Genomic DNA, 71,545 nt, shown 5'->3' with positions numbered 1-71,545 from the left:
AATTTTAGTGAACATTTTTTGGTCATTGCCGGTTTAGTTAAACTTTTATGTGCTTCCGGATGCAAGTTGGGCAATTTTTAATAAAGAATTTAATGAATGTCCTTGAAGGGTTTGAATTTCGCGGTGCAAGATGAATCTAAAGCTTGTTAGGTTGTCTTAAGGTAGTGCATGGACTGTAATGTCATACCTTTCCCCTTTAGTAGTTCAAGGAGAAGAGGTATCAAGTATCCGCTATGCCTCTTGGTTTCTTACAGTCCATGTACAGTCTAACAATCTTACACTTCAGTATATGTTTTGTGGTTTTGAAGTATCTGATATCAGTTTTATAATAGATGATGAAAGAAAAGTAACTTCCAGTTTGATATTTCTGCATTAATTATAGGTTGATTCGTCACTCACTCCAATAGAAGATGATTTTAAAGGTGATGAATTTCCCGTAAAAGGTACCACTTTGAAGGAATTGTTAGAGAGAACCGTAAGAGGGCAGATCATAATGGATAATTATAAAGTCTCGAAGACTTTAACGTCCTCTCAAAAAAAAAAAAAAAACGATATGGTTGCAATAATAATTGTCAATCATTTGTTCCACCGACTCAAAATTACTCCGTCCGAATTTCAGCAATATACAGCAGCAATCAAGAAAATGTTTCCAACTGAAGATGAGGCAAAATATTTATAAATCTTTTAACTTTATTTGAATTTTTAAAGATAATTCTAAATGATGAAAATAGTTTTATTATTGCAGAGGACAATATATTGTTTAAAATATACGACATAATAGTCGAGAAAAAAGAGGCGTATTTAGTAGCTTCTACTAAATATGCCTCTACGCCTACTACAGTACTTTTTGGCCAGACATCTCCAATAAATTGTTAGAATATTTAAAATTTTACCCTAATAAAAGCCTGAAAAATAAGCATATTGTCTTCAAATTTCCCGCGTCGCAAAATAGTACACATTCAGGCGTATTTCAAAAATGATTTCATAAATTGACTCCCAATGGTAGGCAAACTTGCATAATTATTTGTTCATAATTCCGTGAGGTACATAATCCCGAAGGACTTAATGCCGGGACTGAGTGTAAAATCTTGAAAAATACATTCAACTTACGTTTCTCTCTCCTCGGTATCTTCATTGATGGCTGACAGGGGAGATTTTAGGGATTCATTATCTTCGTCCTCCATTTCACTGTCTTCGCTAACGTCAAAAATAATCTCTTCGGTTTGTGTCTCGGAACAAGATAACTCCTGAGATGGCGTCTGTGTTTCTGCATAGATTACAATTGGATCAATTGTTTGCATTCTAACCTCAACTGTTGCAGGTCGAATGTCACATTGAAGTCCCCTTGAGACAACTGATAAATCTGTCTGTTGATACTTATCAGTTGATTGATGAGCAAATGTCTGAGTTGCTGTACTAATGCTCGGAATTGCTGCAACTGTTTCAGGTTCAACTGCCAAAACTTGCATATCTGTCAGTGTTGATGCATCACGCATGACACTTTGGACAGCAACTGCTACTTCAGTGGAAGTTGCACGTGTGTAGGTGACAATGGCTGCTGTCTGAGTCAGACGAGATTCAATATTTGGACTACATTGTAGCTGTTTGGGTATCATTGCAATACGTTCTGTGTTTGTATATGCATTTTCCTGTCCAATCCCAATGCACTGACTGCCAACATCTCGGCGACATGACAGTTTGGGCGATAGCAAAAGGCGTCCTTCGAGCCGACGTTTCTCCTCAGTCAACATATCAATTTGCAGCCTGAGAGCCGGTATTACCTTCAGTTGTTCCTCCAAACTACGAATTCGTCCCAAATGCTGTGCCATTTGCTCTCTAGCATACTCCAGTGCACTTCGACCTCCTTCGGGTTCTGGTTCGGCAATTTTTGCTTCTGTTTTGACAGCTGCACTGAGGAGGGTCATTTCGAAATTGCAAACGGCATCTGCAAGTGCATCTGTGGCACAAATTGAGTCATATTCGGTATTTTTGGTTGGTGCTGGTGTTGGTTCCGGAACACTTATGAAACCCATCATGATATCCATTGAGTGGCGCTGTCGTCGAGCTGATCGTACCCTTCGACTAATTGGTGGTGTCCTGTGCAATGTTTCGCAGTATTTGACAAAATCCAAGTCAATGTGGTAGCCATAGGGGCAGCAAGAGCAAGCAAAACGCCGTGCGACGCCATCTATTAATGACAGATTGAAATATTTATCAATTACAAAAATATTCCCTTAAAAAGTATTTCTTTGTGCTTTTCTCAGAGACGCTGCTCAAAGGGATCTTCAGAGAATTGATGATTGGGCCAACCAAAGAAAGGGAACTGTGAACGCTGAAAAAACGAAATTCATGATTTTCGGCGAGACTGGTGACGGGCAGGGTTGTGCCTTTACATAGTAAAAAATATTTTTTACATGTAAAAAATACGTAAAAATGTAAAAAATATGTAAAATTAAAAAAAATACGTACAGTGTAAAAAGCCAAATTACGCATTTTTGAATTTTTTAAACATTTCCTGTAAGAAATATAGATATTGATATTGCTTAGGTACTAGGAATATCAAGGAAACATTCTTGGGAAAACCATGAACAAAATTTCGCTTTGACAACCTATAGATGTGAAATAGTTCAACAATTTTGTACACATAAAACATACTCTCTGTTGTAAAATAACATTACTTTTTTTGTAATTAAAAAAAACTTCGTCTTTCTTTCACAGATATGTATTTCAGAATGTTGTCTAAATTAAATCCTTAACATGTTGAGTTTTTATAGCATGTATGTAGATTATTTTTAACAGACTTTGATATAATGATACGCAGAAGAACTTACAATTTAGTGCATTTGCACATTTTCAATAATTGCAATGTAAAAAGGTGTGATCATGTAAGAATCACACCTGATATAGTGTAGTGATATATTGTCTGTATTATTAATCACCATTTAGCCAGAACTTCAAACTAAAAGAAAGTGCTTCTAATAGAAGTAGTGGTCAAAAATTATTTAGCTGTTTGTATATATTTAAAAAGTCAATCAAAACTACAAGAATAGAAAAAATTAAGGATTTTGTGTTCCTAATAAAAATGGTTAAAGCACTCTGCGCAAAAAATAAGGCCGGAATATATATTTTTAAATCAATCTTTATTAAAAAAAAACGACCATAATTGTGCATAAAAAAACTCGCACTACTTAAGTCACAGAACTGGAACAGCTTCAGTATAAAAAGTTTAATATTGTGTTCAAATCCTGCACAACTTAAGCTTAAAATTATTTCAGTTTTATGTAAAACGCTCTTAAAATAAACACGAAAGGGTTAAAATTGCAAATAAACAGTTCACAGCTTCAGCACAAAGTGGTGAAAATCCTGAGCAAAAACACGCACAGCTGTAGCATAAAATAGTTAAAGTTAAATGTAAAATCCTCACAGCTTCCGAACGAAACGTTTGGCAATTTAGATCGTTTTAGTCGGATTCTGTGCAGATTTTATTAAAAATCGATACAATATCATAATTTCTGTGTGATTTTTTGTTTAATACGTTAGTCACATTTTAATAATAAAGCACGATGGTTTTTAGTACATTTAAAATATGTTAACATTCATTACCGCACACAGTAAAAAATAATTACTACGATTATCGCGTGTAATGGGAGAGCATCGATAATTGTAGTAAATTTGCAACGATTATCGTAGTAAGCAAAGTTGAAAAGCAAACAAGTTGAATTTTCGAAGTTGATAAGCAAAGTAAGTTGAATTTTCCTTCAACAATTGTACTGAAATTACACAAAATATAAAAAGAAGAAGAATGAGTTCAAACGAAATTAGTTGAAAGTTGAACTTTTTGCTGCGATAATCGATTGAAAAATTACTACGAAAATCGAATTGATTCTATTACACGCGATAATCGTAGCAATATTCAATCAGACGTTATGCCATTTTGTTGCTTCATTTTGTTACTATTATAGTAATTATTACTACTATTTATTGCATTTGGGCCATTATCGAGGGTTGAATTTTACTAGTTCTGCAATTTAATTGATTCCTTTTCAATTGAAAGTTGATTTTTTCAATGGTTGTTATTCGAAATTTCAACTAGTTCAATTCAACTAATAGAATTCAACTAGCCAATTTTCTCTTTTTTACTGTGCAGAATGCAAAGTGACACTGATGGTGCTATTCCAATGAAAAAATGAACATGTTTTTTTAGAACATTACTGTTTTCAAGTACTAAAAAGGACCATGACTGTTCCCACATGTGATTTCAATTAATGTCAGATGGCATTGTGATCGGGCGAGAGCTCGCACGGCAGCGGGAATATTCGAATTTGGATTTCGGTTGAAAAATCGACAACATTAATTTAATAATTTTATTGTCATACTGTTCTGTGCATTTCTTTTATTATGAAATGCAAGATCAGGCGCAAGATAATAGGTTCTTCTTCCCATACAAAAACTTCATATATTCCCCAGTTCTCGTCGTGTTCCAAAACCACCAAAGAGTCGTGATAGGAACCAACACAAAGAAAATTATTTGTTTTGTAGCATTGGCGCTAAAGTTAAAAAAAAAACGAACGTTTAGATTGATCAAATAGTTTGTGGAGTAATACATTGATATGATTTCAATTAAAAGGAATATACATGTGCATAAATAGATTTTAGGTCCAATTTAATCGCATGGAATTAATAAAATTTCAGTATTAACCGAAGTGGAGTTGAATTTTAACAGTCCTGATGAGTTTATGTCTGTGATCGGCCAGGGTGAAAATGACTTTACTGTTGCAAAGTTTATGTAAACTTTGCAAAGTTTAGGTAAACTTGGCAACAGCAATTTATTTCGCAGTTATCTTCACACTATTGATATTCGTGTTATTTTTCAAATCTTTGTGTGTTTCAAAGTGGTAAAAAATATAGTCGCGATGTGTGAGGACCATTTCGAATTAATTATAGAATATATGCGTGCAAATTCATCACTCTGGGATACATCAGATCCTGCATACAAAGACAGTGAAAAGAGATTTCGGAAGACACAGGTGATTGGGAACGAAATAGGCTTGTCAGGTATAAAAATCGGCGGATTTCAAGGAAAAAATAAATGTTAGATTTTCATGTTATTTGGTTACATGATTCCTTTTATTAGGCGAAGACGTAAGAAGAAAGATCAGATACTTGAAGGAAAAGTACTATCAAACAAAAAGGTTGTTGAATACTCCCAGCGAATCTTCAGCTCCACCGTTAACAATCTGGTGCCACTTCAAAAGCTTACAATTTCTTGAAAATAAGAAATTAAAGCTTGACGACTTCCCTGTGAGTAACTACAAACGGCCACGGAGTAAGGATCAGATCGATGGAAAGGCCAAAATATTGAAAAATCGAACTTGATTGACACCTCCGTCAAGTTCTACTTCTACTCCGACAGATGAAGTATTTGTCATTGATTTATCAGGTATGGATAATTTTTCGATTAATTTTACTTTTGATAAGATAGTTCTTGGATTACTTTAAGCAGATCGTGCAATATCGCCAGAAGTGGTCCCGCCATCATCCCCGCTTGTTTTTGGAAGTAAATCCTCCTCCACCAATCAATCCACCAATGATAGTGCTCAGACTGAAAATTCACAGCATCCAGTTTGCACTACAGCTGAATCAGTTGATTTGACTGATCTTGATAACATACCTACGACTACCAGGGGAAGAATCCAAGAATTACCGTCTCTTTTGCTTGAATCTCGAGAATCCCAGAATCAAATACCGAATTCTACACAACCACAGCCTACAGTTTGTTCACAATCGCCTACCACATCTCCAGTAAGACCTCGCGTAAGTCTCAACACACGTGAGTCTATTCGAAACAGGCGAAGATGCCAAAATAATTTTGTACGCGAAGAACAATCAGTCAATGGCCAAGGAATGGAGGCCATGGTACGCTTTTTAAATGCCGCTGCAGATAAAATGAATATTTCATCGACAAGCCTTTCTGTGTACCTTGGCTTTCTGAATCAGAAATTCGAAGAACTGAAGATCACAGAACGCCAATTTCTTGAATTCATGTCATTAACACAGGAATTTATTAAACGAATTCAAGAAGAAAATTTTCAAAATTAACAGTGATAATTTAAACTTCAAACAACTCTATTTCTATTAAAATATTCCTTAAGTTGATCTCTGACTTGTTTTGCATTTGTCGTGACATTTTGAGAATTTTCACAAATTTCATCTCTATGCAAAGTCTGCATGGATTCTGGAAGCAAAGTCGAAGAACCATCGTTAAAGGAAGCAATGCCTGAATTCGGTGCTGTGAGCCTTATGAAGTTATGTAACGCTACAGATGCACAGATCAGATTTTTAACAGTGTTCACATTTCCATACATAAGTTTATGGAAAATTCTGAATTTTCCAGCTAATATTCCAAATGCATTTTCGACGATTCGTCGGCCGCGTGAAATTCTAAAAATGTGAGGGAATTACAAAGAGCATGTATGTAAATAAAAATAATGAATAATATTTATATAGAAAAAATGTTGTCTGATTTATTTTTGAAAATTAAAAGAAATCTTTTTTACCTTTGGTTGTAATATGTCTTATCTTGTGGGAGGACATGCCCCGGATACGGTTTCATAACATTTCTTCTTAATGGAAATGCTGCATCAGCAACAAAGTAGTGAGGGAAATTCCTTGTCTGTCCTGGAAGAGGCTGATCTGCCGGAATATTTATCGTTTGATTTAAAATATCCCTACCAAAATCGCTGTTTTGAAAAATCCCACCATCGCTGTAACTTCCGGGTGCACCAATTTCAACCAATAGGAAATTATAGTTCGCATCAACCACTGCAAGCAGAACTATTGAGAAATTTCTCTTGTGCGTGAAAAACTCTGAACCAGAATTTTCAGGTGCCATCATTACACAATGTTTGCCATCTATAGCACCCACACAATTAGGTACCTGCCACTTTTCGTAGAACTGTCTAGCAATATTCTTCCACTCTTCTGTAGTAGGTGGTTTAAGAGAAACTGGGGATAAAACTTCCCATAGTACCTGTGTCATTTCACCTATTCTTTTGCTCAGGGTTGGTTGTCCAACACGAAAGTTGTACGACAACTCGGTCTGCGTGCTTCCTGTTGCCAGGTGCCGTAAGGTGATGAAAAGCATTTCACGTGTAGAGACGGCCTTCCTCTGGGACACTTTCTTAATGTGAGGATCCACCATACTTAGCAAGTCTTCAAATTGTTCTTTTGTCATCCTTGTATAGTTGAAGAACATCATCTCGTCATCCAAAAGTTCTTGATATATGGTGGAAAATAAACCTTTTTCATCTCTGCATCTTAAAAATGGATGGACCCAGTATTTTCGTTGTTCGAGGTCTTGAAATTTGAAAAGACGAACTCTAAATTAATCTCGCACATTTATCACTTTTCTTTCATAATTACCTTGATGATTACCATCGTTTTGATAAAGCACCAACAATAAATAATAGGCCACGATTCCCTGGCCGATCACAGACAAAAACTCATCAGAAATGTTGACATTCATCTCCACTATTGGTTCACACTGTAATATTTGACAGCAGTGTTTGGAGACATGTGGGAACAGTCATGATCCTTTTTAGTACTTGGGAACAGTAATGTGCTAAAAAAACATGCTCATTTTTTCATTGGAATAGCACCATGATTCTCTTCATGGACATTGTTTTCTGGGATGTAATGTCTTGGACGAGGTATATAGCAAATTATCAGAAAAAATATCATTATGAAAAAAGTAGGAAACAAGTCTTAATCTGAATTATTTTTACAATTTTGTTAATTAGTAGAACCCACAGAACAATGGAAAACTCCCTGAGCCTGTGGAAGTTCAAAAATTATGAGTCATTTAGATGGTTACTATAACAGTGGTGCAACCAGGTAGTAGAAAACTTGAATTGGGATTGCCAATAAATTTCACCATGCGTTTTCGACGAGCTTTACAGCAAAAAGCTGCAAATTTTTTTTACTGATTACAGCGAAATCTTTGATTGAGTAAAAAACAAATATCTGAATTCGATATTTGATGCATAATATCAATCAATTTTATATTTTTTACATTTTAACTTTACATGTTAAAAATGTAGCACATGTTAAAAGCTTTTTTTACTGTGTAAAAAACGATGTAAAATGTAAAAAAATGGCCCAACCCTGGTGACGGGTGTGACCTGACAATGAATAACTCGACGCTGGAAAGGGTTTTTCAATTTAAATATCTGGGCGTCATTATTGACCACAGCCTGAGTTTTGAGCTTCACATTGAGATGCTCTTGGCGCGTCTTTCGACCCTTACAGGGGTTATGCGTCGCGATGGGGGACGTGGTTCGCCTGTGGGGGTCCGGATCTTGGTGTACCATGGACTGTTCGAGTCAGTGATGAGTTATGCAGCGCTGGTGTGGGGACCAGCAAAGAAAGACCTACTGAAAAAGGTTCAAGTAGCTCAGAATAGGTTCTTGAGGGTTATTCTTGAACTTCATTCTAGATGCAGCACAAAAGAAATTTATAATAACAAAGTTACGAAAATTACAATCTCAATCAAGTTCCAAAAAATTCTCCACATATTTAAAATATACCATAGCCTAACCCATTCTAACTTCAAATTAAAAAAAACAAATCCACATTGCAGAAAACTTGGCGTCAATATCTATTAGAATACGCTAAACCTAATACGACAAAATTTGGCACCCGTGGATTGACGTACTCTTCCATTAAAGCATTCGATGAATTCGTAGCAACAAATCTACAAATAGATACACTGAACGGAATGAGAGTTAAAATTTGTTGAAAATTGTTTATTTTTGGAGATAAAAAGAGATTATTTACGAAATAAACAAAAATTTCATTAATTGCGTCTAAAAAGGAGATAAAATTAACAAAAATTGTTTTTTTTACCAACTAAAAAACAACAATAAACTATTTCTAACAATAATTTGTTCGTTTTCTTTTCTTAACAACATTTTAACAAATTTTAAACATTTTTTGTTGAAATAAGTTTTAATTTTGACATTTCTTCTCAGTCAATTGGATTATGAAGTTGAAGTATGCCAAGTGAGTTGCGCGTGTGTCAATAAAATTAAATTAAAAAACAAGTGGTAAACGCAAATTTGCTAATTTTGTTTATGGGGGAGGTCTGTAACGATCCAAATTTGATGGCTCTGTGCCACAAGTTTGTAGCACCCGAGGAATACGGAGCCCTGAAAGGTATTTTTCATCTTCCATAACCTCATTCTCCCTCTTGTCTTATTTCTCGACTTTTTTCTTTAATTTATAGATCGTGGAATCACCTCAGACAATATCTGCGACCTCGAGGAAACGGATATCAATGAAATCCTTCCTCCTGGGGCCGTAAAAATGATATTCCGTCGAGAATGGCGTCAAAATGTGCAGTCCGGAAGGGAAGTACGCCGGGATCAACCAAAACGAGGAAACACTCGAGTGTCCTCTTGGACTGTTATCTCGATCCATGATATTTTAAAATGTTCAGAAGGAATTTCCCTTAAAGAATACCATGAGAAAAATGGTAAACTGGATAAGAAGAACAGGAGGAGGGGACTCGTTAACCTAATTCTAGACCACGCAGAGCCGGAGTTTGATTATGTCTTGCCGATCCATTGAAATTCTCTCTTAGGATATTTGCGTGGTTTTTTCTGGCGAAGATTAGGTAAAATAAAATTAAAAAGCTTTAGAACTTCTCCTTAAAAAAGTCATATGTTTCAGGGAGAATATTATGTTCCAAAATTTGCAACTAGAAAGTCTTATGGAGGAAAGCTGTACTGTGCGTAACTGGCGTAACTACAAATTTTTTCAAGGATAATATGCATGATCTTTATGAAGTAGTTATTCACTATGATCTTTATAGTGCGCTGTCATATTTAATTGCGAAAAGAAATATTTTAGAATCGACCAACTTAATGCGGCAAAAAGCAAATTTTAATATGATAGCGAATATTCTTCTAATTCAACTGGTAATTACAAGGATGCACTTGAAAAAAGAAAAACTAAAAATGTTCGCATCTGAATCGGCAACTTTTGTACGAATTATTAAACTGCTGATAGCTTCATTCGTTTCATCTATTGATCCTGTGTGGAAATTTATAATAATTTTGCAGAAAATAGTAATGATTCTTTCAAAATTTTCAGTCAGTGAAAACGAAATTGTCCAAGTGAATAATCTCGTTTCTCGTCACAATAAACTATATCAAAAACTTTTAAAAAGTAACTAAAGCCGAAGTATCACTACTTAACACACTATGCTCACATAATTAAGCAAAGCGGACCACTCAGACCAATTGCATGTCAAAGATTCGAAGAAAAGCACAACGATAAATATTATACGAAAAGTACGTCTCGAAAAAATATATCACTTTCTCTGGTAAGCTTCTTTGCAAATTTCTGACATGTTCTTTAATCCAAATTGTAACGAAGATTTAAAGAAAATTGAACTAAATGGAAACTCTATTATTTTGAATTACAATGATCTTGCAAAGAAAACCTGGTATGAACATTAAGCACGGAAATAAATCATTAGAAATTTACGAAAAGACTAAGTACACGGCAAGACGTTTTCTTGAAAAACTTATAAAAATCGGTACCTCATATTTCGAAATCAAATGTTTAAAAATGAATTAAAATTTGACAGACACCAAAACCATTATGTTAGTAGGAAGATTAATAATGAAATTTGTCAAATGATTTCAAACATCCCAGAAAAATGTAAAATTTATAATGTAAATGGAAGGAAATATATTCAGTAAAAATTGAAAATGATTCTTTTATTATAAAATAAAATTAATTTAAAATTAAGAGACATTTAAGAGGTGCATAAAAGGGTTTTTTAAAATTTTTTTGATAAATGTTGTTAAAAAATTGATAAATTTAATCACTTTGTAACAATATTTAACAACAATTTGATTAATTTTTGATATCTAAGATTTAAACAACTTTGGAGATTAAAATTAAACAAAACGCAACAAATATGTTGTTTAACCCCAAAATAGCAACTTTTGTTTAATCACTGTATGGGAATTAACAACATTTAACAATTTTTTAATCTTCTTTTCCGTTCAGTGTAAAAGAAATTTTATTCAACACTTAACCCAAGGGGCATTTGATATCCAAATAATGTATGTCCCAAATGTAACCAACATATTTTAAACGTAGTCGATCTATTTCTAAAAAATATAATGCATGAACATGACGGAAGTATATTATCTAAAAATTATATGCGTTGCATACCAGAAAAATAACTTAACTCAAAGATACCTAGAAAATATCACTTATTTTCTTTTAATAAGAATAATACATTTTATTTGATAAATTCCAGTTAATATAATAATATACAGTGTTGGCAAACGACCGACGTGTCGCATATAATTTACGACACGTCGCTGTCGCACCGACACGTCGTACGACACGTCGACGTCGCACGACGTTAACTGCATCGTGTTGACAATGGGCAAAACGGTTAAACCTTAGGCCGCGAATGAGAGTTACACCACCGAATACTAGCTATTAGTAAAGGTAACAACTTTTATCCCGGGACCATCCTTAAAAGTATTTATGTAAGTAAAAGTACGATTGGAGCATAACACTTATGCTTAAGAAATGGGTTGACTTATCTTGCAAAAAATTTTTTTTTTTTACAATATCGATTTGTCTTACGTCGTTAATGTCCAAACTGTGGCAAACTTTATTGAGTAGTTGTGATAATTGTGATCCATGATGAAGAGAGCGAGGACAAGTACCACAATTGCAAAGAAAGTGGAAGCCGTCGAGCAAATTCAATACTAAAAGTCGTTGATAATCTTAAAATATGACATGGACTATAGTGCGACCGAAGTGTCAAATCTGGAACCAAATATGGAGTAGAGTGAGACTCTACTGTAGTTCTGATCATATGGCGCTTTGCCAAATGACGTTCACTAAAAAAATGGGACATTTGACGTTTATTCGGTTTGCAACGTCTCTTGCTGGCCTTTGGACCACAACAACGAGTCTAGACATCTGAAACCTTTGTAGAGTCTACAATCAATCGGAAGCAATCATGGTGTACAGGGAGATAGATTATTATACGGCTGGCCAAGAGTCTTAGATCATCAAAAAATATTACTTAAATTTGGAGAAAAATGTGTCGCAAAATAATTAACAACACGACGTTTGCGACACGTCGTAACGACACGTCGCAAAGACGTGTCTTGTCGCCGTGCCAACACTGATGATATATTTCTTTAAAATGACGACTAAATATTTTTAGATCCATAAACAAGTCATAATGTAATCTATTTTTGAGTGAAAATGTGTAAATCTATGTCGGAAATATCGAAAGTATATTATTCTTACATAATCTTGTTTTTATGTTCATATAATGTCGTGAAATTGTATGAACATTATGTTCTGATATATTTTAGTTACATTTGTTCCATGAAAGACACAAGTTATATACAACTTGTGTTCTTTTTGTAGGACGCTGCCAGATTGTCAAATTCTGCTTTGTTTATCAAGCAGATATTCATTTTGGAGTGAAAACTTGTGAAAAAAGTGATGCTTATTATAAGCTAAAGTCTTTAAGTGCACCAGCGTGTACTGTAAAGTCGAGTACATACATAGAAGAGGTCAAATTTGACAAAGTAAGGACAATTGATAGAAAAATAGTGAATTAATACTTTATTCGAGAGAGCTAATATTTTGTTTCTTTAATTGCAGTCCTTAATTGAAAATACAAGCAATTCAACAACTTCCTGATCTTCTGTCGTGAAATTAAATTGCAGAAGGAGTGTTCAGAGTGCAGAAAAAGTCCATAAAATGCATATCATTTCAGTGTTTCACATTGTTTATTGTGAAGTGCTATTTTTGATAAAAGAAGTCTGCAATGTATACATAATGTACGACATAATAAGAATATAATCAAAAAAATATGTAAAAATGTGTTTTCTTATATATTTCTTATTTATTCAGGTTATAATATCTTGATTTTATTTTATGGAGACAAAAAGAAAATGATGGCGTGGAAAATTATAGAAAATTGGCGACACAAAACCCAATTTAATGAAGAACTTATGCAAAAAACATTTGTGTGTGCTGATATTTGTTCACAATTTTGTTTAAAGTGATGTATTCTATCAATACACGCAACAAAAATCTGAAATCCATAAGTTTTTCCTGCGATACAATGGGAAAAGCAATAAATTTAATCAATTTTATTTTCTTTAATTTCAAAGCTTTCCCTTGAGAATTTCAGATCGGGAAGGAAATTTTGTTCACTAATATTGTGTCCTCTAACGTAAAACAGTTGTTGCATTAAATCTTCATACGCAATAAAAGTGCACGAGTCACAGGAAATCTGACTGAATCATTGAGGGTAACTACTCATTTGAGAAAAATATTTAAGCAAGTCTTAAATGAAAATGGAAAAGAAATGACAAGTCTACGATCAGTAGTTATAAAATTGATATTGTATAGTGATTATATTTTATTCAGTTAATAATAATAATTTTATTCAACTCCGCATTCCCCCCATACCATGCGTCCGCCGCCGTCTTAGCGTTGGTGACCAGCCTCCGAAGCCAAACGGCGGAAATGCTTCATCATTGGCTGTATAAGCATTCTTTAGTTTACAAAGTCGTTACAATTTTTTTTTTTGACTCACATAATTTGCCAAAACATAAAACATTTGCAAAGCACAACGCAAAAGCATAGGGATTCGGAGCGAAAATTATAGTTATATCTATATATATAATATATATAATTAATTAATTAATTAATTATAGTTATAGTTGATACTTTATACCGTTACACGATGTCGTGATTATATCTTAAATAAATAATTGTTATATTTTGAATGTAAAAATTCCCCATTCACTCAAATATGGACGTATTTTATGCAGTTATATAGAAGAAATATGTAAAGTCTTCGCCATCGTTTTCGTATAGATGTCAGACATCTCTACTCATTTATAGCGATAAATGCTCCTTGGGAATGATATCATTTGCCAATCAAACGCTAAATTAATAATATTAAAATTTTAATATTTGATTAATTTTTATCACAACTCTGTAGCACTTCCATTTTTTTTCATCTTGTTAAGCATCTGATTGTATACTTTTTGTTCTAAATATATCTGTATTTTATATTAAAATGTATAATAGTGTATAGTCCCAACTTGTTGCATTCAACCGGGGCATTAACCAAATAAATATTCTATTCTATTCTATTGGGATTAAAAAACTCTCAAAAAAACGTTAGAAATAATTTTTCTAATTTCATTTGTATTATTTATCGGAAAATCACAATTTTCAATTAATTGCAAATTTGAGTATTAGTGATTGAATTTTATCTATACTTTATTTATAAATTATATTTGCATGAGAAAATTAAAACTCCCTCTGTCCCAAAAATGTCGTACATTCTTTCATATAAAATGTATTAGCAAACGTAAGACTTTTTTCGGGACGGAGGGAGTATTAAAATTGGGCATCGTTCATAAGAAAAGCTCTTTTTTTGTAAATACTTTATCATTATTTATTGTTTAATATGATATAATGCTTCTGAAAGATAACAAGAATATTGTTATAATATTCTAGAGATATTAAAGAGTTCTACTAATTTTTGTGTTAAGAATGTAAGAGTACTTCAGACAAAATGTACGTAGCTTGCAGAATTTTTAAGTCTTTTTTTTTAACAAACCTCGTGGATTAAAAACTATTTTTTATATTTATACATCTTTATAATTCTTTATTTTCACTAATTATCTTGATTAGTGAACACGAGACCTCAAGTCTTTAAATGTTTATATCTTCTAAAGAGGAAAATGAACAAGTTAATACATCAAAATATTTTATATCTCTTTTTTTTAATTTAATTTAATCTTCTCTTTCAAAGAAATGAGAATATTCTTGCTCCCTCTTTGAATTCGAGCAATAAAATTTAAGGGTGGCACATTTTTAAATAGGCAACCATACATCCATAAAAAATTAACCTTAGAAAAGAAATTTTAGATTCAAATAACAGCGATTCTAAGCTTTCAAACGTTAGATGTAAAGAAAAATGGACTTTTGCATACAAAAAATGCAATTTTAAATATGTAAAATTTGTGCATAAATTTCACATAACTTTAATTATTTAGCATTTTTTACATCTACTGAATGTTTTCAACTATATTTAAGACATTTCTGGTCCAATTTCAGAGCAATTTTTACTATCCAGGCATGTCCAAAAAAAAAAAAAGATGCCTAGATAGCTTTTGGCTATGTAGTCTCCTATCAAGTCAAGGGTAGTCGCGATTTCAATTCGTTAACCAACTTAACGAATCCAGAGACTAGATAGGGATCAGGGTTGGGCGAATTTTTTACATTTTACATAATTTTTTACATAGTAAAAAAAACTTTTAACATGTGCTACATTTTTAACATGTAAAGTTAAAATGTAAAAAGTCTAAAATTGATTTATATGCATCAAATTTCAAATGTAAATTTTTGTTTTTCACTCAATCAAAGATTTCTTTGTAATCTGTAAAATATTTTGCGACTTTTTGCCGTAAAACTTGTCGTCGAAAATGCATGGTGAAATTTACTGGCAACCCCAGTTTAAATTTTCCTTTGCCCTGTTGAACAAATATAAACCATATAAATGACACATAATTTTTTTAACCTACGTTCAGGGAGTTTTCCAATTGCTCTGTGTTTTCCGTTAATTATTAATATTGTGAAAATCAGTCAAATTAAGATTTATTTCTTAATTCTTTACAATTTTTTTTGACTTGTTATATACCTTGTCCAAGACATTACATCCCAGAAAATAATGTTTTCATGAAGAGAATCAGTCTCTTCTTGCTAATACTGATTCTGTAGTAATGATAATGTTTTCAATTTTTTTTTTATTTTTCACTACAATTACCAGGGAAAATCGGGTACTCCTTCTTAGACATTGATCTGAGGCCAATTTTAACATGTTCTAGAAACCATTGTCCTTTGTTATTATTATTATTTTATTTTCACTCGAGCTTTCATACAAAAAATACAGAAAACATTTACATTCGCAAAAGAAAACTGACTTATTATAATCATATAACGAGAAAGAAATGTTAGTAAAGTATACATAAGAAGGAGCAGCATAGCAAAAGCTCAAGGAGAAGGAATGTCTGAATTAAGAAAAATATTCGTTTGACATCCCTGAGTTCAATCTGGCATATACAAATTTACGATGCATTTAGAGAAAATTATAAATAATACAAGATGCAAAAATTAAATTGAGGATCTTCATCTAAATTTATAGACATTTATTAAAGAAAATGGATAGAAAGCTAATCAACAGTAGACATCATAAACTTAATGAAAATAGGAAAAAACAATGAAAACTGAGTCACTTGGCCATAGATTTAAAAGATCCAAGAGAACTGACGATGAATGCCTTTTCTCCTTCATTCTTGCGCACCAACACGCGCCCATGACTAGTCCTAGCCCATGATTAGTTATTAAACTGTAACTAACGTATTAAACAAAAAATCATCCAAAAATTACGATATTGTATCGATTTTAATAAAATCTGCACAAAATCTGAGTAAAACGATCAAAATTGCGAAACGTTTCGTTCGGAACCTGTGAGGATTTTACATTCAATTTTAACCGTCTTATGCTGAAGCTGTGCGCTTTTTATTTGTAATTTATTCTTTTCGTGTTGAAGCTATGAGTGCACTACATACAAGCGAAATTATTTTAAGCGTAAGTTGCGCGCAATTTGAACACAATATTAACCAATTTATGCTGAAGCAGTTCCGGTTATTGTTATATCAAAATCTCATAAAAAATAGTCCATATAATTACTATAAAAAATAATAAAGTTTTTTTTATTTTAAAAATTGATTGATCAAGTCATGTCATTTGCCAATTCGTCAGTTAAATCAACATTTATCGTAACTTCATTTTCGCGATTTTGAGATATATACATATTTGGAATCAGCGTATTTTTGTTTATTAAACGCACTTGTGAAAAAGAAACTTTTATAAGCCCAATAAAAATTATTTTAAACAAAAATTATCGTAAGTGCCCTTAATTAAGAAAAATTTATCAGAATTTGTCGTAACTTCCATTTCTAATCAATCAGCATTTGCCGTAACTTCTTTTGCTCACTTGCGTGGCTTGTAATTTGCAGCAAAATTGCAATATTTTTCAATAAAACGTTTATAAACTCTTCCAAATATCGAAAGACAGTGCAAATAATGCAACATTAACTCATTTTAATTCAATATTTGTTAGAGAAAAAAATGAAAAAAATCCCTGCCCATCTGTCATTAATTCAAAACAAAACAAGCGACGTGGCGCACAAAATTCATTCAATAAGACTTATGAAATAAAAACTTTTAGGGACAGGGATAACAGTATTATTGACTAATTCAGTCAAAAAAAGGCGCCTATTATCACTAGAGTAATTCAAATTGATATAATGCATTTTAGAAAATTGTCGTAACTTCCAGAATCTCCATACATTGGAAGTTACGGCTTTATAAACGATGGAAGTTACGATAAAATATTACTGTGTTTCTTCTAACATATTTCTCAATATTGCAGCTTTAAAATAATTTTATAAAGATTTCCTCGAGTTAACTTACAGTTTATTAGTGGCACTTTCATTATTTTGACTCAAAAGTATCGCATTCGGGGCTCATTTTTAAGAAAAATAATGCTGAACTGAAAATTTCGTCTCCTGAAAAGTTATCAAAAGGAAGTTACGGCAAATGCTGATTTAACTGACGAATTACGAATAGTGAAAAAAAAATCATATTTTTATGTCTCATTGCTTTACATGTTTAGTTTACTAATAATATAAAATTTTATTCTATTTTTCATTAACGGTCAGAAAGCTTAACATTTTAAGGATTTAATATAGACAACATTCTGAAATATCTATCTGTGAAAAAAGGACGAAGTTCTTTTAATACTAAACCTACCAAGACCCAGTCAAATTGACGGGTTTAAAATAAACACATACTTTAAACGGTACAATGCCCCTATCAAACTTTATGAATTTCCTGAAATATACATGTAACATATTTTTCAGCATTCAAATTTTAATTTATTGCTCTTTTACAAAACAAATTTGTTGAGAATCCTACATTATCGCAGTTTGTCACTTGACCGAAAAACGGCCAAAAACAGTCGGTAGGTTTAGTGTTAATTAGAAAAAATTAACATTTTTTACTACAGGCAGTATGTTTTATGTGTACAAAATCGCTCAATTACTTCATATCTATGGGTTTTCAAAATGAAATTTGTTTCATGGTTTTCCCAAAAATGTTTCCTTGAAATTTCTCATAAGAAATATCAATATTGGTATTGCTAACAGGAAATGTTCAAAAGATTCAAAAATGCGTCATTTTCCTCTTTTACATTTTACACATTTTTTACATTTTACATATTTTTTACATTTTTACATATTTTTTACATGTAAAATGTAAAAAATATTTTTTGCTATATAAAAGCACAACCCTGTTCATGAAGTCTATTTGTAGTAAAATTTTGAAGTATTGTTCTGTATTCTATTGGAAGATATCGAATATTAAAATTTTCAATTTGACAAATTTCGCGCCAGTCTCCTTCTTTTCGGAACCGAGAAAATAATTAACAAAGTCTAACTCATTTCGAGGAACTTGAACCAATTTGGCCAGGGAACTCACTGGAATCCTATGGGCCAATCCATCTCAAAACGACCGAAAAAATCGCAAATCGAGGGGTCATGGTCTTAGATGTTTTTGAATTTTACATATGTTAAAGTACACGATAAAATAATATACCCCTATTTCTTTTTTCGTCCGAAAAAAAATCCTGGCTGGAGATACATGGCGTCAAAGATGGCGCCTCGCGCTTCATTCCTCAATTGCGATTTTTAGCAAATATTTTAAAATACTCTATTTCGGGAACGGGTTGAGATTTCTTCTTACTCTTTTTTTTATTTGAAAGATAATTTTATACTCTTTAAATCGATATACTTGATTTTGCATTATCTGCTTAAGTTTTTTTGTAACGGTCTTTTAAAAAATTTTTGAAAAAATTTAAAAATTAATTTTTCTCAAAAACCCCATTCTCAAAAATTTTGATTTTTTTACTGTTGATCAGTAACATTGAGTACTACATTCCCTGAAAAGGCGAGCTTCCACTTTTGCACTTACTTTTTTTTAAAAATATTTGAAAAATTACCATATTTTCAAAATAAAAAATAATCAGTTAAACTCAAAATTTTGAGTTCAACTTTTCAGGGAATATAGTACTCCACAATACTTATAAACAGCCAAAAAATCAAAATTTTTCGAAATCAAGTTTTTGAAAAAAAAATTTTTTTTTGAGTTTTAAATAAAAATGTCTTTTATTGACAAAAATCAAGCTTTAAGATACATTTGACACATGTGTCAATATGTAGATTTTTTTTTAAACGGAATTTCAAAAAAAAAAATTTTAAATTTTTTCAAAAATAATCCAAAAAAATTTTCAAAAAATTTTTTTTTGAAAAACTAAAAGAAAACAAAAAACATAATTAGTACTTGTGTTTAATATGATTTAAAGGCTTATTTTTGTCAATAAAAGACATTTTTATTTAAAACTCAAAAAAAATTTTTTTTTTCAAAAACTTGATTTCGTAAAATTTTGATTTTTTGGCTGTTTATAAGTATTGTGGAGTACTATATTCCCTGAAAAGTTGAACTCAAAATTTTGAGTTTAACTGGTTATTTTTAATTTTGAAAACATGGTAATTTTTCAAATATTTTTAAAAAACAGTAAATGCAAAAGTGGAAGCTCGTCTTTTCAGGGAATGTAGTACTCAATGTTACTGATCAACAGTAAAAAAATCAAAATTTTTGAGAATGGGGTTTTTGAGAAAAATTAATTTTTAAATTTTTTCAAAACAAAATTTAAGAGACGGTTACAAAAAAACTTAAGCAGATAATGCAAAATCAAGTATATCGATTTAAAGAGTATAAAATTATCTTTCAAATAAAAAAAAGAGTAAGAAGAAATCTCAACCCGTTCCCGAAATAGAGCATTTTAAAATATTTGCTAAAAATCGCAATTGTGGAATGAAGCGCGAGGCGCCATCTTTGATGCCATGTATCTCCGGCCAGGATTTTTTTTCAGACGAAAAAAAAAATAGGGGTATATTACTTTATCGTGTACTTTAACATATGTGAAATTCAAAAACATCTAAGACCATGAAGGGTACCCCTATGGTCGTCTTGAGATGGATTGGCCCCTATACATTTTTTAAGGGAACTCAGGGCAACTCTAGCCACTCTAATAGCTTATGAATAGCCCCTTGATAAATAAGTCTTTTTTATTAAGAGATCTCTTAATTTGAGAGATTGCTGAAACACTTTTTGTTTAGGAATCCCTTTGAATTTTATCAATTTATAAGACCGTGTGGGTAAACCTTTGAATGTTTCACTGAAAATTGCGATGGAATATGGGAACGTCAACAGGTGGAATCCCACCCACAGTGACCTCAAAATGTTTACATACTACTACTAATGAAAGAAACATCCAAGAAAAAAATGTCACCTGTGTGCAAAAGTCTCAACATATTGCCAATATCTCAAGATATTTTCCCATTGATAATGTCAATTGAATGGTAAATAGAATAAAATTAGCAAATGCCGAAAAATTGTAGAGAAACAATAATCAACAAACACTGACACTCCTGGAATTTAAACTTAAGAAGTTTGTAAAGTAATTTGGAAGCACAACTTTCAGATGATATTTTTGACCATTTTTCTTGAATGTTTTCTTTCAAATTCAGGTGAATTTGGAGATAATAAATTTTCTGTTTTTTTTTGTGTGATTTTTATGCAAATGTTGACTTTTACATTTTGACTGTGGAATGTCGCTTCTCTCAATCATAATTCCTGATTACTTGACTCGTTTTCTGATCCTTTTCTCCTTGGCACTGCGAATTATTCGTCACTGGGATGATCCTTCCAGGAGATCCTGGATCACTCACAAACTAAATGTCACACTGACGTTTGAATTGTTTGAGAATCACCGAATAACTGCGGAATGACGTGATCACTCAAACATACAAATGATCTCTCCCTCTCTTTTCTTACCCGACTGAACACATCTAATATCCCGGTTTGGTATTTCTAACCAAGCAACAGCGAAAAGTAAACAGAATGTTAACAACTGACGTTACCAATTTCATGCAAGTGGAAAGTAGGTGACGGTTGGCATGAATTTCATGCCAGTGCTGTTAGGTTTTTCAGGTATTTTACCGCTCCAAGTGGTCGATCGCAAATACCTTTTGAAATAATTTAGCCTTAAGTAGAAAGTAACTACTGTAGAACTACTGTTAGACTACTGTAGAAAATTTGGATATTCAATAACTTGAAAGTAAACTTCTTTAGGGGAAAGTGGCCTGCCTTTGAATGCGACAGCCTTTGAATATTTGAACTTTTCTCTCATTTTCCAAAACAAAAACCCTATACTCTCTAAACTATAATCAGTACAACTAACTATTTTCTATTAACTTCGATTAATAAAATAGAATTTTTGGTTTGGGAAATAAGGGAGAAAAATACATGTTCAAAGGCTGCCGCATTCAAAGGCAGACCACTTTCCCTTACTGTTTCAATTACTTCTGCTCGAACCCCACAGAAAGGACAGCATCATTTACCCCTCCAATTATTTAAAAAGCTGCAAAAATAGTTAGAAAAAGCGTACTAGTATTGCTTAATATTTGATCTTACTAGAGAGAACTCTTCGCTAATTTTACTTAAGATTGTTTAATTTCCATTTTTTATCTGTAAAATAATTTGAGATGGTTTTCTTTAAAATTTGACGTTGAAAAAATTGATAGAAGGAATGAATTGAAGTTATTGCATAAGGATGAAATGATGTTTAATTACGTTTTCTGTATATCATATTCAAAAAGAACAAGAAATCCTTAGATCGGTTTTCGGAAAGCGCTTAAGACACGCACAGCTCATTCATAAAACGGTTCAGATTGAGCTTGAAAAGGGACAGATAATCCTAACCGGCTTATGTAGGTGAGATTCTTAATGTGAGCTAACTCGGAGTGCATACAAATTCGATTTAGAGCTGAAGTTGGGAGACGCCATTCAGTTATCTTGAATCAAATTCGTGAAATTATACAAATTTTGTATTTAAACCAAAATTTCAAAGATTTGGATGGACTGACAGAAAAGTGATATATGGGTGAAACGTAGACCGGAAAGTTCTCTTTAATTTTGCCGTAGAACTTGATCTCATCGATTAATCAAAAGCCGAGATAATCGAGATTGTTTGTTTCTGAACTCGTTTTTCCGACCAGATCGCCCCAAGTGTTCATTTGGTGAATTTCAACTATATCAAAGAATTGTTGTATTTTGTGAGACTTTCCTTTTAAAACCCTATTTTAAGTGTCTTGGTGGAGTAGAGGCAGTCAAATTGGCATCTGAGTGGTTTCAAAGCGTTATTATAGGAAAAATCAATTTTTTCACACTTAAACAGTAAAATCGGACAGATCGCATTATCTGATCGAAAATGATGTATGGACGAAATATAGAGACAAATGTTCTCTACAATAATGTCAAAGTAATCATCAAAATCGGTTCAGTGACAGTCGAGATAATTGAGGTTATGTGATATTGAAATTGGTTTTTTGACTGTGGCGCCCCTGGTGTTGGTCTCACGAAGTACAAATGTTCTATAAAGTTGTAGCATTTGGTAAGATCTTTCGTTTAAGCTCTCACTCATCAAGATCGGTCACATAGAACCGGAGATATGATTTTTTGAATTTTGTGAACTTTGACCCCTCATATCTCCGGTTCTATTGAAACCACATCGCACTTACGCCCCATTTTGGAAACGTCCTAGACTGGACTACAACACTCTAAAACTTCATTAACTTGCACAATGCCGGTTTTGAGAAAAATGAGTTTGAATTTCGATTTGACGCTATCACAGCGCCACCTGTGGTGACTTTTTGAACTTCCATCTGAAAGTGCTCATCGAGACGAAACCAAAAAGGTAAAATTTAGGTCGCTATGTTAATTAGAACCGGAAATAGAGGCCGGTCAATGTTTGAACTTTGACCCCTTATAGCTCGGGTCAGGGGTTTTAGATCGACTTAAGCATTTTTTTGTTTGATAGGTATAATCAAGGGCTACAACATACTAAAATTTCAGTCCGATTGCATATGGAATTTTTTAGTTATGTAACTTAGAAAATTGAAAAATCTTCTTTTTAACACTTAGAAGGACCCTAGTGGCAGCCGCTGCCAATTTAGTTTTCAATGTTATTTTTTATAGTGAAGAATATATCATTTCGCCTGGACGCCTGATTGAATGCGTGCAGAATTTATCTAGCTATTTTTTCCTTATAAAATTTTTAATAAAAATTAAATATTAATGTAAATATATTGCAAAAACAAAAAACTGCACTCGGATGGACCAAGTGGCAGTTGCTGCCATATGCATTTTATATGGGACTTTGACGTTCTGCAAATGTAATTTTCTTGATTGTTAGTGTATAAAAGCCCTAAAAGAACAGTTTGAAAGTGTTTTTGCTAATTATTGAGATGAAATATAGGGAAAAGTGACATACCTTTAAATGCGTCAAAATCAGAATGCTTCAATTTTTCTCTTATTTCCCAAAGCTAAAATTCCATTTTGTTAAGCGAAGTTAATAGAAAATAGTTAATAGTATTAACTATTGTTCATAAAGTAGAATTTTTGCTTTGAAAAATAAGAGAAAAATTAAAAATTCAAAGGCTGCCGCATTCAAAGGCAGACCACATTCCCCTACTCCATGATTCTGATAAAAATGAAAACATCGAATGGTTAGAAATCTTTAGATACAGTACCCAAAGAAATGAAATTTCTGGTTCAGACACCAGAAAAGAACTGACTGAGGCTTCCAATGTTAAAATATATGTAAAAATATCAAAATATTATGTAAAATTCGATAAATGGCAGCGGCTGCCACTAGGGTCCTTCTAAGTGTTAAAAAGAAGATTTTTAAATCTTAAAAGTTAAATAACTCAAAAATTCCATTGTGCATCGGGCTGAAAATTTAGTATGTTGTAGCCGTTGATTATACCTATCAAACAAAAAAAAACCTTAAGTCGATCCATAACCCCTGACCCGAGCTATAAGGGGTCAAAGTTCGAACATTGACCGGCCTCTATCTCCGGTTCTAATTAACATATCGACCTAAATTTTACCTTTTTGGTTTCGCCTCAATGAGCACTTTCAGATGGAAGTTCAAAAAGTCACCACAGGTGGCGCTGTGATAGCGTCAAAATTCATCGAAATTTAAACTCATTTTTCTCAAAAATTCCTTTGTGCAAGTTAATGAAATTTTAGAGTGTTGTAGTGCAGTCTAGGACGTTTCCAAAATGGGGCGTAAGTGCGATGTGGTTTCAATAGAACCGGAGATATGAGGGGTCAAAGTACATGAAATTTAAAAAATCATATCTCCGGTTCTATGTCATCGATTTTGATGAATGAGGGCTTAAACGAAAGATCTCACCAAATGCTACAACTTTCCAGAACACTTAAACTTCGTGGGACCAACACCAGGGGCGCCACAGTCAAAAAACCAATTTCAATATCACATAACCTCAATTATCTCGACTGTCGCTGAACCGGTTTTGATGATTACTTCGACATAATTGTAGAGAACATTTGTCTCTATATTTCGTCCATACATCATTTTTCGATCAAATAATACAATCTGTCCGATTTTGTCGTTTAAGTGTGAAAAAATTGATTTTTCCCATAATAAGGCTTTGAAATCACTCAGATTCCAATTTGACTGCCTCTACTCCACCAAGACACTTAAAACAGGGTTTTACAGTCGAGTTCCTCAAATTTGAACTCCTCAAATTTGAACGACGGTTGAGTTCAAAGTGTAAAATTTGAGGTTATGTGAAAAGAAGTAAAAAGATTTCTTCAAACTTTATGGGTGAATAAAGACCATTATTTGTTGATTCTTAATTTATTAGCGTATAAAATGAAAAGAAAACACGTGACAACGAAGGTTTTTGAGAAAATACGTGCTCTTGAGCTTCTAGAGAATGGAGAATCCCTAGAATCAATTGCAACAAGGTTCAATATTGGGAAATCAACGATACTGTTCTGGAAAAGCCAAAAGGAAAAGTTGATGCAACATGCAGATGATGAAAGTAGTGCTAAACTGAAAACATTGCACTCTGAGCTCTATTCTCAGACATCTCAGGCCTTGTATACGTGGTATTTTTTCATGAGAAACAAAGGTAAAATAGAAATACTGAGTGGCTATGAATGTACGTTTCAGTTGTATATAATTTCGTAGGAATCCCTCTTAGTGGTCCCATTCTCCAAGAAAAGGCAAAGAAATACTTCGAAGAACTTAAGGATGGACCTGAGAATTTCGCTGCCAGTAACAGATGGTTAGATGCGTGGAAGGAAAAATATGGGATAAGGCAATTGACTGTAAGTGGGGAATCTCTCTCATCCAATGAAGATTTGCTGCCAGATTTTCTCGAAAATCTGCAGCAAATTATATCAGATGAAGAACTCACCTATGAGCAGATATATAATGCGGATAAGACAGGATTAATGTTCCGCCAATTACCAAAAACAGCTCTTATTGAAAAATCCCGAAAAAGTGCGCCCGGATTCAAAGTCAATAAAGAAAGAATAACAGTATTGGCTTGTGCAAATGCATCAGGGGGGCATAAACTCCCCCTGTTCGTAATTGGGAAATCCAGAAAGTCCCGTGCTTTTAAGCACTTAAATATGTCCGATCTTCCAGTAAAATACGGATCACAAAATAGTGCATGGATGACCAAAACACTTTTCGAGGAATGGTTTTTTTCAGGATTTCGTACCACAAGTGCGTGAATACTTGAGAAAAAATAATCTACCTGAAAAAGCCCTACTCATCCTTGACAACGCTCCGGTTCATCCAAGAGCAGAGGAACTTGTTTCCGGAGGGATTAGAGTGCTTTATTTATCGCCGAACATAACATCCACGATCCAGCCAATGGATCAGAATGTTCTGGAGATCATGAAAAAAAATCTATAAGAGGACGTTCTTGCAAAATATCCTGAGTCACTTAGAGAACAACGCAGAGGTAGCAGAAGCTGTCAAGAATGTTACCATTCTGAAAGCAATCGAATGGATAGCGCATGCATGGGATCTCGTATCATCCCATACAATTTCGAGAAGTTGAAAAGGTATTTTTGAAAACACATTTCAACTGACTGAGGAAAATGACCTGCAATCTGAAGATTTCTTGCATCTGTACGATTTTGCAAACAGACTTCAGCCAGCTGATAAAATAATTAGTATGTCTGATATCATATTTTGGGTACGCGATGACGGAATGGAAATTTGTGATGATGACGTTGTACAAATTATCCGGGATGATATGTCCACCAGCAAGATGATGAACAAGATGTTGGGCAATATGATAAGCAAGATGATGTTTTGCAGATCGGAAATCAGGGATAAATATCTCACGATGATGCATTCAGGGCCATGACCATAATACTAAAGTATCTGGCACAAGAAAATGAAGAAAGCTTTGATACAATCCAGCGGATTCGAAAAATCCGAGATAATGTGAAACTAAAAATGTGATTCCTTTGTGATTTTTGTGGCGTTAAAATACATGAAATATGAATTTATTTTTCTCATCCAATTTTTGTTTATTTCATTCAAATACATTTAAATTAATAATCTTAGAGAAGTTTCACGATTAGCAGTCAATTAAAATAACAAATCTCTAAATATCATTTAATTTAAAGTTAATCTCAAATGAAACTCGTTAACTTTTTTGAATATGACGTTCAAATTTGAGGAGTGAGAAATGTCATCTATACAACCCAAATGTTCAAATTTGAGGAACTCTACTGTAAATGAAAAGTCTCACAAAATACAACAATTCTTTCATATAGTTGAAGTTCACCAAATGAACACTTGGGGCGCTCTGCTCAAAAAAACGAGTTAAGAAACAAAAAACCTCGCTTATCTTGGCTTCTGAGTAATCGATGAGATCATGTTCTATGGGAAAATTATAGAGTACATTCTGGTCTACATTTCACCCATATAACACTTTTCTGTCAGGTCATCCAAATCCTTGATATTTTGGTTTTAATACAAAATTTGTATAATTTCACGAATTTGATTCAAGATGACTGAATGGCGTCTCCCAACTTCAGCTCTAAATCGAATTTGCATGCACTCCGAGTTAGCTCACGTTAAGAATCTCACCTACATAAGTCGGTTAGGATTATCTGTCCCTTTTTTACTGTGCACTAATATCTTACCTTAAATTCAACTCTAGCCACGGCCCTGTATTTACTATTCCTTTAAATGCTGCTGTCCCAAGTAGAGATGTGCGCCAAGCCGATTGTAGCCGCTCGGCGCGAGCCGCCGCGACTTTTGCTTAGCCGCCGCCGCCAAAAATTTTTAATGCGCGCCGCTAGCCGCCGTCGCCAGTTCTTTTTTAGCGCGCCGCGGCGAATTTTGTTTATATTTCAATTCAATTAAGTAATTTTTCTGACAATAACCATAATAAACAATTTTCATTCTTATGAAAAAAAATGTATAGTTAGGATAGTTAGTTAGTTATACTATCTATTGTCAAGAGGCTTTTGCTTAAAAAAAAAATCGGATATAAGGTAAAGTATCCTGGAGTCGATCGCCTCTCGGGTAGACCATCCTGGGTTCCTCAAGTCGACCGGTGGAAATATTTATTTAATTTCTTTGCATTTACAATAATATTTAGCGAATGGTTTAACATCATAGGGCCAATTATTTCATAATTAATCCAAATCAGTGAAAATATCATAGAAATTGACCATAAAACCCTGAAAAAATCATAAAAATACGGAGCGTTAAAGTATTTATTAAAAAAAATTCGCAATTTTTCATCAAATTATGGCATACTTTTTGATATTCTTGACTTTTTTCTTAAGGAATTATTTCAATTATTACCCTTACAGATTACTGGAGAATTCAAATTGTTACTTGTGCAAAAATTTTACTTCCATGACTAAGTTGAAGATTAATTTTATGTATTAAAATTGAAAGTGCATTTCAAATAAATTGTTCCTCAATTCGTCCGGTCGACGAATCATAGCAAGTGAAGCTTTTTTCACTTGAATGTTGTTCTATACTTCTGAAAGAATTCATAAAAGTGAGTTTCTCTATTTATTTTATTGATTAACTAAATTTTAAGTGCTATTCATGATGTATTAAACAAGCTAAAGTTAAATCAGTGACGTTTTAGTTTTGTGATTTGTTTAATTTTAAGAAAAATTGGTTCACTTCACTTTTCGCATTTTTAAAACATTTTAACTTTTCCTAATGTAAAATTATATTATGACTAAATGAAGTTAACAATTAGATAGATAAGGATCTATTCTATAGTTTTAGGCAAAAACCCTATCAAAAAACACAAATTATAACTGTTTTTTTTTTCATAATTTTTTCACAAAATCTATCCTTAAATGGTCGACATAGGATACTTTACCTTATTATAAAAAAAAAATAATAAAAATCATTCATCAATGCGGTAGTTTGAAAATTATTCACTTTTGTGCTGCAATATTTACTAGATAGCAAATGGCTGTACATCTGCAAATATATTATGGATTCCTACAACTTTTTACTTTACGATTACGTATAAACATTAAAAAAATAACTTTAGTATGAGCTCATTTTTGTATTGATACTGTACAAACGAGCAGTAAAACATCAAGTTTGAGAAGTGACTAAATTTACAACTTTTAAAAGCAGTAGAATTTTCATGAAAGTTTCGATCTTTATGGATAGAAAAATTAAATCCATTTTTGGAAAGATTTGTATTTTTTACTTATCAAATTTAATTTTTTGCTGACCAAAAATATTTTTTTACTTCTCATTTGTTTTTGTCTTCTTTGACGCTTCTAGGTAGGTACGCCCATGGATGTAATATTTATGATTACGTTCACCAGTTTCATTTTTATTGATGATTTTCGGTTCGTGAAAAGTGTCCCGTCGTTAAAGGGTTAAGATTTTAAACATTTTTTTTTAAATAATGTTTTAATCAAGCGCATCGAATTCAACATTTCTTACCAAATATTTCAACTGTTATCAAATTTTCATCGAGAAATATTTTTGTTTGTAGATAAACAATTTTTCTATTGGATATTGAATTTAAGTTTATAATTCCAGATAAAATTATTTTAATTTTTACATGTACGGATTTCAAAAATTTTTGTTAATATTTTTATTTGAATTTGTCTTTTTGTAAAATCATCAAAAGTTGTGCCTAAATTTGACAGATTGTTTTCTATCTGTTTTGTTGTTACTATTTTTTTAAAATAGATTTCCATGATTAGTAATTCTAGCAAGAAAAAAAATTGAGGAAAATCGATAATTTATGTGGATTGTAATCGAAAAATATTAAGGAAAAAAGTCTCGCGCGCCTAGGAAAAAGTTCTGAGCCGCAGCCAATTGCTTTAGCTGGCGCGCCGGCGCGCATCCAGCCGCCGACAATTTTTAAATACTAGCCGTGCCGCCGAAATTATCTCGGCGCACATCTCTAGTCCCAAGTCCAGGTCTTTGCAGTAAGTAAATAATAATTGACGAAATAAGAAACAACATGGAAGTCTACATTCAAATATCGTGTTTTATTGATCAACATTTCTTTCTTTTTGACAAAATTGTGTGTGTAAATAATGAAAAAAGAAAACAAAATGGAGGTCCAGCTGCTCAGGAGCATTAGCAGCTGGAATCAGGAGCAAATTTACTTCATCATTATCTCTGTCTCTCTCTCTCTCTCTCTCTCAGAATTTAACAAGACGAGGACGCAAAAGGACGCTTTTCTCTTTAATATTTTATCTTCTTTCTGTTTTTTTTTTCTTGTTCTTCTCTTTTAAATTTAAAATACATTGAGCGAGAATGAGGCGAATGTTTCGCCCTTCTTGCCAACGGCTTTCGCTTGATACTGGCCAACGTCGAGGTGTGTGCATTTGCTAATTTCGAAAGTGAAACGATTGGCATCTTTGGTGAAGTTGTAATTTGTGCTGTCAACATTGACAGATTTTCCATCCTTCAGCCAGTTTAGCTGCAATGGAGCTTCTGCGAATGAACAGGAGAATTTTGCCGGTTCACCATCCTGGACAGTCAGGGATCCTGCAATACAATATCAATAGTGTTAAATTGAAGTTAAAAAAAAGTGTGATTAAATGGTTTTTGTCACCTGGGAAAGTTTCAAAAGTTGGCGATTTAACTTCCTCTCCTGTCACAATGACATTTATCGTGCAAGAACTGAAACTTTCACCGGCATCATTGAAGGCTTCACAGGTATAGGTACCACAGTCTTCTGGGAAAATTTCAGCTATTTCCAATTTGTAAATATTTGCTTCTCGTGTATAGTGAAAGTCCTTCGATGGTTTTATCTCTTTGTTGTTGTGCAACCATACCACATCAAATTGTTCAGCTCCAATTATTCTGCAGGCAAGTGTTACAGCATCACCATCCTTGACAAATCTCGATTCCAGATGACTAACAATTCGTGGTGGTTTATCACTGGATACCGCACGACTGGCAATACCATTGTCCATTGCTGTAACAAGAACAATTTGTAATTTTTTATTAGAAATAGGTCCAACGAGCGGTTTTTAAAAGAAAACAAAAAAAAACTTACGAATCACAGTGAGTTTGCATGTTGTATCGACGGAACCGATTGAATTGGTAGCCGTACAGACGTAGACACCTTCATCCTCTGGGAATATCTCATTAATTGTGAGTGTTGCAGTGCCATTTTTGTACTTAAGATCCAAAATTTCCGACGATGACAGACTCTTGCCATTCTTTGACCACACAATCTGTGGATCAGGATCACCACGAACACTGCACGTCAGTGTTAGGGATTCACCATCGCGAATGGCCAAATCCTTGAGTTCAGCCGTAAATACTGGTTTACACATCAGTGAATCATCTGGTGGTACTGCAAAAAAAAACAATCATTTTATTCACATTATTGTTACCGAATAAGAGAAAAGCGCTCCTATATATCAAATTGCAATAACTTACATATCAGTTCCTTTGTTGCACTTCTGGATCTCGATGGACTTCCAGGAGCATCGAGTTTTGATCCATATTTCTTTGTTGGTTTTTTCTCATCGACTGAATTAGTTGAAATGCAAGTTTGTGGTTGAGCAGTCTGCAAAAAAAGAAGTCCAAAGGAAAATATAATTTTTTTGGATTTAATTTAAAAAGCCAGTGATAAGCCTAGATCAGGTTATACAGGTGCGATTCCTTCATTGAAAATTTGGATTGTAGCAAGAATCCTTAAATCTTTAAAGTCGATTTTCTCGGAAACTATAAAAGATGGAGGCTTCATAATTTACATTCTTTTAGAGTCTCTTGAATGGTTCAAACAAACTGACAAAGGAACGATAGGCGTTCCAAAGACGATGTTTTATCTCGTTCTTGCTCGTATTATTCGTACGGCCGTCGGCTTTCGAAGGCTCACACACACACAAACCTACGAAGGAATCGTTCCGGACAGTTTCTTTCGAAAGTATGGTGAATTTCACAACATTTCACCACTCTTATTTCCAGGCAATTTCCATTCAATTTGGCGCCTTTCCAATCAAATTCCAATAGTTTTAGCGCATTTCCAGTAAACTTCCAGTATATTTGGCGGGTTTCTAGCGTATTTCCAGGAATTTTACATGGAATTCCAATATTTTTCTGGCGCCAAATAATTTGATAAATTGATTATTTTTGATAATAACTTATTAATACATTAATTGCATTTAAACCCATGGGAAATAAAATATTCGAATTTCAAATTATTTCCAAGTGCAGAAAATTCAGAAATTGTAGGGTAAGTGTGCCAAATTTCGGCCAGCTTCTAATTTCGGCCACTTTGAGTGTAATTTCGGCCATGCAAATAAATTAATTAAAATTATGTATGTAATCTTCGAATAGTCAATGAATTCATTTTGCTTTCAAATATTTATTCATTTTAGGATGTATTATCACAAAGACAGTTAAATTTTAGGTACAATTTGAATTTAAATTGCGTTGTAATAACTCAGTGTGGAAAGAGTCTTACAAAAAATGTGACAGATCGATTGTGTTTCTAGCAGTCTTGTGATTTGTGGTGAAGTGCAGAAGGTTTTCCTTCGGTGTTTTTCATGAAAATTGATTAGTTTTCATTAAAGATTGTTTCTGTTTATGTTAATAGTGAATCAATCTTTAAATTTCGGGTAAAATTTCCCAGCTGGATCCTGCATTTCGCGTAAAAAAGTAGATATTTTGAAAGCGTCACTCCGGTGAGGTAGTGTTGCCTATTCCGGTAACATCTTTTGCTTTCCTAAATTTCTTATTCATTTTATATTTTCTTTTTCAATTTCTGAATTCTACAATGTCCAAAGAAAAAAACCATCGCTTCTATGAAAAAGATGATGTGAAAAAGGCCTTGGAAGGGTTCAGGAAGGGCAAATTGCTACGGGAATCTTCACGTAAATTTGAGATGCTACTCTTTAGGTGTTTAGGACAAATTACACGGAAGATCTCAGGACTTGAGTCATATAAACGTATTAAATTAAATATTAAACTCGTTCCGTTTGACGTTTTGAAATTTTCTATCTGTTGCGTCACAAAATGTGGTCAGAAAAAAGGTGGCCGAAATACTACCCAAAGCAATGTCCATATTTTTATTAATTTTTCAATATTTTAGGAAATGATTTAAAGAAAACAAAAATGATAAACTAGTCTTGAAGGTTCCACACAATCCTCCCGAAAAGGAAGTAACAAAAAATATCAATATGAATTAAAAATATTGCATTTCAAACTTAGGACTTCGGTGCTTATATGCAACTATGCCGAAATTTGGCACACTTACCCTAGTTTCGTTTTTCTAATTAATTGCAATATATTAATGTGATTCAGCATTTGATGTTCTCTGGTTCAAATTTTTATTATATAATAGAGATAAATCAGAAATTGAAATAAAAGTAAAGATAAAATTATGATTTTAAATATTATTTAAATAATTTAAATAAATATTTAAACCTTAAAAAATATTAATAAATAAACTATAATGATAAATTTTTTTCAACCTAACCGAAAACATCATTTGATATTTTTGTGTGTGCCAATTGGAAAATTAGTGATCTATCTAATTATTTCTGTAAATTTGAGTTTCGACTATTTACAGAAATTAATTTAAAAACAGGTGTCATTTGCACACATGAACACTATTCCTATAGATTAAATATAAACCAACGCAATACATCCAATACATCTTTCAAAATTTAATTACTAAAAAAATTCAAATTTTGTTCTAAAATCGTAATACGAGAGAAAATATGGCGGTCCAGAGTACACTTGCTTTTTTGGTACATTTTCCTTGTTATTTTTTTTGTTTTTAAATTTTGTAAAAATTTTTGTCCTCAAAACAAATATTTTAAATTAGGGGACAAAACAAGTTGTAGGGTTATGGATCTAAATAGGGTGAAAAGTGGTCAAACAATTTAAATTTTAATTCGTAAAGTTTTGTACGTTCTTAATTCGTGGATTGTCTATGGCTTACGTAGATGTGTAATGTCTTTCAATAACATACAATAATATAATTTATTTACATATTTATTCTCGATTTATTTCATTTAAAAAAAAACACTTACAACTATTTACTCAAACGATTGTGAAACAAAAGTTATTGGTCTATACTATACTAAGAATGACTGTGAAATCTATGAATTACCCTTGAGTATCAAGGAAACCAAAAATTGCAAAATAATAATGCATCGTCATTCATGAGAATCACAGAAGTATAAGTGAATCCAGTCTCTTATTCGACAAGGAACTTACAACTACACACACGAAAGCATATCCAATTATTGTAAATGTGAATTCACCACTGCCTTCCATTGGAATTTTCCAGTTGGGAAATGTCATTTTGAAGGAAAAGCAGTGAGAATTTTTATTTTTCGTGAAATAAATATTCAGAAAGTGAGCCAAAAGTGTTCTTGCTATTCCAAAAAGTGTTGTGACTTAAAGAAAAATTAGTTACTCGGGTAAAAACAAGAATAAACTAGATTTTTTGAAGTGATATTGATGCAAATGTGTGTGTGTGTCGCTCGAACGCCGTCGTTGGAAGGGCAGTCGTTCGATTGCCTGTCTGTTTGGGCCATAAAGGCTTGAACTGCATGAAGAATTCCTCGATCCACGAAAATCCGCGAAAAGCTTCATGGTCCGCGAAAATCTACAAAAAGATTTGAGCCCCGTGACAATCCGAGAAAAATTCGTGGTCCTCGAAAATGCGCGAAAAAAACGCGTCTCGCGAAGAACTGCGAAAAAATTTGCAGGCAGCGACAATTTGAACCCCATGAAAATCCACGAAAAATTCGCGTCTCGAGAAAATCTGTTAAACAATTTGAGCCCCATGAAAATTCGCGTCTCGCGAAAATCCGAGAAAAAGCTCGCAAGCTGCAAAAATTCGAGCCCCGTGAAAATCCGCGAAAAATTCCTGTCTCGCGAAAATCCGGTAGAAAGTTCTCAAGTTGAGAAAATACGCACCAAGCGAAAATCCGTTAAAAAATTCGCGACTCGCAAAAATTCCGCGGAGAATTCGAGATTCGCAAAAATCCACGAAAAATTCTCGCCCCGTGAAAATCTGTGAAAAGGTTCTCAAAAATTCGAGCCTCGTGATAATCCACGAAAAAATCGCAACTCGTAAAAATCCGCGAAAAATTCGCGACTCGGAAAAATTCGCGAAAAAATTGGAGCCTCGTGATAATCCGCGAAAAATTCGCGACTCGTGATAATCCGCAAAAAATGCGCGACTCGTAGAAATCCGCGAAAAATTCGCGTTTTGGAAAACTCCGCAAAAAAATCCATGTGACGTTTTGGTCCTGCTCTCACGAATAAGCTAGAGTCTACTGTTTTAGTAAATTTTCTTAAAACTACAATATCTCGAGAACTACAGTAGACTCTTCGATATCCGGCTGACTGGGGGACAAAATGACATTTAGGTTTTTTGAATGATCAACGGTTTTTTTTATTTTGTGCAGTGTGAATTTATTTTCTGTCTGACAAAGAAAAAGAGAATTTTCTTCATGGTGTGCTCAAGGTGTTTACATTCACACTTCACCTCCCTATAAGGTGAATCACTAACCGTGTAAACAGACGGAATTCCCACGGGAATTCCCATGAGATTTTCCATTCCGGATGGGAATTCCGGATGGAAATTCCCATATTGAACTGTCAAATTTTTACCATCCGCTCTATGCGCCTCTGGCGGACTTCAAGCGCAACACAAAAATGCTCCGAAGATTTGAATTTCAAATTTTGTTTTTTCCGAATATAAATAACGGAATGTGTATTTAGAAGATATTTTACGTACTTTATTTTATTAAAGTGGCTTTATTATACCACAAGGACATTAGTAATATTACCTATTAATACATTTCATGGAAAATCTTTTAAAATTTCTCGAGAAATGATTAGAAACGTTGTTATAGCGTAAATATCTTGTCAAAAACCCCCAATTAAAGTGGATAAATCAACGACAGGCTTTGGATATCTTTGCTGATAGGACCTATTGATTAATTTTCGTTTAATTGTAGTGCTGATAATTTAAAATTTTATAAAGTGTTGGAAGAAAATGTATAAAATATCCCTGGGTGGCCAAGCAGTCAATTCATTCGGAACAGAGATGTTTACAAAAATTAGTTAATTGTATAATAATTGAATACAAATTGTTTTAAAAAACAAGAAGACTGTAAAATATTTTAAAATTTTATTTCCAAAAAAAAGTAAACAATAAAAAATATTGAAGTAATATTTTATGTCCGAAAAGGCAGTTTATATGGTTTCTGGCTATAATTTTCATCAGTGAACTTCGATAGTTCTTACTATTCTTTGTATTTCCTTATCTACATTATTATATTCTTTACATTTTTTAATAATGGGATTTATTGAAAAAGATAAATTTTGAATCTGCCTTTCCAATCATTTAAACCTCTTCTGAAATGTTATTGATGAATATTTAATTTAATCCAGAAACACTAATCCATTCAAAATTATTATATTAGTATTATTATTCGATTTCAAATTTGCTTTTAAAATCAATGTTTTGATCACTACAGGAGATTTTACATGTTTTTTCATATATTATTTGCTTAAAAACACTCCAAATTAAATTTTCGGAATTCTCCGGAAGCAAAAAGCTATCTCGAGCGAGATAGCTTTTTTCCATTTTAGAAAATTGAATATTTCACCCTCCAACGGAAAATTTCAATTTGAAATTCAAAATATTTCAAGACATTCGGGCAGTTTCGTGCACTTTTGCAGAGGGCGCTTGTATAGCAAATTTACCATTTGCTCGTGGGAATTCCCGTGGAAATTCCGTCTGTTTACTCGGTAAATGGATTTTTTTGGTTATGGGTCAAATTTCTTCCGAAACACATTCCGAAGAATAAGAAGAAGAATGAAAAAATATCATTTGACAATTCCGAATAATTACTGTGATTCTCTTTTTTTCACAGCTATTGTAATCGACCGATTTGATCAATTGTCAATTTGTTAATAGTACGGAATATTTCTGATTTCATAAAATTACCTTCATAAAACACAATTCTCAACAAAAACAACATTTTTTAAGCAACTTATACTACGGTGCGACTCTGATACCTTTCTGTATTGTAAAAGTGCTGGATTATTTTTGCTGTAAATGTGTCGTTTGGTCACAAAATGATTGCACCCAGGATTGTTTTGAGACACTTCGGAAGAAATTTACAGGTAATTAGAGGATTTGCTTCGAATGTTGCAACAGAAAAGACTTTCCTGTATGACGGATCAGTGTAAAATGATAAATTTCATGGGATTCCTGCTGCCTGTTCAGTGTGAAGATTTTGGTATTGTTGCATTACGCAAATACTACAGGAGGACACAGGCATCGATCTTCGATGCCTTCTACATGCTTCAGACCTAGGTCAAAGGAATTGCTGCCATTGAGTGTTTGGAATTCATCAGTACAGCAGACATTGCACACTTGTGACATGTTAGTAGGAACGTGCTATTTTTTAACCCTCTAACGGGTAAGACCGCCTCCAGGCGGTCATTCTATAAATCACATTTACTGCCATAATATTATTTATTTGAAGTTGAAATATATACAGTTTCCTCAAACTTATTTTCTGAAGCTGAACTCATTTTGACCTTTCGTTTGCTTACAATCTTCAGTTTTGTGTGACAGGTCAGAAAAAAAACAAGTGCAAAAAAGATTGTTTTAAAGCAATCTAACTGTAGTAAAAATCTTATTTTCTGAAAGATATGTTCTTCTAGTTTGTATATTTCAATTGATAAGTGTGAAAAAACTAGTAGTAAGAGTTTTAGAAGAAAAAAAGGAAGAGCGCCTGGGGGCGGTCTTATCGGTTCAAGGGTAAAATTTTCAAAAATTACCGATTTTTTTTATTTATTTGTTTTGGTTGTTCTGGTAAAATATATTATTATTTTGCAAGATATTAATCATGGAAAACAATTGAGATCACACGAAGACTGTTTAGAATAAGTAAAATGGTCGATTTCTGCGAATTAAGCGAAATTGATAAAGAAGCAGAATTCAACAGTGATGATGAGTTCCCTTATTCGTCCTTTAATGCTCCAGATCGTGAAATAAAACCAGAAGATAAGCAATGTATTTCAAAGGACCTTCAAATTATACAAGAAGATAACGTTTTCATAGCTGATCTGTGACCTATTCGGTAAAAATCAGTCTTATTGAAACACCTTGAGCTTCATTAATGTCTAATTATAAAAATTATAAACGTTTTTTTTCTAAAAATTATCATTTTTTAGATAATCATACAACATTCATCCATAAAAAACGTTTAAAATTAATTTATTTTACTATTTGTTCACTATTTTTCAATCAAAATATTTCAGTCTTTTTATGCCTTAAATGGATATGACCGCCTCCAGGCGGTCTTTACCTTTTCTCACCTGGCGCTCAAACGGAAAGAGATAATGAAGAATGGATGGTATTTTTGAGTTCAGTGGACCATTAATTACACTAGACAAAATTATTTAACTACTTTTTTGTATATTAAAGAAAACACCGTTAGAGGGTTAATAATAAGAATCATAGAAGTAGAGCTCCCACGGGTTGGATTTCATGCGTGTAAAGAAAGAAATAAAGTCGTTCATATCTTTAACCCTCTAACGGTGTTTTCTTTAATATGCGAAAAAAAGTTCTAAAGCAATATTTTCTAGGATAATTATGATCCAATAAGGTCGAAAAAACCATCCATTCTTCATTATCTCTTAGAGTTTAGGCGCTAGGTGAGAAAATATAAAATTTTTTTGAAACTCTTTTTGCTTCTAAAATTCACATTTTTAGTTTTTTCAAATTTTTTAAATAAAATATACAAAGTAGAATGGCATATCTTTCAGTAAAAAAATAAATTTATTTTAGTCAGATAACTTTAAATCGGTATTTTTATGGAAATTGGAAATGAGTTTTTTTGCACAAATATTTTTTGTTGCTTTTTCTCTGACCTGTCACACAAAACTGGGAATAGCAACAAAACGAAGAGTCAGAATGAGTTCAAACTTTCAAGAGATGTTTATAAGACTATTACCGAGGACACTATAGCACCTTTAAATAAATAAAACCTTTATTGTTGCTGTAAATGTGGTTTTTGTGCCCGTTAGAGGGTTAAATTGTCTTCTTTTATTTAACTTCGACTTTTGACTCTTTTAAAGTTCAAGGTAATTTTTCCCTCGTCTTCACGTACGCGTTCACCCAAATCACGAAATCCTATTTTCCTAACGACCCCCTTGACTTTCTTCAGAATTTTTTTTCTCGCGAAACTTAAAGAAAATCATTAAATGTGTTTAATTTTAGACTAGAGTATGTGTGATGCGAATATCTTTCATTTTTTATCCATAAATTTGTACCCAGTTTGTATACAAATCAAAAATGAAGGGAGAATCACACCACGCATAAGCTATAGCAACCTTACTCTGAATTTTTATTTGGCGCCATCCGAAATTTCGGATCCCGCCAAACCCGAGTAGCCATTTTGATGACATAGATAGTCTCACTGTGACGTCGCTGATTTTAGTGATTCACCTTATAGGGAGGTGAAGTGTGAATGTAAACATCCTGTGGTGTGCTTATGTTTCATTTTTTATCACAATTATGTATTAAAAACTTCGATACAATGTTAATAATACTTTAATTCACTCTGGACAAACTTCATGTTTAGTGAAAATAATTTTGAATATATCAACCGCCAGTGTTTGGCAGCTGTCACCCGGATATCGAAGTGCCGGATATCGAAGAGTCTACTGTAGTCGATCAATATCCCGATTCTTTTTTTAATTAGTCAAAAGTTTCTGGTCTACAACAGAAACATAAAATTTTCAAGATCGTATACTTAGATTTCGAGATAAACTACAAAATGCAAGGGGGAGATATTAGGGTCGGAAGTGGTGTACAGGTGAAAATGAAGTACTTGGAATTCTTTGGAAGTGGAAGTGCTCAAATATAAAGTTTTTTATGTCTTAATTACGTATTTCTTAGACTACGTTACTTTTAAGTAAGATCTTTAATTCGGGCGGCAAACTGAAAATGTTTGTTGAAATTTTTAAGTTCACTTATGGCCTCTACACATTGGGAGAAATTTTTGTCAAAAATAGCTTTTTGAAGGAAATTCCCTGCAGCGTTGTAGGGGGACACGTCAAATTTCTGTCAAAAACGCAATTTTTGACGAAAATTGCTCCCAATGTGTAGACACCTTTATGACAATAAATGGAGCAAATGGAGCAAATAAGCTTAAATTTATTATAGCTTGATTGTGTTGTAATTTTTCCGAGCAAATACTCAGTTAAATAATAATTTTCTTTAATTTTTACAGGATCTTCAAATTCATAGCTATTGTAGTTGACTTTGGATAAATTTGATATAATTTTTTTCTAATTTATCGTAAATATACTAAATGTATCAGGGTGATTGCATAAATTCATGGGACTTTTCGCGAATTTCGTTAATGGGTGTCCCATTGATCACCTCTACCATTTTTGTTCACCTTTTTGCATATACTGGAAAGGTTTTATTGTATTGATTGTCTTTAATACTAAAAGTATTTTTCAAAAAAGCCGCATTTATTATTTTAAGGACTTTTACCAAATGAAGAACGAAAAGTTGCGTTTGTAATATTTTATATTAGACAATTTCGGAAAGGTGTAAGAACAATTTAAGAAATTGGTAAAATGTTGACAATAATTATATTAACAATAATATTGTGAAAAACAATAATTATATCGTATTACGATATTTAGAAAAGCTTGGATGTGTTTAAAAGCTCGTTACATGGGTGCCACATTCTTTCACTTCCAGGATTATGGGAACTTTATAAATGTGGTCATTTTTCTCCTGATAAGGTACCAGCAATCGTCAGTGTTCCTCGGATAGAAAGGCTATCCCGCGTATCGGAATCCCGAAATGAAATGTATTTTTGAAAATTATTCGCTGCATTATAGCAATGATTTTTAACTAAATACATTATGTTGGTTCGTATTTACTCTACAGAACCTATTTTCTCTTCCAGTTATAGTTATTAATTGCCTCATTTATTAAACCACTGTATCACAGTCTTATGGCGTCTACACACTACAGAAATTTATGTTCATATTGAAGAGTTTTTCCTGCTCAAGCGTATGGAATTCACTTCAATATGGACATAAATTTTTCTAGTGTGTAGAGGCCATTAGCCAGAAATAGAAGAAAATTTAAGAAATCACTTCTTATGATTTCTTAATTTCTTATGAGAATTTGTGAGAATATGAGAAATTATGTTTGATTAAAATGATTTACAAAACTGTGTTCATTAAAAAATTAATACTTCTTGATTCTAATTTCACTATCAGTGCACCTTTTTATTTATGTTGACAATAAAAATGGAAAATGAATTATTTTTTTGCGAACAAGGGAAAATTCAAAATATGTTGATACCCTGGCGCTAGAAAATCAAAATTTAAGATAAAATTTAAAAATATGTGTTAAAACTAATTTCTTTAGATTTTTTAAAAAGTTTTCTTAATTAGATTGTTCATAAGATTCTGATTTCTAAGTGTGAGAAGTGCATGAAGTGCACGAAATGCTGCATGAATTGCCACATTTTCGAGAGTATTGCGAAGTTTTGGAAGTGCGAAGGCTTCTTGCACACAAATCGTGGAAGTGCCCGGTAGTGGTGTACACATTTTCACCCAAATATCTCCCCCTTGACAAAACGTGCTTTTTAACCGATTTAGAACCGGTTTTTCAAAAAACTAATAGCACAGAAATCGTGGTACCAAACCAGATATATTGCATACCACGGATGACCGGCCAGACCCGGTATTGCCGGCATCAAGGATGTGAATTCCAGCTCGATCTGAGCACTTTGAGAAAATCGGAGGATACAAGGAATCACACCCAATATCAAAAAAGGTTAAAATCAAATAAATTTCCAACTAACCTTTGGAGTTGAATTAACGCTATTTTGGGCTGTATTTGTGCGACGAACATTAACAATTGGGGGTGGCGCTGGTTTCATGTGTTGCTCGATGTATCGTCGATCTGAACGAAAATGCCAATCAACAAGAAAAGAAAGAAAAAAAAGAAAGAAAAACAGAAGAACGTTAGTTTTTTTTCATTATAAAATCACCTTCGATATTTGTCAAATAAATTATTCAAATGATCTAAATCATCTACTTTCAATTATCAAAAAACAAAAACAAAATTTAGATTAAAAAAAAAACAAGTTTAATAAAAATAAAGAACTAAAAATAGCAAACTACTTTTAGTGACGTTAGTAAACAATTCTATGCTGTATTTTGAGGTTAGAGAAGCATGCTTCAAGACAGTTTTTTTGTTTTCCTTTAAATTCTATGATTTTGGTCTTCATAGGAATAACAAAAAATTAAAAAAATAAAAATAAGAAAAAAACTACAAAAAAAGGTGTTGACTTAAAAAAAACCTTGAGTCGTGCAGTTTTGTTTTTTTCATTTTTTCTCTTTTTTTTATTAATTTCATTTGTTTTTTTTTTTGTTTTTCTGTGCAAGGTTATTACCTCCAGAGTAGAGGAGATTGTGGGCAAGCTGGGCTTGCTCTGGTGTTCCGCCCTCGCCTATCAAAAGTCAAATAAATATTTGTTTGCCTACATTTTAGAAATCAAACAGTGTTTTGCACGTGACGTCATAGAGGCACTTTTTTTCCAAATTTATTCTCAATTTTAATTTTTTTTCTTGGTTTTCTTTTTGGCAAAAAAACAACAACACCAATTAAAAAAAAAAAAAACAATTCCAATTAGGACAATCTAACCCAATTTTTCTTCTTTTTTTTGGTTATTTTTTTTTCTTTTTAAATTTAAAAAAAAAATTTAATTTATTTCAAATTTAGTAATTTTATTTTTAAGAAGTCAATTGGAACTTTTTTTCTAAACTTATTTCTCAATAATTGTTCGTAAAGAGATTTTATTTATTTATTTTTTAAATACGTTCTGTCTTAAGTCGTGTAAAAAGTTCCAATGTGCCTTCTTCTTTTTTTTTCGTTTGTTTTGTTTGCTATTGGCCCCCATTTCGCCAGGATTCAGCCATTTTTTTTGTGGATAATTTGTGGTTACTCACCTTCGACAATAACAACACATTCGGTCTCATCCTGGCCATGACAATTGGTGGCAACACAACGGTAGCGTCCGGAATCTTCTGGTTTGCAGTCAACAATTTCAATGGTTACCACGCCATCTGCTTGTGTCATGCTGTATTCATATTTGCTGAGTTCCCTCTTATCCTTGAACCATCTGACAGATGGCACTGGTTTACCCGAGAGGCAGCACAACAGCTTACACGTGTCACGGGCCTGCATCACACGTGGACGCAGGAGGAATGTGAAACTGGGAGCGGACTCACTCTCTTCCTGCCACATCTGCACCGACAGCGGCTCCCGGCGGCGAATCTAACCAACAACACATCAACAAAAAGATCAGTCAATATTCAAAAGATGAGACTGGGGCAAAAAGTCACAAAACGGATAGGGGAAAGTACTCTTCCTTCGAGCGTTCATGCCTTCGACTACTGTGAATTTCTTTTAGTTTTCCTAAAAGATTTTCACATGATTGTCATATAATTATCAGTGTTGGCACGGCGACACGACACGTCTTTGCGACACGTCGCTACGACGTGTCGCAAACGTCGTGTCGTTAATTATTTTGCGACGCATTTTTCTCCAAATTTAAGTAATATTTTTTGATGATCTAAGGCTCTTGGCCAGCCGTATAATAAATCTATCTCCCTGTACACCGTGATTGCTTCCAATTGACTGTAGACTCTACAAAGGTTTCAGATGTCTAGACTCGTTGTTGTGGTCCAAAGGCCAGCAAGAGACGTTGCAAATCGAATAAACGTCAAATGTCCCATTTTTTTTTAGGGAACGTCATTTGGCAAAGCGCCATATGATCAGAACTACAGTAGAGTCTCACTCTACTCCATATTTGGTTCCAGATTTGACACTTCGGTCGCACTATAGTTCATGTCATATTTTAAGATTATCAACGACTTTTAGTATTGAAATTGCTCGACGGCTTCCACTTTCTTTGCGATTGTGGTACTTGTCCTCGCTCTCTTCATCATGGATCACAATTATCACAACTACTCAATAAAGTTTGCCAAAAATATTAAAATAATTATAACATTGCAACTCGTGTACTAAAAAACATAACCTAACTTAAAATCAGTCTTTTGAAATCAATGGTCGATAAATTGTGGACTATAGAGCGATGGCCTCTAGCGGGACTCTACTGTATTTTATTTTGACACATATTCGGTTTCAATTTCAAACCAGTAGCTTGAACCTCATTTCCTTTCCTTATTTTTATGCAATTTGGTAAGATTCTTGTCAAAATCGTATTCTTGTGGTTTGCCATAAGACTCTGGTTATGCTTTAAGGGGACAAGAAGGGCATCACAATGGTGTACAAGAAGGCAGAGAATCAGCCTTCCAAAAGTCTGGTAAAATCAATTATTCCTGCAGATGCTGAAAAAGAGACTCACGGAACAAAAATATTGCAAGGATTTGGACAGGGTTGCCCTGAGACTTAACAAAGCTGACACCGATCTCCGATCTTTTGGACATAAAAAAAAATTCAAGAAACTTAAAGTTCTACTCTACCGGTTAAAGTAGAAAAGGAATGGTCATAAAACAATTGAATCAACTTCTTCTACAGTAGAGTCTCTCAAATTCGAACGCTTGGGGGTATTTTTTGACATTTCTCACCTCCCAAATTCTAACGATTTTTCAAAACTAACGAAATTTATGCGAGATTAAATTGTACTTTGAATCAAATTCTCGTACTTTCTCACAAATCTTAGTGGTAATATTTATACTTCCTTTTAATTTTATACGATCATAATGTATGTACACATTCAGGAAGAAGCACATAAATATAATTTTCATTCATCCAGAACACGATTCTTTTTAACATAACTACACAATTAATATTTTGAATCCAAACATCGTTCGAATTTGAAAGATCCAGATTTGAGAGACCTGAGAGACTCTCTGTATTTGAAAATCCTCCCTGACAATTGCTTTCCAGACGATTTAGTTAACGTCGTGCGACGTCGACGTGTCGTAAATTATATGCGACACGTCGTTTGCCAACACTGATAAATATAAAATTATTTCTGATATAAAAACTGCAATGGGTCAGTTGCTCGAGCTGCCGCAATGAGTGTCTGCTGGGATAATATCTTTCATGAGGCGTCAGCTTCCAAAAGAATAGAAATTTTCTCTTCGTTGGTGACTGGCCTGTTTGATAGAGTTGTGCCAAAGAAGCGCTCAATTATTCCCCCTCTGTCCACCCCCTGGATTAATGACAATATAGTCTCTCTAATTAAGCGTAGAGATTCTGCCTACAGAAAATGGAAGCGCACGGACACTCTTATTGATGAGGCTTTCTTCAAAAAATGACGCAATAAAGTTCGTAACCGAATTAAATCTAGGAAAAAGCGCCACTTTAACAACGTTTTGAATCCAAAACTTCCACCTAAGATGCTCTGGAATAATGTCAAGAGACTTGGTCTGCGGTCATCGGTGACTGCTAGTGAAAATGTTTCTATTTCTACTAGTGAACTTTGTTTATATTTTGCTTCTTCTTCTGTTGATCCTTTGAATTTTCCCTCTTTGCCCCCTGCGCCCTGGGAGGGTTTTAGCTTCTACTGCATTTCGTAAGATAATGTAATCTATGCTATCTCCCGTGTCAGATCAAGTGCCATGGGGTGTGATGGAGTCTCCCTTGATTTCATTAAAATTCTACTCCCGGTTATTATTCCAGTGCTCACTGATCTCTTCAATCACATTATTGTCACCTCAACCTATCCTGATTCTTGGAAACGGGCTTTAGTAGTGCCGATTCCCAAAATATCTAATCCTAAAGTACCTTCTGATTTTAGGCCTATTAGCCTTCTTCCTGTTCTCTTGAAAGCATTTGAATTCCTTCTTCATGAACAAGTTTTCCAACATTTGAATGATAATGGATTACTCTGTGACTTTCAGTCGGGTTTCCGTAAGGGTCACAGTACTACTTCTGCCCTTCTCAGAGTAAATTATGACATCTCGTCAGCCATTGATCAAGGCCGCTTTGTTATTCTGGTTCTTCTGGATTTCACTAAGGCCTTCGACAGTCTCCCTCATGATCTCCTTTGCTATAAATTATGCACTCTGTTTCAGTTCTCTTCTTCAGCAGTTGCCCTCATTCGATCTTACCTTTCTGGCAGATCACAAATTGTTAAGTTTGGTGATGATATCTCGCCACCTTCTATCTTGAGCAAGGGCATTGTGCATACTGGAATCACATTGACAGTAAAATGCTCACCGTCACCGTCAAAGCCCTCACCGTATTTCGTTGATTTACGCATTTTCATTACAATTCTTACGCAAATTTTCCATTACGATATTACCTTGTCTCATACTCGGTGGCACTAGGTGAAAATAGTATAAGAAAATTGAATAAATAAAGCGAAAATGCGATAAACGGTGAGCAAAAAAACTGTACAAAAAACTGTAGCAAAAAAATCCTACAGTTTTTTTTTTGCTTACCGTTCATCGCATTTTCGCTTTATTTATTCAATTTTCTTATCCTATTTTCACCTAGTGCCACCGAGTATGAGATAATGTAATACGGTAATTGAGAATTTGCGTAAAAATTACAATGAAAATGCGTAAATCAACGAAATACGGTGAGGGCTTTGACGGTGACGGTGAGCATTTTACGGTCAATGTGATTCTGCCCTTATGCAGATGACCTACAAATTTATATTGAGGGTGATCCCTCCAATCCTCTACTTGCTTATGATCTCATGAATTCCAATCTCTCTCATATCGAGCACTGGTCTTCTTCAAATGGGCTGGTTCTGAATCCTAAAAAGTCCCAGGTCATAATCATCTCCAAAAAAAAACAGTCTCTCCTGCTTTCTATCCTTTATACATTCATTATACCTTCTTCCTTTATACCTTTGTTGATCAGGTTAAAAACCTTGGTATCTTTTTCAATTCTACTCTCTCATGGTCTGATCATGTTACATCCATTTGCCGTAAGATTAATTATTCTCTCTATACCCTGCGACGCTTCCGGGAAATCACACCCTATGATACTCGTCTGATTCTCGCGCGAGCGCTTCTTCTTCCTTTCTTTAATTATGGTGCAGAGCTTTTTTTTCGCCGCGGATAGTGACACAATAGCATCGAACAGACTGGGCCATTGCTCTTTTAATCGATTTTAAAAGAAGCATTGGAGAAAGTGATATGACACCTTCATTGCTTTCGATAAGATAACTCACTGAGAACAGTACCATCCAGTGTAAGTAAAATGTCCAAGGTGGGAAATATTTTCAGTTGTTCAAAACAACATACCGTCGTGCGGGTGACTTTGCACTCTGATGTCCGTAAGACTTTCACAAATTCTAGCACTTATTGATATGGTCTACGCCGATCCGGTCTACCATGTCAAAGTATATAGGGATATGTTATGTACCAAGTAAGGTACAATGATCCCTAAAAGGATTCTTGTAGTTTCAGTAATAGTCAATGAAATCCTAGTAAAGGTATTTTGTTAAAAAACAACTCCGTGAAAAAGTTATCTGAAGGTGCAATTCGAAAATCGATTTCAGAGTAGTAAATTGCCCAAATTCAATCTAAATTTATCTGGCTAGAATAATCCACTTCGATTTTGTTGATTATTTTTATTAAAATTTGTTTTTTCCTTTCGGTCATTACCCAAATCTCCGAAAGGAAAAAAACAAATTTTAATAAAAATAATTTATTTATATATATATATATATATATATATATATATATATAAAAAGCGAGTACAAGCTGCCGAGATGAGGTACCTTCGAGCGGTTAAGGGAATCACTCGTAGAGATCGAGTGAGGAATGTGGCCGTTCCTGAGGAACTAAGAGTCGAGGAGCTGCTTCTTCGGGTTGAGAGATCACAACTTCGATGGTATGGACATGTTCAACGCATGAATGAAGAAAGATTCCCCAGAAAAGCTATGCAAGCCATTGTGAGGAGACCTCGGCCTCGAGGCAGACCTAGCACAAGGTGGCTGAATCAAATTCAGGATCTTGCATGGGAGCGCCTTGGGATCGAACTCGAACATCTTCCTGAAGTAGCGGAGGACCGACAGGCGTGGGCTGTTAACCTTGGTGTCATGGGCCCGCGACCCCAATAGGGATAAGCGGTTGAAGATGAATGAATGAATTGTTTTTTCCTATTATCTTCCTGAGAACACATGATTTATGTTATAAAATTGCATATATTGGTCTTTCTAAAGCTTTATTCTAGAAGTATTTGGCTAAAAATTATCCAATTTTGTAGGAACTTAAGATAAAATGACCGAGAGCTACAAGATGGTATGGTCGCCATCTTGATTTGAGGTTTCTGTCCGCCATTTTGAATAAAAATCAAAACAAAAAACTTATCCGATTGAGCTGAAATTTTAGTATGTTGTAGCTGATGTCAAGGCCTTTTCACAACATATATAAAATCCGACATAGGTCAAGTGATTGCCTAGATATAGGGGATCCAAGTTCAAAATTTAGACATTTTCATGAATACAGAACTACAGGGAGCTTCTTTTATCAAAACTATCACAAAAAACACAGCGCTATCGTTAGGCGATGAGATCTAACAAACAAATAAAAAGAAAAGTAATGTTTTTCTCTTCAGTTTCTTCCGGTGTTCGTCAGAGGATTGCCTTCTTCTCAAATCAAAGACTAAAAGTTTTTCTCCAAAGCTTTTTTTTTTTTTTTTTTTTTTTTCTCCAAAGCTTTCAACCCTCGGTATGGGTCTTCCTCAGTGGGCTGAGAAAGATTTCTTTATTTTAGATAAATTTCTTTATGGACAATCTTACAATCTCCTCTCCTACTTACTCAATTATAGTCTTTCTATTGATTTGGAAACGTTTTTCGTCCTCTTAACACTACACATAGCCACAAAACTTACTTTTCTTGGGAAAATTTACTATTATTTTTTCTTAATATAATTTTATTTTTTGTTTGCTGCTTACTCTTCAGTGGTTTTGTTCCAACTGTGGTCCTCAGTCTTTTTTCTCCTTTTATTCCTCTGTGAACGGAATCTTATCCAGAGTCCATAGTCCCCCGGTATTGTTCCCATTCCCTCTTTTTTGTGATTCTCTAACCGACTTTCCCGCGCTTTTTTCGATCTCTTATCACCCATTATCATTCCTTGCATTGTCATCTGCTTTCAGGCGTATTAAATTTGCATACATGACATTTATGTTCTCACTGTCAAGTCTTTTGTTTACGATTTTCTCGATGTTCCTCCTCATATGAAGTGTCTCTAGAACCTCCCCTTTTTTCCATTGTGTCGATGTCTGTCCAGGATTTTCACCTCATCATAGTTGAAGATGTGGCCTGTTCTTGCCGTGTGAGTGCATAATGCTGTGGCTCCCTCATTCTTTATGGGTGGTCTACAATCCCTTCTATGTTGATTTATTCGATTTTTTAGATGCTGGGAAGTTGTGCCTATATAGGATTTTTCGCATCCTCCACATGGAATTGAATATACCACCCCTGATTGCAATTCCTTGGGGACGGGGTCTTTTATTTGAGTAAAAAACTTTTTGTTTTGTCCGGTCATGGTGAAAGCCACTTCTGCTCCTGTGGATGACCTGATTATTCTCCGCATTCTTTCTGAGACTCCCGGAACATATGAGATTGCGTAATATTGTGGTGGAGGATCTTCCCTTCGTTGATCTGGTCTAGCCTGGGATAATCTGGGGTTCAATAGCATTCTAATGATTCTAGGTGGGAAGTCATTTAATCTTAAGGTACTTTCTATTGTTGTATTGTTGTTTTCTTCTGGTTTTGTCGTTAAACTTTTTACTCTTTTTATGAAATTCTTTGCCACGTTTATGACGACATGTTTGGAATGCCCGCTATGGAAATTGAGCATACGTAATGATGAGCACGGTTTGGAGTACCATGTTGTATACAAGGACCCACCTTCAGAGCGATGTATCATCACATCTAAGTATGGGCTCTTCCCTTCTCTTTCTAATTCTATTGTATATTGCAGTTTTGGATGGAATGAATTAAATTGGGGAAGGACATCAGATATATCGTCTTTATGTACCGCAAGTAAGAGATCATCTACGTACTTTCTGACAAATTGCACCCTCAATTGTGATCTCTCAAGGACAACTCCAATGGCTTTCTGCATCACTACATCTGCTATTATGGGGCTAATCGGGGATCCCATGGCCACACCGTTCAATTGTTTATATACTTCTCCCCCGTACACAAAATATCCCGTGGTCAAACAGAACTTTAGCGCCCCTATAATACTTTCTCGTTTGGTCTCTGTTGAATGTGAGATTTCCTCCAGCCTTTGTTCTACTTCCTGTAATGCCAAGTCAATCGGGATATTTGTAAAGAGGGAAACCACGTCTAGGCTCAACAGAATGTATTCTTCTTCAATTATGGTATCCCTAAGAAAACGAGTGAGTTCCGTGGAATTTTTTATATTTAGGGGGCTATCTCCTAACGGTAACAAAGTGGTTGCAAGGAATTTTGCCAGGTGGTAACTAGGACTCTCAATGAATGACACCACAGCAACGGTACTCCTTCTTTATGCACCTTTGGGAGACCATATATTCTTGGTGCTATCGCTCTATATGTAGTCATCCTTCTCTTTTCGAATATATCAATTATTTCCTTTTCATGTAATTGTTTTACAATAATGTTATTTTGTGTTTGATATTTGAGTGTTGGATCTTTTCTCATTTTTGCATAGGTGTCCTCATCCCCCGTAAGCGTCATCATCTTTTCTTCATATTCTTGCCTTCCCATCAAGCTTTGGAGAAAAACTTTTAGTCTTTGATTTGAGAAGAAGGCAATCCTCTGACGAACACCGGAAGAAACTGAAGAGAATATACAACTGCGTCAGATACAGTATTCGAAGTAATGTTTTTGTTTATAACAGCGCATTATTTGAGAATCTTAAAAACTGTTTTCGCAAAGATGAAAAATAAAAAAATTAATTAAATGCACTTTTCGTTTATTTTTTTTTAAAATTATATTAGAGTAAATAAATATATAAAATTAATGCCTCAACCATTTTTAATGGTTACTAAGGCATTTCGTTTAGGTTTCAAATATTGAAGATTAAAAAATAAAGCTCGCCAAAATATGAGTATTACAAAATTTTAAACTTTGATCCTCTGTATCTAGGTAAATACTTGACGTAGACCGGAACATAGATACGTTCTGAAAAGGTCTTGACATCAGCTAGAACATACTAAAATTTCAACCAAATCGGACCTGTTTTAGGGATTGACATTTATTCAAAATGGCGGAGAGAAATGTCAAATCAAGATGGCGACCACGTCATCTTGTAGATCTCATGCATCTTACCCTTATATCTGAAGATCTTCATTGTCATTTATTTTCAGAAATTGTTGATTTTTTAGCTTTTATTAAAAAGTGTAAAGTTACCTTCATCTTATCCCAAGTGCAAGCCTTTTTTCTTGATTCTTTTTAACATAATTTTATAAAATTAATGCTAGTCACACAAAATCCATTCATTAACAACTGAATATAAATAATTTTACCCATTCACCCCCCTCCCTTCACTTTAACTATCCACTTTTAGAGAGTAAAGTTGAAAAACAGCGAAAAAACGTGCAAAGTAACCCGCAACGACGGTAGTTCACATTATTCACATGTATTTTATGCTAAATTTTAATTTCACTAAGCCTAGACTCATTTTAAATGTATTTCAAAAGTTTTCACAAGAGTTTTATGAGTAAAATTTCCTTTGTTTTGATTTTGTTTGGCATCAGCTGATTTCGATGGTGGTCGATGAAATTTCGAACAGTGAATTTAAATAGAGAATGTTAACGGACTATATAATATGGAATTGTCAAGAAAAAGCAATTGCCCGGTCAATTGCTTTTAAAGGAGAATGGTCAAATCCGGTCCCGGAATCGCCACGAACGGGACCTATGTCAATGGATAGACATTGGTAAAGCTAACAACTTTTGTTCTGGAACAAATGTTCTAAACTATGGAGGAAAAATTCTAGAGCATAAAAACTATTTCTTAGAAGGAAGAATGGTCAAAAGGTATATATGGGCACCGATTCATCTTTATCCAGAGATGACAGTAGGCGCATTTTGCAGATACTGGTATAAGATTTAAAAAATTATGGGGACCTAGGACGATAAACGCTGGGAGTCCTTGTAAAAAAGGCCATTATCCTTCCGAAAAATCGTTGTTTTGACTACGAATTATACAAGAACTGCTTAACTGATCTTGTTAAAATTCGGTATAGGGTCAGTGTATCACTTAAACATTTTATTTATTTATTTATTTAAACCACCCCCTCCCTCCACCCTCCGTTCTGGGAGCCCTCATACAAAATGGGGGCACTTTACCTTATAACTCCTTTCTAAGACGATGTAGAAAGCTGATATTCAACAAGGGAACAAAACTTAAGGAAGACTTTTCAACCATGTATGTTAACCTGCTCCTCCTTCACCCCTTCTGGTAATCGTATACAAAATGAGAGCATTTTGATCTTCTTTCTGAGAAAAAGTAGTTGGTTTGTAAAAGAATGAAAAAAATGAATAACTAATAACGTCAACAATAATTTTCTAGATTTTATATGCATTTATAGACATCTAGTCGAATTACAACTTTCTGCCTCCTCTTAGAAAGGAGTTATAAGGTAAAATGGTCTTATTTTCTATAGGAGCTACCAGAATGGGTGATGGACGAAGGGTTTGGTCTGTATGGTTAAAAAGTTTTCTTTAAGACTTGTTCCAATGCTATATTTCAACTTTCTATCTCTCATCAGAAAGGAGTTATAAGGTGAACTGCTCTCATTCTGTATGAGGGCTACCAGAAAGGGGAACAGAGGGGGAGGTTAGTATGCATGGTTTAAAAGTCTTCCTTAAGCTTTGTTCCCGTGCACAATTTCAGCTTTCTACCTTCTCTCAGAAAGGAGTTATAAGTAAAAGTGCCCCCATTTTGTATGGGAGCTACCAGAACGGAGGGTAGAGGGAGGGGGTGGTGTGAATAAATAAAATGTTTAAGTGATACACTGACCCTATACCGAATTTTATCAAGATCAGTTTAGTAGTTCTTGCGTAATTCGTTGTCAAAAGAGCGATTTTTCGAAAGGATAAAGGCATTTTCACAAGGACTCCCAGCGTTTATCGTCCTGGGTTCCGGCAATTTTTCAATCTTATATCAGTACCTACAAAATGCGCCTACTCTCGTTTGTGGCGATTCCGGGACCAGCGCCCATATACTTTTGACCATTCTCCTTTAGTGCCGAAGGTTCATGGGGACTGCCTCTATCGGTCTCTTTTTGTGACGGGTGTTATTTTATTTAATTCACTTCCGTGTGACAGCCGTGTTTCTGCGGCTGCCATTCGTGGTTATTTTCAGGCTGATTCCTAGAAACTCTTTATTTTTTTCTATTTTGCTTTCTTTTTCTATTTTCTTAACTTTTGTTGCTTTTGTTTTTTTTTCTTTTGAATTTTTTTAAAATTTATTTTATCACAATTGTAAGAGGGATGACCCTATTTTTGTGATTAATAAATATTATTATTATTATTATTATAAAGATAGATCTTTATGCACGAACACTGATTGACTGTGTATCGTTAACCGCGTGTGGCGTTAGTAGTATTCGCGCAGTTTGAAATTTGAATTTTCACATACACAGTCAAAGAACTTCAGTGTACGTGTATAAAGATCTATCTTTATCTTAGCACAAAGATATTCAAAATTGACCCCCTGATCTAGGTTTATCAGTGGCTTTCCTTATCCTAGGGAAGGATAGGGAGATCACAGATCTCCGTATCCTTCTCTATTCTTTCTGTATCGAGTGGCTGTGCTACTGTGGAAATTGGTTCTTACAGGTGGTTTGCCTCTGTGAAACCGGTCAGAGTGGTACCAATTGTTTCGGAGATCGGTAGTATTCCACAGAAATTCTGGAAGGTCTATGAAGGCTATCTATGGAAAGTATTTAAAGGCGCTATCTCTTTTATCTTGGAAGATATTGAATTGTGAAATGTTCGATTTGTGACTTTTTACCCCAGTCTTCGCTATGCAGTCCCCTCCGATTGAGGTTCTTCGATATTCGAGTGAGAGAGGAAAATAAAAGTAACTTACCGGTTGCTGTTCGGCCTTGTACTGTGGTGGCTGCTTTGGCAACGGATGAACATTGAGGAAGACAACTTCTTCGCGACTTCCATAGTGATTCTCCGCCCTAATTATATACTCTCCACGATCCTCAAGTTTGACACGATTTATAACAAAGTAGTAATCATCGCCAACATATCGTTTCATGTACTTAACACTCTGTCTCAATTCCTGATTACCATGACTCCAGGTTAGTGTTGGCGTAGCTATGGCTATCACACGACAATAGAATTTGACACTTTGACCTTCATAGCAAAATTGACTTTGGGGCTTTATGACAAAACGTGGTGCTGCTTGACGACGATCAAATGATGTATCCTGAATGCGATATTTATCAACAAGGAGCTTCCTCAGTGATGAATATTCTGCCAAACGACCAATTGGCAGGAGGAATCCATCGAAGTTATCATAGTGACTACGTATACGATTGCGCATATTGATATAGCGACTTGAGTCTATGGCATCTGTTCTATCACTGTGATCACCCATTAACCATGGATGCAACAGACATTCATGGGCTGTCATACGTTTTTCCTTATTCTTCACCAAAAGTCGACGTATAAAGTCACGTGCTTCGTCAGATACATTCCTGAAGGAGTCCTCATCGAAATCCCAATCGCATGCTTTGACATTTTTCAGTGTTTCAACATCGGTATCACCAGCAAATGGTGATAGACCACTTAGACTACAAACGAGAATACATCTGTCAAATTTTTCAATGATAAAAAAACAAAAAAAAGATAAATGAGAGAAATTGTTGTAAAGTACTTACAGGACATAACTGAGAACACCAATTGCCCACATATCCGTATAGAATCCAACAGGTTCTCTCTCAACAATTTCCGGTGCTGCAAATTCAGCTGTACCTGTACTGATTTTGACAACTTCATTTGGATCAAGTCGTGTTGCTAAACCAAAATCAATTAATTTAACATTTGTACTTGTACGTGTTTGACACATAATATTCTCTGGTTTTATATCCAAATGTATGATATTCTTTTCATGCATATGACGTACACCTTCACAAATTTGTCTCATATAATTTATAACTTCAGCCTCTGACATTGTATATCCTTCAGCTGTTATACGTTCAAATAATTCACCACCAGATAAAAATTCAAATATCAAAACCATTTCATCATCATCCTCAAAGGCATCATGTAAATTTATCAATTTCTGATGATGCAATTGATTCATTATATCAATTTCACGTCTTATCAATTCCTTTTCCATCGCATGTGCCACTGGAATGAATTTTGCCGCAAAGATATTACCAGTTGCCCGTTCGCGACATCTGTGAACAACACCAAAAGCACCAGTTCCAATTTCTTCGAGGATATCATAGCGATCATAGACACTGTCAGTGGACACTTCAACTGGTTGCGGGATGTATTTGGAGTAGATATCGAAGACATAGTGATCATAGTCCTTAATTGGTCCATCAGCTTTACCCCGAATCTTCTTTCCATTCTCATCAACTTCATATTCATGGCGTTTAGTCTTTTTCTTTCCGGCCTCACGGGTTGTAATCAGGGTTGATATCTATATAACATAAAAAAAAAATCATTAAAATTAATTGTCAAAGAAGTTTCTGTTGGGAGTTATCTTGAATAAAAGTTAAAAATGAAAGGGGTGGTTCGTGGTACAGTAGACTCTCTCAAATTCGGGCATATGGGACCGAAATGTCAGCCGAATTAGACAGAAATTCGGGCGACAAACTTTTTGAAATGCAACGATTTTTTATTCATGTGCATGCACATATTGAGTTTACACACTTATTTATATTGCAATTTGCATAAAAATCCCTAAATAATTCAAAATTACATGAAAACTAAGACAAATCATGCCAAATTTGAGCATATTTGATTCATTTGATAATCATAATCAAACTTGAAAAATGACAACAAACTTTTTTCAAATGTAACCGCTGCCCGAATTAAAAAGTAGCCCGATCTTGAAAGAGCCGAATTTGCGAGAGTCTACTGTAGTTAAAAAGGTTCTAGAACCTCCTCTATTGTGAAAATTTAGAATTCCGGTGCGTGTGTGATGATTTTTTTTGTTTTTTTTTTCGACCCAAAGTTTATTGCAATCTGTATTGAGTTATACACATTCAGCAAATATTTTCGCGAAAGAAGAGTCTTGGAGAGTGTGCATGACCTCTGGCACGACCTCTATATACATTCAAATTATTATCACATTTTTAACAAAAGAACAATGAAGATTGAAAGGAAGACATTGGTAAAAGAAGACTAAAAAACGAAGAAGTTAAAATTACAAGTGATTCATAAATTTGGTAGGCGCGATCTCTTCAGTCTAGAAGACCCGTAGTTGATCAAAAGATCTCTTGCCAATGGATTAGGGTGCTGCTGCAGCCTGATCGCATAATTCCGTCTTTGTTCTCGAATAACGTCTCTCACTTCGGGTGCCCCCAAGTCATTTCTAATGATTTCGTTTGGTACAAACCAAGGTGCATCGACAATTTGTCTTAGCACTTTGTTTTGAAATTGCTGAATAATGTTGATGTTAGACTTGGAGGCACAACCCCACAGCTCCACACTGTAAGACCAAATAGGTTTAAGCATACTGTTATACAGCAATAGCTTATTGTCCACAGAAAGCTTCGATCTACGGCCTATCAGACAGTACATCTTTCGCAGCTTCAGGCTTAGTTGGCATCTTTTCGCCCAGATGTGTTTTCGCCAAGTAAGTCTCTTATCGAGATGGAGTCCCAAGTACTTCACATCGTCCTGAACAGGGATGATTTCGTTGTTGAGTTTAATGGGAGGACAGGTTTCTCTTTTGAGCGAGAAGGTTACTTGTACTGACTTGGACTCATTTACACTTATCCTCCACCGATTCATCCACTCTTCCATAATGTTGATGGCCTCCTGGAGCTTTGTGGACGCAATTATTGGATCAGGATCTGACGCTAGAACGACAGTGTCGTCAGCGTAGGTAGCCATTATAACTTTAGAGTTATTTTTCATAGGAATGTCGGCAGTGAATATCGCGAAAAGCAAAGGGGCCAGCACGCTTCCTTGGGGAATGCCTGCTTTTATAGGGTGAAGATGGGTGTCAAAATCCCGAAAGGTCACAAAAAAGCTCCTATTGCTAAGATAAGATCTCAGGATGGCTGTCATCTGATTCGGAAGACAGCTCTCTAACTTCCAGATAAGGCCCTCATGCCAGACTTTATCAAAAGCCTGTCGCACATCCAAAAAAGCGGTTGTGCAGAAGCTTCCTGCTTCCATATCCCCACTAATCCGTCTAACTACCCTATGGACTTGCTCAATAGTGGAGTGTTTACTGCGAAACCCGAACTGGAAGTCCGGGATCAAATTTAACTCATCAACAATGGGTTTTAGTCGCAACAATAGCAGCTTTTCAAAAAGTCTGGCAAAAAACGGTAGAAGACAGATAGGGCGATATGAAGTCACCTCCTCAGGGGGCTTTCCCGGTTTGAGGAACATGATGATTTTCCCAACCTTAAAGTGCAATGGCAAATACTTGAGCCTGAGAATGGCATTGAAGATGTCGCGCAACATGCAAATGCATTTTTGCGAATTTGGTGTTCCCCAAGGCTCCGTTCTGGGGCTCTTGCTATTCCTCGTGTATTTAAATAATCTTTTGGAATGTAGCCTGACAGGTTCAATAACAGCCTATGCAGACGACATGGCTCTACTACTCCGAAACAACAGAGGAAGCAGTTTTCAGTGGAATGCAAAGGGATTTACAATTAATAAGAGACTGGTTGGATGCGCATGGAATGGTCATGAGTTCAAAGACGGTACTGATGAATTTTGGCCATGAGACACGTATGCCTCGGCGCCTGATGTGTCACTCCTCTTCTTGCGTTGGGGGCGTGGGGGCGTGCCCTGTGGAGTGCATTGAAATACGTGAGGTTCCTCAGTTCAGGTATTTGGGTTTGACGCTGGACTCTGCGCTGACTTGGCGGCCTCACATTGAAGAAGTTAAAAAAGGAGTGAGGCAGGTGTCACGGCAGATTTTCGTTCTTCGAACCTGTTGTTCTTCCCCGCTCATCAGGGCCTTCTATTTTGATTTGGCAGAATCTAGGCTAAGATATGGTTTGTACTTTTGGGGCAACGCTTGCAGCACTCACATCAGGCCGCTTCAGATTGCACAGAAGTCCGCTGTCAGGGTGATGTCTTTTGCAGGCAGAAGACACCACACACGACCTCTGTTTGAAAGTTGGAGGATTCTGCCGATTCAGCACCTATACGTGTATAGAGTGACGGAGTTGTATTTCAAGCGAAGTGGACAGCGCTTCTTCAGGAGGACTGATTCTTCACGGCGGAGGCGAGGCACATACGCGGTCCCAAAACCAAGAACAGTTGCATTTCGAAGGTCAATAAACTTTTCTGCTCCAACGATTGTGAACAACCTGATTCAAAGACTTCCCTCCTTGTCTCTGGGGACACTTAGGGCGTGGTTAGCCAGTGCAAACAATGAGGATGTGGGTCAAATTGTTACATCAATCTATGTGTAATGTAATCGTGCAAGTGCAATTCATGTCGTGAACTTTGCCAATCCACACGTACAGTGAACTTTTATAAACTTAAAGTGATAGGGAATCAAACAGCTATTGTGGCTCGATTTCCCTCCCGTCTCTCTCTCTCTCTCTCTGGGCATATCCAACTCCCTCAGCTGGTAACCCTGCTACTCTGATGCTGAGTTACATAACATACAACCTGAGAAGGGGCTTTTCCATCGTTTTGCCCTGGAGGTTGGTCTCGACGCTAAGACGGCGATGGCCGCATGGGGGGTGGGTTAAAAGAAAGAGATGAAATAAAAAATTCCATTCTATTCTATTCTATTTAGAAGGAAGCTCCTAAAGAATTCGAGCATTTATCAAGTCATAGCCTGGCACTTTTCTGGGATTCATCCTACGAATTGTCTCTCGAATCTCGCACCCTGTGAAATTTGCTATTTGCATGGTTTTTATAGTTTCTCATCTCGACTGTCTGATCTGTTTTCCGGGACAGACTGGTAATTGGATGACGGCCACGGTGTGAAGGTTTTCTCCAAGTGTTCGGCGTAAAGCTCAGCTTTCTCTTTATCACCCCTAGCCCATGTACCTTCCGGTTTACGGAGAGGGGGATTCTGAGCTACAGGTCTTTTTAAAGTTTTTGTTGCCTTCCAGAGACTATAGTCAGAAGCTCGGTTAGGTGATAGATGAGTTATGTATTCCTCAAAATTTTCATTACTGATTTTTTGGAGTAACTTTTTAAGGTCCTTGGTGGCTTTATTTAATGCCTTTTTATCATCAGGGGAACGAGTTATTTGATACCTTTTTCTAAGTCGTCTCTTAGTTGCTATTTTCTCCCTAACAGTTTGCGGGACAGCAGCTTGTGCGGCAGTAGCACAAGGAAGTGGTGTGGACTTCCATGCAGCAGCCTGTATAGTCTTTGTAAGACTAATGATAGCATTTTCCATCTCGCTTTCTGACTTTAAAGGATAACTCCTGGGTAAAGTGTGTTCTAAAATTCCTCGAAATTGACTCCAGTTTGTCTTTTTGTCAGTTTGTTTTTTTTTTGTGAAGGATTGCGGGGTTCGGTGCACAATTTCTCAAGTGAGCTTCTTTAGAAATTGTGGAGCTTTAAAGGAAAAAACTCACAAATTGAGGATTCATAAGCCTTACTTGGAATAAATTATTGAATTTTAAAGGAAAATCAATCGTATTGAATCGAAATCTGAGGGTTTTAACAGTTTTTCAGAAGTGACCGTTAATTTCACAATTTCAAAAACCCCAATACTTCAGCCGCCATGTTGTGAGCACATCTTCTTAGTTCGTTACACCATGCCCCTTGGCAGACAAAGAAAAGTGAGCGAGAGGATGAGAGCAACGAGCTTGGAAAGGAGGATGAACAGCTGCCGGAAGTAGATTACTTTTTGGCCGAGGAAAGAAAAGATGAGAATTGATCTTTGGATAAAGTGAATTCGAAATCTAGAATTTGCGATGTAAAGAAAAATCAATGAACTCATTATAGAAAATATCATTTGTGAACATTTTGAATAGCTATAGATAGATAGGAAGTGAAGAGAATATATTAATACAGACTTGAAAGAACAATCTGTTTTAGGTTATTGAGAGGATTACAGGTGCATCCCGAGTGTACGCCAGTGGATGTTTACAAACCGAACAATAAGAGCTAAAGTGATACTAAAAAATATGCAAATTTGGTACGCAATTTTTTTTAAAACATTGTTACTTACCTCAGATGGATCAGAACGTCCGTAGATATTTTCTGCGAAAACTCTAAATTCATATTGATGTCCTGGTGCCAATCCCTGAACTGCCATTCCTGTAAATCTTGTATTACCAACACGAATCCATGTTGCATTTGGTGGTTCACGCTTTTCCACCATATAATTGGTAATACTTGATCCACCATCCCATACTGGAGCCTTCCAACTCAGTGAAAGTGAATCTGTACCAATATTCTCAATCAATGGGAATCGCGGTGGATCTGGTCGATCGCTAATCTGAATGCGAATTATGGCTGAATCCTGTCCAAGTTCATTTTCTGCCTGCAATCTATACGGTCCACTATCGAGCTTTGAACCATCGCGAATGGTCAAAATGGCATGTCTATCCTTAACTTCACAGTGATAGTGACCACCTGATTCGATTGCTTCACCTTCACGTATCCATGTTATCCTTGGTTTTGGATGTCCCGTGAAGGATACCTTAATTACAACATTTTCACCCTTATCAAAGTATGCTGTATCTCTAAATCGTGGTGGTACATTGAGTTTTGGTGGTGTCATTATCAATAATTCGGCTCGTGTTGACTTAACACCACCCTTATTGACAGCTCGACAGACATATTCATCGGCATCCTCACCAAAGACATCGGTGATTGTCAGTGTATGAACATCACCTTCTGAATAGATTTTGTATCTTGTTCCAGCTGTTATCTCCCTAGCACCTTTGTACCATGTAATAGCTGGCCTGGGATACCCAGTAATTGTACACTGGAACTGTGCATTGTGATTCTCAATACAATTGGCATTACGCAGTGGTTTGACAATTTCTGGGGCTTTTGTTGCAATTGGATCAACTGTCTTGACAGATGTTGATGCAACACTAGCCGGTGATAGACCAGCTTCATTCTGAGCAAATACCCGGAATTCATACTGACGTCCCTCAATCAAATTAGCACAATTAATCTGAAACAAGAACACATCAATCAGATAAAATTCAAAAATGACAACTTAATTGCACATACTTGCTGCGGTTGACAGATAGCAACATTGACCCTTTGCCATGTGACATCGTTAACCTCTCTCTTCTCAATCCAATACCCTTGAATCCTCGAACCGCCATCATTTTCGGGCTTTTCCCATTCAACATGGACAAAATTGCTGCCAACTTCGAGAATTTTGGGTGTTCCGGGTGCACTTGGTGGATCAAATGGTGGTCTAGCTTTGACAGGATTGACACCATCAAGTGGTGGACCAACGCCATTGACATTAGCCGCCATTATCCTGAACATATACTCTTGGCCTTCAGTTAGACCCTGAACGGTACACTGGGTATCTCTGACGCAACTCAGAACACAAATCCATTGGCTGGAATTAACGTCACGACGTTCAACGACGTAGTGCGTGACACGTTGACCACCGTCATCGAGTGGTGGACGCCATGTGAGTGTTGTACTGTGTCGAGTAACTTCGGTAACATCAAGAGGGCCTTCAGGTGGTCCTGCGGAAATCATCAAAAGAAGGTTTTAGCCGTTTTAGTACTATAAAACTTTACATCTACTACACTGGTAAAAATAAAAGGGAATCACTTAAGATCCTTTCGAATTGATCACGCCTTTAAAGAGTTATTTTTATAAAAAAAAAATGGAGTGTAATTGATCTTTCTTCAAAGGATACCTTCAGGGATTCATTTAAAAGATCCCATGCAATCCCTGACCAAGTCCGGAACAATAATAATAGTCTTCTTTAAAACTTTTATCCTAATGCTACAAAAAAATCTTGTACTATATTTTCGACACGTTGATCAAATTCAAAAAATCCATCCGGATTACGAAGCGGACATCTGTCTGATCTTTCGAAGACACATCATATTGAACCATTTGAAATAATGGATCATATCTGGGGGCAAATTCTGACCGTATCTAGTCAGACTACATATATCTAGTCTAACTACATAGCTGTACATACGCACTGCTGGTGAATGTGTGTGAGTGTAGTCGAGACACATTTTTCAGCATTGCCGCATCCCTATCTAGTCTCTGAATTCGTTAAGTTGGTTACCGAATTAAAAACGCGACAACCCTTGACTTGATAGGAGACTACATAGCCAAAAGCTATCTAGGTATCTCTTGAATATGCCTAGATGGCAAAAATTGCCCTAAAATTGGACCAAAAATGTTTTAAATATAGTTGAAAACATTCAGTAAATGTAAAAAAAGCTAAATATAATTAAAGTTATGTGAAATATATGCACAAATTCCACATATTTAAAATTGCACTTTTTGTGGACGAAAGTCCACTCAAAATTAGAATACTTCTTTACATCTAACGTTTGAAAGCTTAGAATCGCTGTTATTTGAATTTAAAATTTCTTTTCTAAGGTTAATTTTTTATGGATGTATGGTTGCCTATTTAAAAATGTGCCACCCTTAAATTTTATTGCTTGAATTCAAAGAGGGAGCAAGAATATTCTCATTTCTTTGCAAGAGAAGAATAAATTAAATTAATTAAATTAAATTAAAAAAAAAGAGGTATAAAATATTTTGATGTATTAACTTGTTCATTTTCCTCTTTAAAAGATATAAACATTTAAAGACTTGAGGTCTCGTGTTCACTAATCGAGATAATTAGTGAAAATAAAGAATTATAAAGATGTATAAATAGGGTAAGTGTGCCAAATTCCGGCCAGCTTGCAAGTCCGGCCACGTTTTTTGTTCCTTGAATTTCCATGAATTTTTAGTTTTTACATGCTCTAGAGATAATATAATGCAAAAGAATAACAAAAAAAATGTAGCTTGGACAAACGAGATGATGTGAAAGAGATATTGGCAGAATTCCCGATGGGCAAGGAACTATGAGAATGAAGGTGGCCGAAATAGGGCACCAAAGTTATATCTATATTTTTATTCATTTTAAAATGTATTAAAAATGATTTTAGAGTAAATAAAGACGGTAATCTCTTTACAAGTTTCCAAGTAACACCCTTTAAGAAGAAAAAATAATAAAAATCAATTTGTATTTAAAATATTACACTTCAAACTTAAGACTTTGGCGCTTGCATGCAACTTTGCCGAAATTTGGCACATTTACCCTATTTCGTGAACAAAAAGGGATGTTTCTGAAGTGTCTTCAAATGCTTCAATAGGAAAACCCGGAAATATGATTTTTTTTTGGAAAGATTTTCTTATTGTTTTAGATGGGAAAGGAGAAAAGACCAGGAATAAGAACAAATCCTGCACTCAAGCGCAACAAAACAAGGTTTTGGAAGCCTTTCGTCGCGGTTTCACTTAAACACTGTTTGTCTCCAATTAGAAACATTCCCTTGTCTCCATTTGGATTAATTTGTTTCCAATTGAAGCATTTTGCACTTGTGCATTTTTCTTGTATTTAAGAAGTTTTAAAATTATTTTTAAAGAATTTTCACTAATCAGTAACATTCTAGAAGAGTCAAGGAGCAAATTTATGTAATTTTCTTCAGAGAAAATATGAACTTAATGTATTGAATCTTCTGTCAAAGTTAAAGCGTCTGGAAATAGTTCTGAATTAGGACATTTACCCTAGGACGAGTAAAATTCAAAAAGAGAGGACATATTGAAAGGTTCACAGTGATTGCAAAGATTCCTCTGGGGTGACCTTATTAGAAAAGGTCCCCGAAAAAGGAACATTTCAAAGTATTAAAATTTGATGATTTAACGAAGGTTTGAAATAAACCTTTTGAAATGATGCATCATATTTGATCCTCCGTAAGGATCAAAATGAATCTTTCATTTTTACCAGTGTACTCTTGAGGAACCACAAGAAAATTCAAAATTTTTCCTTACCTGGAGGTCTGGTGACACGCAAATTGAATGTTCCAGTAACTGATCCATTGTCATTTGTTAGTTCAATTTGATAGAAACCACCATCATTTGCTTGTGCATCTCTCACATAGATGGCAACAGCTTCGTCAAATACCGTAAATGTCAATCTACCAGCTGGTTTTCCATCTCTCAGCAATTTAGCTTCAATTGGCTGATCACCAGCATAGAAAATCTTTATTTTGGCATTTTCATGCTCGGCCAATTGAACCTCATCCGGCATCTTGTCAATTCTTGGTGGTACACCAACCCTTACATGGCTACTGGTCTGTACACTGCCCAAACTATTGACAGCTTCACATACATAGTTACCCTCATCACCACGCTGTACATCACTCAATTGAAGTCTAAATACACCATTTCGACTTTCTGTAGTACACCTAACACCCGTCAATTCACGGCCATTCTTGAGCCAACGGGCACTTGGTTCTGGCTTACCACGAGCCTCACACACCAACTCAAGGGTTTTACCTTGGGCAACAACTGTGTCTGACAGAGGACGTATCCATTGGGGTTTCTCACCACCAGCAACTTCGCATACACGAACGGGTGCCGTTGGGGCACTAGGTTCGGATTTTCCAGCTGAATTGACAGCAATTATACGGAATTCGTATTCAGTGCCGTCAAATAGATTGATAGCTGTGTAGGTTGTATCAGTAACATTGTATTCATTGCACCGTATCCATAGGGCACCACCAATTTCACGGCGTTCAACAATGTAACCACTAACACGAGCACCACCATCATGCTCTGGTGCTGTCCATGATAGATCAACATAATTTCTACCAATGTGAACAATTTGTGGTGCACCTGGTGCCGATGGTACATCAATTCGTCCTTTTGGCCGGAATCTCGATGATGGTCCAGATGGTTTACTCAGGCCGGCTGCATTTTTAGCCCGTACCCGGAATTCATACTCACGTCCCTGTTCCAAATTGAAGACATTGTAGGTGGTATCCTTGACAAGGAATCCAGTTGATTGCCATGTTGTATCCTCAACATTGCGCATTTCAATTTTATAGCCTTGAATACGGGATCCACCATCGTACAGTGGACGATCCCATGTTAATGTTGCTGATGTACTGTCGTAGTCTGTGACACGTGGTGCAGATGGTGCATCGGGTACAGTGAAGGGATATTTGGCAATAATACCATCATCCATTGTCAGTGGATCACTGACGCCATATTGATTCTCAGCACTAACACGGAAGACATATTTTTTCTGAGCCTCCAGGCCCATTACATCGTATTGGGTTTGGCGTACGAATGAGCTGACCTGGATTCAATAAAAAAAGAAGAAATTCATTAACATAACCCTCGCTACCTTGAGTTAGATCATTAACTATTTAGATTATATTTATAATAGTGGGGCCAAGACGGCCAAAGTTAGTTTTTCAATCTATCTATCTAGAGATAGATAGATAGATATTTTATTTCCAATCTGTAACTTGGTTGCGTTTGCCGCCGTCTTACCATTACCGGGCTCACCAGGTAAACGGCAGAAACCCTGGATCATAGACCGTATATGCCACTCATACAATCGAGTACCGTCGTTGCGGGTGACTTTGCACGTTTTTTCGCTGTTTTTCGACTTGACCCTCTAAAAGTGGATAGTTAAAGTGAAGGGAGGGGGGTGAATGAGTAAAATTATTTGTATTCAGTTGTTAATGAATGGATTTTGTGCCACTAGCATTAATTTTATAAAATTTTACTATGTTAAAAAAAATCAAGAAAAAAGGCATACACTTGGGATAAGGTACGCATGACTTTGCACTTTTTAATAAATACTAAAAAATCAACAATTTCTGATAATAAACGACAATGAAGATCTCCATGTCTAAGGGTAAGATGCATGAGATTTACAAGATGACGTGGTCGCCATCTTGATTTGACATTTCTCTCCGCCATTTTGAATAACTGTCAAACCCTAAAACTGGTCCGATTGGGTTGAAATTTTAGTATGTTGTAGCTGATGTCAAGACCTTCTCAAAACATATTTATGTTCCAGTCTACGTCAAGTATTTATCTAGATACAGAGGCTCAAAGTTTAAAATTTTGTAATACTCATATTTTGGCGGTCTTTTTTTTTTAATCTTCAATATTTGAAACCTAAACGAAATGCCTTAGTAACCATTAAAAATGGTTGAGGCATTAATTTTATATATTTATTAACTCTAATATAATTTAAAAAAAATAAACGAAAAGTGAATTTAATTTTTTTTTTATTTTTCATCTTTGCGAAAACAGTTTTTAAAATTCTCAAATAATGCGCTGTTATAAACAAAAACATTACTTTTCTTTTTGTTTGTTTGTTTGATCTCATCGCCTAACTATAGCGCTGTCTTTTTTGTGGTAGTTTTGATAAAAGAAGCTCCCTGTAGTTCTGTATTCATGAAAATGTCAAAATTTTAAACTTGGAGCTCCAGTATCTAGGCAATCACTTGACCTAGGTCGGATTTTATATATGTTGTGAAAAGGCCTTGACATCAGCTAGAACATACTAAAATTTCAGCTCAATCGGATAAGTTTTTTGTTTTGACAGTTATTCAAAATGGCGGACAGAAACGTCAAATCAAGATGGCGACCATACCATCTTGTAGACTTCGGTCATTTTATCTGAAGTTCGCACAAAATTGGATAATTTTTAGCCAAATACTTCTATAATAAAGCTTTAGAAAGATGAATATATGCAATTTTATGACATAAATCATGTGTTCTTAGGAAGATAATAGGAAATTTTTTTTTTTATAAAAATAATCAACAAAATCGAAGTGGATTATTCTAGCCAGATAAATTTAGATTGGATTTGGGCAATTTACTACTCTGAAATTGATTTTAGAATTGCACCTTCAGATAAATTTTCGCGGATTTGTTTTTTAACAAAATACCTATATTAGGATTTCATTGTCTATTACTGAAATTACAAGAATCCTTTTGGGGATCATTGTACGTTACTTGGTACATAACATATCCCTGTATACTTTGACATGATAGACCGGATCGGCGAAGACCATTAATAAGTGCTAGAATTTATGAAAGTCTTACGGACAGCAGAGTGCAAAGTCACCCGCAACGACGGTACATAATTTTTTTTTTAAATCTACAAAAATGGACAAATTATTGGTAAAAATTCTTCAGAGTATGCACCGAAATTCGTCAAAAAATCTGCAGAAACTTTCAGAAGAATTTTGTCCCAGGTCTAAATGAAATTCACAGGAATATCTAAAGATTTATCGGCAGATTTTCGGCAGAGGTGTAGATATTCTTTGCAGAAATCTTAAAGATATATGACGAAATTGCTTGATCAGATTTTTTCAGAGTTTTTGTCAAAACGCTACCTGGAATATTTTTTGAGTTTCCGGTTCCGTCTACAGAACCAAAGAGGACTTGCATAGCCAAAAATAACAAATAAAATTAATCCTACATAGCAATATGAAAAAATATTACCAAATAAGAGAAATTTGAACACAGGAATAAACAGAATCACGAATTGGAATAATTGAGAATCACGGAATACCGAGTTGAATCATTAAGAGAATCATACACTTAGAATTATTGGAATCACAATGGAATCTCATTGAGATCACATAGAATAACGGAATATGGACACAAATATTCGACCTTGAGTAACCCCTTGGGATAACCCTACTTTTCTTCCGGACACTCATTTGTGATCTTCACCTAGATCTGGGCGGATTCCCAAAAATTTGATCTTCTCGCCTGATGGCTCAGTGGACTGATTTAACAGCATATTTTCCATTAATCCAGGTAATCAAGGAGAAGGCCTTTTCTTGTATGCTCAATTGAGGAGTTTTTTTTTCTAACATTCTGCATTTTTCCATTTAATTAAAGGTACTTCATTAGGATCATAATTCACCCAGAAGGTCAGGGATTTATTTATTAATTCTGTCTCCAATTTCCCTTAAAGGTTAGTGCACCTCGCACAATAACACTGTGAAACAATTTTGAACTTTTTTTTTGTCCCTGGGTTCTCATACTATTTTTTCTATTACTAGGGTCAAATGATTTACGAAAATACTTAAGATTTTGATTTTATTTGGATTTTGCGCCTGGATTCTAGGCAAAACCGTTTTTGCCGTTTTTTTTTGATTTTTGGGTGTCTATATCTCCGATTCTGCTAAACCGATTTATTTCTTACTATGGAATAATTTGGTCTCCTTTATATGCCCGATAAATCCTCTGAACAGATGAAGTTCGTACAATGGACACCAGGGGCGCTATAGTCTCAAATATGTCAGAAAACATGGAAAAATCGAACTTTTCTTTTTAGCAAATTTAGACAAAAATATCTCGAAAACTAAAACTGTCCTTAACAATCTGTTTTGTGGGTTTGATAGAGAATTTAATCAGCTACATTTTCGTCCATGTACAACTTTTCTCTCAGATTGTTTTTTAACCTCGATATTGAGGTTCAAACGAAATATGAGCATTCAGCCAACTAAAGAAAACCTTCACAATTTCGAGTGTTATTCGAGTTACCCTTTTTCATGTTAATTTTACCCTTAAAAAGGTGTAAAAGTAACATTAAAAAATGGTGATACATTTTTACACCCAAAAAGTGTTAAAGTTATGAGGAAAAACAGTTAATCGCACCCTCTTTTTTTCTCAGTGTATAGGGGAAAGGCTCGTAATTTTGTCCAGTTTCTTATTTTGGACACTTTGAGGATAACATTGGACACTAAAAATAAATTGATTAAAATGATGGATTTTTATTCCAATATTTGATGAATAATGAATTCTATCTAAATATTTGTTCTTTTTGGAAGATTTTAACACTAAATACGTTAAAATTTGAATATGATTTGAGTTGAAATTGCTTTGTTGAAAATTCAGTGTGAGCAATTGCTTACGAGAAATATGACAGAACTTCGTGGCTTACTTCAGTTCTTATTTAGCTGTGGTGAAGTACTAACAATGTTTCTTCGTTTTTTTTTTGTGATATTATTGAATATTCATTGAAAATTGTGTTGATTCACGTTAGTGGTGATTTGTATATTTGACCTGAAGTGAGATTTGCCTTGTGAATTAGATTTTTCGTGTGAAAAATGGGAAATTTTCTAAGACATTTACGAGTGAGGTGATACTCCTCATTTTGAACAGGTGTTTTTCTCACGAAATTTCGTGAAGTTTTAGCTTTTGTGATGACTAGGTTGGACAAATGCCTGGAGAAACAAAGGAGCATCATCTCTACGAAAGAGATGTAGCGAGAAATGCCTTGAAAGGCTCCCGAAAAGGTCAGGAAATGAGCGAATCCGCACGTTCTTGGAGTACCGAAGTCAACTCACTTTAATGAATGATATAGCAAATTTCTGGGCTTCTTGTGACATTCTAAGTTTCCCTTACATGAATAGGAAGAGGACTTGGTAAGATTGATTCATGAAATGAAGAACAATGGGCATCCTGTTGAGGTGGATTAGCTGTCCAAATTTACAGCCAAGTTGGCCAAATTAATAAACAAGTTGTCCAAAATAAGAGCCAAATTCACCTCTACATATCAATTCATTTTTAAACGTATTAAAACTAATTTTAATAAAAATGAGATGATAAATAGCTTGCTAAGTTTCTAAACAACCCTTCAGAAAAGAGAGTAACAAGAAATGTCAATTAGTATTAAAAATATCGCACTTCAAACTTGGATCTTCCATGCTTATAAGCAGACTGTCCAAAATTATGAGCCCTTACCCTAAATGATCTTTTTGTGGCCCCACTGTGGATTGTGATAAACATTAATGAATTACTAGAACTTACCTTAACCCACAATCCACTGGCATCGAGTTTCTCCACAACATAATTCGTAACTGGTGATCCACCATCATCCAATGGCACCTTCCAGGACAGTGTACAGGTGTCAGGAGTGATGTCAGTGGCATCAAGTGGTCCTTGCGGTGGTGATGGACGATCAACAACAAGAACACGACATGTTGCTGAATCTGTACCCTCGGAATTGGCCAAATGAATTGTATGGGGTCCTGTATCGGTTCTCTTAGCACATCGATTCACCATTAGAGTCTCATGGGATTGTGTCTCGAAGTGGAAACGATCATCTGTGGCTATTGGACTTCCATTGACTGTCCATGTGACAGATGGTCGTGGATTTGCTGTAAATGGTACAGTTATCTTGTATTCTTCACCCGCCATAACCGTAATATCACGAATACTGAGATCACTTGTGATCCTTGGTGGTGATGGTGGTGCCCTGGCTACAAGGGCATCAGATGCAGCTGACCACATACCCTGTCCAGCTGCATTGACAGCTGCCACACGGAATTCATATTCGTGATTCTCAATCAGTGACTGTACCCTATGCTGCAAATCAGGAATGTGAGCATGGGTAGCCTTTGTCCATTTATCATCACTGAGTAATCTCTTTTCCAACACATAACCCGTTACTGGTGAACCACCATCATGACGTGGTGGTGTCCAACTGACAGTTATACTATCAGCTGTACTGTCAACACCATGTGGTACACCTGGTGGTCCGGGTGGATCAAATGGATGCCTAGCACGAATTGGATGTTCTGTTGCAGCTGGATCACTCTGTCCATATTGATTTTCAGCCATAACACGAAAATCATATTCACGACCAATTGTCAAATTGCGAACACGTACAAATGGTGTTGTAACGTATCCACTGACACGTGTCCAATTACTCTGACGTGCTTCACGTTTCTCCACAACATAGTTACTAATATCAGCACCACCATTGTCACGTGGTGGATTCCAGTACAGTGTTAGGGCATCACCAGCAAATTCATCAACACGCAAATTTTCCGGTGGTGATGGTCTATCGAGCACTTTGACATTTATTGTGGCTGTATCAAAGCCAGATTTATTGCGTAATTGCAATCGATACTGTCCAGTATCTGTACGTTTGCTATTCTTAACAACAATACTAGCAGCATCATCAGTAAGACGTTGGAAGCATCGTGAATCATCGGGTTCAATGGTACGATCATTGGAGTGCCATGTGGCAACAGGACGTGGAAAACCGGTAAATGGTACGTGAATACTAAAGTCATCACCTGCCCTAACAACAATATCACGTACACCACTGAGATCAAGGCATGGCTTATTGGGTTGTTCCTCAATCAAAATGGCTGCAGATGGTCTAGATGGTGCCGATGGACCAACTTCATTGACAGCCTTCACCCTAAATGTATACTCTTCACCTTCACGCAATTTTGGTACAATGTGCGTCAATCCGGGCACAGGTTGATCATTCACCGGACTCCAGTCACTGTCTCCCTTGGCCTTCTTCTCAATCAAATAACCCTTAATTCGGGCTTTTCCGTCATTTCTTGGTGGTCGCCATGATAGTGTTACACTGTCACGGGTTATCCTATCGGCCTTTGGTGGTTCCGGTGCATCGGGTTGGGTTCGTTGGAGCTGAGCCGTAATGGGTTCTGTGGGTTTACTAGGTTTACCCACGCCAGCATCATTGACAGCAGCAACGCGGAATTCATACCTAAAATAAAACAAACAAAAAAGGTCAGATTAATGCACGTCCATAAGTACAGTGGGACCTCGATAGAGTCAATCCCCGATAGAGTCAACTTTTCTTTTATTATGGAACTAATAATATTATACGACAGGAGCGCCCACTTTACCGGTTTTATTCAAACGGAATTTAGTCACATTATATCGTATTTTTTCGCTTATTGTTCGGGACAAATCG

The 71,545-nt window shown here is 35.0% G+C and overlaps 3 protein-coding genes across 3 annotated transcripts; all 3 read right to left on the bottom strand.

Annotated features, from left to right (window-relative positions):
* Nucleotides 1-1,098: 1,098 nt before the first annotated feature.
* LOC129809412 (uncharacterized) lies at nucleotides 1,099-21,101 on the bottom strand. Its single transcript, XM_055859219.1, has 2 exons — nucleotides 20,860-21,101; nucleotides 1,099-2,188 (listed from the first exon to the last, which is right to left on the bottom strand). Exons 1-2 carry the CDS (start codon nucleotides 20,891-20,893, stop codon nucleotides 1,107-1,109), a joined length of 1,116 nt encoding a protein of 371 aa, XP_055715194.1. The 5' UTR covers nucleotides 20,894-21,101; the 3' UTR covers nucleotides 1,099-1,106.
* Nucleotides 5,600-9,573, bottom strand: LOC129809411 (uncharacterized). Its single transcript, XM_055859218.1, has 3 exons — nucleotides 7,423-9,573; nucleotides 6,558-7,356; nucleotides 5,600-6,441 (listed from the first exon to the last, which is right to left on the bottom strand). Exons 1-3 carry the CDS (start codon nucleotides 7,523-7,525, stop codon nucleotides 6,117-6,119), a joined length of 1,227 nt encoding a protein of 408 aa, XP_055715193.1. The 5' UTR covers nucleotides 7,526-9,573; the 3' UTR covers nucleotides 5,600-6,116.
* An 8,538-nt stretch (nucleotides 21,102-29,639) lies between the features above and the next one.
* On the bottom strand, nucleotides 29,640-71,335 carry LOC129809413 (twitchin-like; the record flags this gene model as incomplete). Its single annotated transcript, XM_055859221.1, has 13 exons — nucleotides 29,640-30,163; nucleotides 30,231-30,596; nucleotides 30,678-30,980; nucleotides 31,067-31,196; nucleotides 41,512-41,612; nucleotides 42,106-42,162; nucleotides 42,662-42,989; nucleotides 53,738-54,452; nucleotides 54,540-55,309; nucleotides 60,002-60,958; nucleotides 61,018-61,493; nucleotides 63,814-65,125; nucleotides 69,619-71,335. Coding segments are annotated over 13 exons (7,486 nt in total), but the record flags the coding sequence as incomplete, so codon positions are not given.
* Nucleotides 71,336-71,545: the final 210 nt, after the last annotated feature.

Source organism: Phlebotomus papatasi, unplaced genomic scaffold (genome assembly GCF_024763615.1).
Source record: "Phlebotomus papatasi isolate M1 unplaced genomic scaffold, Ppap_2.1 HiC_scaffold_97, whole genome shotgun sequence".
NCBI classification, from domain to species: Eukaryota; Metazoa; Arthropoda; class Insecta; order Diptera; family Psychodidae; genus Phlebotomus; species Phlebotomus papatasi.
Note: the sequence above shows the minus strand (reverse complement) of the source record. Positions and strands in the feature narration are given on the sequence as shown.

What these genes read in the sequence shown, in the direction of transcription:
- LOC129809411 (XM_055859218.1), bottom strand. Translation starts at nt 7,525, where the DNA reads ATGAATGTCAACATTTCTGATGAGTTTTTGTCTGTGATCGGCCAGGGA. An exon ending in AAACGATGGTAATCATCAAG is followed by an intron (nt 7,357 to 7,422) that starts GTAATTATGAAA and finishes TCAAATTTCAAG; the next exon opens with ACCTCGAACAACGAAAATAC. An exon ending in AAGACATATTACAACCAAAG is followed by an intron (nt 6,442 to 6,557) that starts GTAAAAAAGATT and finishes TCACATTTTTAG; the next exon opens with AATTTCACGCGGCCGACGAA.
- LOC129809412 (XM_055859219.1), bottom strand. Translation starts at nt 20,893, where the DNA reads ATGATTGAGAGAAGCGACATTCCACAGTCAAAAT. An exon ending in CGACATTCCACAGTCAAAAT is followed by an intron (nt 2,189 to 20,859) that starts GTAAAAGTCAAC and finishes TGTCATTAATAG; the next exon opens with ATGGCGTCGCACGGCGTTTT.